The sequence below is a fragment of the Microcaecilia unicolor genome, chromosome 8, assembly GCF_901765095.1.
Source record: "Microcaecilia unicolor chromosome 8, aMicUni1.1, whole genome shotgun sequence".
Taxonomy (NCBI): domain Eukaryota; kingdom Metazoa; phylum Chordata; class Amphibia; order Gymnophiona; family Siphonopidae; genus Microcaecilia; species Microcaecilia unicolor.
Genome location: NC_044038.1, coordinates 157,196,572 through 157,268,660, shown reverse-complemented (window position 1 = coordinate 157,268,660; position 72,089 = coordinate 157,196,572). Strand labels below are relative to the sequence as shown.

The 72,089-nt window shown below is 43.0% G+C and overlaps 1 protein-coding gene across 1 annotated transcript; it reads left to right on the top strand.

Moving 5' to 3' along the window:
- Positions 1-19,952: 19,952 nt before the first annotated feature.
- NMUR2 (neuromedin U receptor 2) lies at positions 19,953-42,955 on the top strand. Its single transcript, XM_030213419.1, has 4 exons — positions 19,953-20,627; positions 37,628-37,712; positions 39,033-39,158; positions 42,696-42,955. Exons 1-4 carry the CDS (start codon positions 19,953-19,955, stop codon positions 42,953-42,955), a joined length of 1,146 nt encoding a protein of 381 aa, XP_030069279.1.
- The last annotated feature ends 29,134 nt before the right edge of the window (positions 42,956-72,089 follow it).

Genomic DNA, 72,089 nt, shown 5'->3' with positions numbered 1-72,089 from the left:
CTCTGAATCTCTAAGCCCGGTGTTACCAGGATTAAAGAGGCTCAGTTAGCTATCACTCGTAAGTGGGCTTTTTATGTGGTTGCCCCAGATCTTTTGAATAAGATACCTTTTGCTCTGCATGCAGAGCGCTGTTTATTGCATTTTAAACATTGGCATTTTCTGTTTTAACTTTGAGGAATTGAAGTTTATATATATATTTTTTGGTAGGATCTCCCTGTGGAATGAGTGACTTGAGTGCTGTGGGCTGTCATATTTTTATTGTAATTCTTTTTCATTTATTCTTTTATAATTGTATTGTAAACTGTTTTGGTATTGTTTTGTGTAGAGCAGCATATTAAATTAAATTAAATATAAACTATAAAAACAGTAGATCCATATGGAAGTACACTTATGCTCCCAGATACAGAATAGTGCCTAAGTGTTTCCACATGGATCTGAAAAGGAGGGGGGGGGGGATAACCATGGGAGGGACATAGGCAGCTAAGGGAGATTACCTTAAAATGTGCACAGTTTAGTAGAATCGGGATTTACATCTGGATTCAGTTGGTGTAAAATGGTGTAAATGTCTGTGCCCAATGTTGGGCACAGACCCCCAAATTCTCTATATTGCACCTTAATTTCCGTGCAGAAATCGAAGCATATTCTATAACAATGCATGTAACTTAGGGGCCCTTTTACAGAGTGGTGTTCTTTTTCGGGATTGCCACCGGCCCAACACGGACACTGGCGGTAGTCTCACCCTGAGCACGCCATTTCTGGGGGGAAAAGAAACCCAGCGGTAATTGGGCATCGCCGCATTCTGCCCGGTTACCGCCAGGTTAGCATGGGATCCCTTATCACCACCTGAGTGGATGGTGGTAAGGGCTCCCTGTTGCATGGCCATGTGGTAAGAGTTCTCTTACCGCATGGCCATGTGCGCTGGGGAAGTTTTTACCCGCTGCAGTAAAAAGGGCCCTGGTGCATGGGAAAAACAGCCCCCACCGTCAGCACAGGGCCATTTTTCCTGCATCGTGGTAAAAGTGCCCCTTAAATGGTTAACTAGCTAATAAGCATTTCTAATTGGATGTTAACAAGCAATTATCAACACTAATTGGCATTAACATTTACGCACACAACTCACTAAGGGCCCTGTTTACAAAGGTGCGTTAATGTTTTTAATGTGCCTACACTTAGTGCACTTGCTAATCATGTAGGTGCCTATAGGGATATTGTAGGCATGTACATAGTTAACGCATGTACATGGTTAACGCGTGTTAAAAACGTTAACATGTCTACAATGCTGCTTAGTAAACAGGGCCCTTAGTATATTCTGTAATGTGGTGCACATACATTCTAAGTCATGTGGAGGGGCATAATCGAACTGGGAGCCCATCTTTAAGGGTGCCCATCTCTAAGGACGCCCCGGCGAAGGGGCGGGGCATCCTGTATTATTGAAAAAGATGGGCATCCATATTTCATTTCAATAATATGGTCAGGGACGCCCAAACCTCAACATTTAGGTTGACCGTCTTGACATTTAGGTCGACCTTAGAGATGGGCGAACTCGGTTTTCGCCGATAATGGAAACCAAGGATGGCCATCTCAAAAATGACCAAATCCAAGCCATTTGGTCATGGGAGGAGCCAGCATTCACAGTGCACTGGTCCACTCTCACATGCCAGGACACCAACCGGGCACCCTAGGGGGCACTGCAGTGGACTTCACAAATTGCTCCCAGGTGCATAGCTCCCTTACCTTGGGTGCTGAGACCCCCAGAAAACCCCCAAAACCCACTACTCACAACTGTACAACACTACCATAGCCCTTAAAGGGTAACGGGGGGCACCTAGATGTGAGTACAGTGGGTTTCGGGTGGGTTTTGGAGGGCTCCCATTTACCACCACAAGTGTAACAGGTAGGGGGGATGGGCCTGGGTCCGCCTGCCTGAAGTGCACTGCAGTACCCACTAAAAACTGCTCCAGGGACCTGCATACTGCTGTGATGGAGCTGGGTATGACATTTGAGGCTGGCATAGAGGCTGGAAAAAATGTTTTTAATGTGTTTTTTTTGGGTGGGAGGGGGTTGGTGACCACTGGGGGAGTAAGGGGAGGTGATCCCCAATTCCCTCCGGTGGTCATCTGGTCAGTTCAGGCACCTTTTCGAGGCTTGGTCGTGAACAAAAAGGGACCAAGTAAAGTCAGCCAAATGTTCATCAGGGACGCCGTTCTTTTTTCCATTATCGGCCGAGAACGCCCATCTCTTAACCACGCCCCTGTCCCGCCTTTGGTACACTGCCAGCACTCCCCCTTGAACTTTGGTCGTCCCTGCGACACAAAGCAGTTGAGGACGCCCAAAATCGGCTTTCGATTATGCCAATTTGGGCGCCCTTAGGTGAAGGACGCCCATCTCCCGATTTGTGTCGGAAGATGGGCGCCCTTCTCCTTCGAAAATAAGCTGGATAGTTGAAAAGGGGGTGTGGCCATGGGCAGAGTGTAGGTGTTTCTAAAATCGATGCACATTATTATAGGAAACACCTGCTCTGCGCATAATTTAGGTGTCAGGATTTATGCCAAGTAAAGCATGGCCTAAATGGACGTGACCAAATCTGGTTGCATCTGCTTGGTGTAATTCTACATACAGCGTGAAAATTTAAGCTTATTCTATAAAATTTAGGCACACATTAGAGAACATGCTTAGGTGTATTTTTTTTCTGCGTGGATTTTTCTGGCGCCATATTCAGAATCTAGCCCAGATTGCAGCGCTATGTACTGTTCGATAAAGAACGCTCATCTATATTGTTCAGGGCTGATTTTTTTAAAGTCATAGACTGAATCTAGCCCACTGTGATTTTCTTCTCTAGACCTGTCTTTAAGAAGAAACATGCTATCAATGCTCACGGCACTGTGATAGGCTTTATGCATCCACTTTCCTAGATATTCCTTCTCATTAAATGTCTCCCTCATATCAGGTGCGTGCGTGTGTGCGTGCGTGCGTGCGTGCTGTTCAAATTATTGCTGTTGTAAGGGATGTGCATTCATTTAAAATGACACGGGAAATGTGAACAACAATTACCATGTCTTTTTATAACATTAAATGAAAATAAGTGGAAAATGAACATGAAATCTGTATTTTTTTTTTTAAATTTGCCTCCTAAAGTGTGCATTCTTTCTAAAGAGCACATAATCTTTTGAAATGTATGCACATACCTACAGGAGCAATAATTTGAACAGTATGCAACTAATATGAGGGAAAGTTGGAAAAGAAGAGATATCCTGGAAAACCTCGAGCCCTGATAGTACGGTTCTTCTTAAAGAGAGGTCTAGAAATGAAAATCAAAATAAAGTTTGTACAATCAATTTTTCCTATACCTCTATTTCAAAAACTTTGCCGTGTGCTGCAAAGTCCTGATTGTTGATCGCCACATAAGAGAGCAAAATCTGATAAATATGCTTGTCCTTCAACCCTTTCAATCACGAAAAAATCTTAATTTATTGTGGACCATTTTAAATGTGGAAAGTGTTCTTTGGGTAGTCGAATGATTGAAACAAAAGATGTTATTCAACTCAATGTATATAATGCAAATGGACTCAGTAGAGCATTTTTCTAATAGTAACACCATGAACATTGTCACGCTCCATTATTCAAACTGCAAAGGTCTTTCTTACAAATCGATCTTTGTTGCAGGCTTCACATATCAGAGTACCAAACTTTGGAATTCTCTACTCATGCAATTAAGGTACTTAGAAGATTATCTGAGATTCCGTAAAGGCTTTTCTATTAAGTACATATCAAAAGACAATAAACTAATGTTGCAGTCTCTTTTATATGTTTCAGCATAACCAATACTCTAGCCTAGCTTCATGACAAACACACAATTATTCCTAATATATTAAAATGGTATAATTAATTCTCTGACTGTATTATATTTTTGCTGTTTTCTTTCTTGAATGTAAGCCACATTGAACCTGAGCTTGTTTGAGATAATGTGGGATACAAATCTCATAACAACAATAACAATAACAATAATAATAATAATAATTATTATTATTATTATTCACACTATTGTGTGTTTACGTGGATTGATATATAAGAACATAAGAATATAAGACATGCCATACTGGGTCAGACCAAAGATCCATCTAGCCAATATGCTGTTTCCACCAGTGGCCAGTCCAAGTCACAAGTACCTATAGAACCCCCCCCCCCCCCCCCCCCCCCCCAAAGTAGCAAGATTCCGGAATCCCAAAATGTAGCAACATTCCATGTTACTGACCCCAGGATAAGCAGTTATCGTGTCTCTCTTTGTTTTAAGTACAATGTTTTATTTTTTTATTATATGCCTTTGTTTTGTTTATTATTTTGCTCAGGCTTTTGCAGCAGAGAAAGCTTATTTATATCTTACTGAGAGCTGTGATTAGGTTAATTGTTCTGAGTATATTTATTTTGATTACTCGATTGCAATTGTTAATTGTTTTTCATTAATCATTTATTCATATAGTATCTTGTATTTTTGTTATTCCACTTGGAACTATCAGCGATTACAAGGATATAAAGCTTTTTTACATAAATAAAATTAATTCTGAGCTTGTACTTGAGGCACAAGATCATCAGTGGGATTGGAACCCTGGCTATCCTTGGCCCCGATGCTCAAAACTCTGGTGCTGTACTGAACCAGAGACATAGTGCCAGAACAGCACAGAAAAGCGTTTCACCTTATGTCATCATCAATCCAAAATGTTTTTTGATCATTTATATAAATTTTTTTCATTTTCTTAATCAAAATATATAAAATCAATGTATATAAACATTAATTTACATTATAGCAATACTTTATTAATTTGCATTATTGCAATACTAGTTCGTCATGATAAGCGTTTCTTATCTGAACTGTATGATAGGGGTGGGTGTGCCGATATAGCATGATATAAGTTTAATTGTCAGAGTTATTGATTTTGCTGGATCAGATCCAAATCATATAAAATATGTGAGTTATCCAGCTTCATTTACAATCAAACCTGTTATTTTGTAGCATACTTCCATTGGTAAAAGATCCTCTCTAAAATTGCCTTTCTATTGTAAACTTGTTACCTTGCCTGCATTAGAAATAAACATTTTCTTTTAAAGTTAACTATCTGGCCTTTATATTGGGGAAAAGCACATGTCCTCACATGTGCAAGCTCCAAATGCTTTAAGCACATGTTCCTAAACGTACAATGCAGGTTAATGTAATTAATTCAAATTTAGTGTATTTACTTCCCCTTTTCCTTACATATGCTTATCTTATTACCTTATAGGTAATTGGTGGATAATAAAACAGAATAGAATCAAAATATATCTTAAAACTTAGAAATACAGCACATGTTGCGACCACATGCTCTAAGCAATCCCCTCTATTCTTAAATATCATTTTGGAACTGTAACATTTCCTGTAACACCAACATGTGTTTTGCCCAGAGCTTTTTCAAGACATCCCCCTTAGAACTCCTTCTCCAGGAACCTCTCTGTAACCCTGAAGTGCTTCTTTTCCCCTTGGGCGTGTCTAAATTTTATGGCACACATCTTAAAAGGGGCATGGTCATAAAATGTGCATGGGTGAATCAAGGGGCATTCCCAGAAGTTAGGTGTGACGCTATAGAATAGGGTCATCTATGCACCCAACTGCCACTAGTTGCATACTGGCATTTACACCAGGTTTTGCAAGCCTATTTATATGCGCTAAGCTAGTATTCTATAAAGGGTGCGCGCCCTCTGCAGGATTCTTAGGGGCCTATGATAAATCTCCCTGCTCTGTTCCAAACAACACCGTAAAATTACCACTGGAACAGTGTGGGGAACGATGCCCTTACGATCGATGCTAATAACATGCAAATATAGGCACGTTATTAGTGTTGATCATAGGGAGACTTCTGAGGGAGGATTGCACCTGGGCATGCGCTCAGGCACAATTCTCCCGTAGAAGAAGTTTCACAGGTTCGAGCATCAAGCCTAAAGCTCTGGTGATCTGGTGGCTCTCCAGACCCACCTACCTCCCCCAAACTCAGACCCCCCCAAAAATAAACAAAACAATGGTGGTTCAGTGGGCCCCCAGCCATGCCCATTCCTCCAATCCCAAAGACCATCCCTAGTGGCCTAGCGGTGGCCCTACCCCCCCCCCCCCCCCACTTCCCTGGCCTACCTCAAAGTTGGAGAAGGAGGTATGGAGTCTTCTCCCTCCTCCTCCAGGTACCTTCTCAAAATGGTGACACCCCGCCCTGCTTGGTGCATTCTAGGATGCATTGGGTGGGACTTGACTACCATATAAGGGAGAAAATCACATGCTAACCTCTTAATACGCTTTAGTAAAAGTGTCCCTTAACAAAATTAAATGCTAACATCAGTTACTGTCTTTACCATTATGATATCACACAACAACTACAGTATAGACTGCATAATATTGACTTCTTAAAGAATACTGAATCTCTCTTGGAGCTATCTTGCTGTAAGTCACGGTAGTATTCTAGACCCCTTGAGGTTTAATATATTTAATTCTAAGGCAAAAACTATTACAAAGAATATTTCTAAGGAAGAATTACAGAAAACGACACATTTCCATAAAGGCTTAACTCACAACCTGGGGTCCTTGATAGAATCTATATTGGCATAAAAGATGTCCCTTTGTTCACTTAAGAAGAGAGTGTTTTATTGAACAATTCTTGATCTCTTTTATTTAGTTGATGTATTATCCAAACTTAGCTGTTTACTGCAAGCCTCACTCTAAGCAACTGGGAGAAAGCTGTTAGAACTGAAAGTCCAGAGCTGTAATTTCTCTTTTTTCCTCCTATTTCTTATATTCAGAACAGGAACTGGATAAGATGCTTATAAAGAGCTATTCTTTATGTTATATTGTGATTTAAGTTAGGTGGCATACAAAAAGCAGTGAAGGGAAAATGTGCTCTCTCTCTTAGCTGAAATAACTGTTTTGTATAGAAGAGGCTAGGCAAGACAGAATCACATACAATGTACCAAAGATAAACCAAATAAAGCCAAGATTGTTTTCAGTGTTATGTAGAACAATCAGGAATTTTGTGCACTATGATGTCATTTCCTTTTCCATGCCTCAAACATAAGCTTTTTCATAAAATATTATGATATTAAAGATGGGAAAAAACATTGGGGCCAATGGGTTCCAGCTGAGTTTATTTATTTATTATGACATTTCTACCCCACATTTTCCCAAGAAAGCTCAGGTTCAATGCAGCTTTCTTAACAAATTAAGAAAAAGCATTACAAGACAATTATTATTAATACAAGAATATAACTATTTAAAAAAATTATTTTCATATTAGCTAACACAGATCTAAAGAAATGGGCTTTAAGTAAACTTATAAACAACATATAAAATATACTTGGGTAATGGGTTCCAGAGTTTGGTACTTTGGTAAGAAAAATTAGCATTATGGATAGTTTTGCAGGATAAGTTTTTACAGCTTGGGAAATATAATCTCTCTATATAAAACGCACCTCCAACGTTCTAATGAAGCCTCTGTTAGCCAACATTCTAAAGTGAAGGGGGTGAGCTCGCATTGTGTCTGCCCCGCCCACGCGTCAAACGTGATGACGTCGAGGGCGGAGCAATGACACTCAACCAATCGCAATGCTCGGCAGCGAAGCGTCAGGGAAGGAGGCGGCGCTCTCGACGTCTAGCCTTCCCTTCGCTGTGTTCCGCCTTCTTCTGACGTCAAGGATGACGTCAAAAGAAGGCGGAACACAGCGAAGGAAAACCTAGACGTCGGGAGCACCGCCTCCTTCCCTGACGCTTCGCTGCCACGGAGGTAAATTTAAAAACAACAAAAAAAAAAAAAAACAACCATATTGGGGGGAGAGAAGAGGGTGGCCACTAAACAACAACAATGGGAGCGGGAGGGCAGGGGAGAAACGACAGCATGGATGCGAAGGGGGGAGGGGGGGGGAGAAGAGGGCGGCCCAGGCTGGGACATGGGAGAGAGAGAAGCATGGATGCAAGGGGGGGTCATGAAAGGGAGACAGGGGACTTGCTGCAAAAGGATGAATGGAGGCAGCAGGGGACAGAGGGGCATGGATTGGGATGGCAGGGCTCAGGAAGAGAGGGCAATTGCTGGAAAGGGATGAATGGAGGGGGCAGGGGACAGAGGAGCATGGATGGGACAGAGGGAAATTGCTGGATAGGGATGAATACAGGGGACAGATGGCCATGGATGGAAATGGATTGCAGGGCAGGCCTCAGGGAGAGAGGGCAATTGCTGGATAGGGAAAAATGGAGGGGCCAGGTGACAGATGAGCATGGATGGGCATGGATTCGAAGGGCAAGACTCAGGGAGACGGGAATTGCTGGATAGGGATGAATGGAGGGGACAGATGGCCATGGATGGATATGGATTGCAGGGCAGGCCTCAGGCAGAGAGGGGAAATGCTGGATAGGGAGAAATGGAGGGGCCAGGTGACAGATGGGCATGGATTCGAAGGGCAAGACTCAGGGAGACGGGAATTGCTGGATAGGGATGAATGGAGGGGACAGATGGCCATGGATGGATATGGATTGCAGGGCAGGCCTCAGGCAGAGAGGGGAAATGCTGGATAGGGAGAAATGGAGGGGCCAGGTGACAGATGAGCATGGATGGGCATGGATTGGAAGGGCAGGACTCAGGGAGAGGGGAATTGCTGGATAGGGATGAATGGAGGGCACAGATGGCCATGGATGCATATGGATTGCAGGGCAGGCCTCAGGCAGAGAGGGGAATTGCTGGATAGGGATGAATGGAGGGGCCAGGTGACAGAGGAGCATGGATTGGAAGGGCAGGACTCAGGGAGAGGGGAATTGCTGGATAGGGATGAATGGAGGGGACAGATGGCCATGGATGGATATGGATTGCAGAGCAGGCCTCAGGCAGAGAGGGGAAATGCAGGATAGGGAAAAATGGAGGGGCCAGATGACAAAGGAGCATGGATGGGCATGGATTGGAAGGGCAAGACTCAGGGAGAGGGGAATTGCTGAATAGGGATGAATGGAGGGAACAGATGGCCATGGATGCATATGGATTGCAGGGCAGGCCTCAGGGAGACAGCTGAATTGCTGGATAGGGATGAATGGAGGGGCCAGGTGACAGAGGAGCATGGATTGGACTCACACTTTCACTCTGACTCTCAAACACTCACTCTCACATACACTCTCCCAAACATACACACTCCGAGGAAAACCTTGCTAGCGCCCGTTTCATTTGTGTCAGAAACGGGCCTTTTTTACTAGTATGAGATATTCTCTAGAGGTGGCATTTCATGGTGATAACTTAATGAACTCTATTATATAAGATAAGATACTATAAAGAATCTGATGAACAAGAACCAGAGCTTAAATGAAATTCTTTCATTGTTAGGTAACCAATTTAGATCCTAAAAAGAGAAGATGCTTTAACGTAATACAATGATCTATATATAGAAGGCAGGCAGCTATGTTTTCTGCAGTTTGTAGTTTTCTTAGGAGACTCTGCTTAATACCTGCATATATTGAATTGCAATAGTCCAAATTTGGTTAAGGCTAACGACTGAACTAAAGTGTGAAAGACTGATCTTGTAAAGAATGGTCTTAATCTTTTAAGTTATGTGAGATAGTGTATAAGAAAATTCCAGTCCTCCTTAAACACGTTCTTCACAAGGCCACCTTAACAAGGCCAGGTCAGGGAAATCTAGACAGCAGGGCAAGGTCACAAACCTGGATATAAGGAAAGCCATGGAGTCCAGAGGGATGAGGAAGATGCTGTCAGGACAGACCTCAAGACAGCTAGGGATTGCCAAGAAGCTGTTTGAAGTGTTACAGCCAGAAAAATAAGATAGGCTTCTTTATGTGGTGCAAATGATTGCTTTGAGGATCATTTTGTGACCAAACTTGATGTCCTGGGAGGAAACCAGGCCTCTTTTATGCAGCATCTAGACTAGTGTTGAAGGGAAAAAATTGACAAAATGCAAGGCTATTGTATAAATTACATTGGCTTCCTATAAAGGAGAGGGCCCTATTTAAACTATTAATTTTGAAATTTAAGATCTTTGACAATCAGATTAATTGAAAAACATTATATGTCCTTGATTACTGTTTAAGGTCCTCACAAGGGAATTTATTGATGGTCCCAAGTTTTGAATGTATGAGAAAAGTGAATTGGAGATCAAAAGCCTTTAGGTTCATTGGCCCAGAGCTATGAAATAAATTGCTGAGTTGAAATTAGAACCAAATTTGTTGGTGTTTAGGAAAAAATTAATGACTTTTCTTTTCCCTTCTTCATTATAGGTATTTTGATGATACTATGATAATTCTACTGTATTTTGCTTCTTAGCTGACATCTTGTTTTGATCTTTTATTGTTTTCGTTATATGTTGTAAGGGAATCTGTAGGACACTTACACTTCCCCTTAAGGATTCTCTCTCACAGTGTCAGAGCCACCTTAAAACCCATAGTCCCACCCAAGGGGAAGTGACACAGGAGGGTGGAGCCAGGAAGGCATGGTCCATGAAGTATAAATGCCCAGGGCACAGCTAAGCCCATAGAGAGGCAACAACGCCCAACTGCGTTTCGCCTGCACCATCAATGTGTGAACTGCAGCTGCTACAGTCAGGTAAGGCCAAGTTCAGCTTTGAACCTTGCACCTTTGGCTGTTTGACTATACTATACTATACAGTGCTTCTAGTCTGTAGATACCTGACCAGTTCACTGTGGATTATATAAAGAGAAATTAGATCACCTTTCCAGAAAATACATTTAGATTTCAAAACGAAGAAGAACAAAATTAGACTCCATAAAATTTCTCAAATATCCAGGTTTTTAGAGTTTTATGAAAAAACAAATTTGAAATAATACGAATTTTCAAAGGTAACAAATTCCATGCTAGTGTAGACTAATATAATGAAGAATTAAATTAAATAATAGATTTATATCTAAGCTGTCTGATAGAAGAAAACTGTGACAACATTAAGTTGTGCATTTTATAAAAAGAGTTTGAAGTAAATTAGCCCAGTTAACAAGATAAAATGGCACTAACCCATCTAATATGTTGTAGACAAAAAGGACAGAGCTTAACCTGAGCCCTTGCTTCAACTGGAAGCCAATGTAGTTTCTCCAAAAGCAGAATTTGTGAACCTACTACTACTACTACTACTACTAATCATTCCTATAGTGATACTAGATGTATGCAGCGCTGTACGTATTACATGCAGGTACTTTTTCTGTCCCTAGAGGGCTCACAATCAGCAGCTGGTCAACATGAATTCTATACAGTAGACACTGGACCTGATGTTCAGACCATGGTAAGTAGCCGGTCTGCCTCCTGCAGTCCACGCTGAGCCTGGATATTCAATGTCAGCTCCTTTCCGGTGACGGGAATTGAAAATCTGGTTTATTTTTAGTCAGTTTGAACTTAACTGGCCAAGCTGATGTTCAGCGCTGGCTGGTTAAGATGGAACCGGCCAAAGATATTCCACCCATTGTGGCAGACATTTTTGACCACCAAACATAGCCAGCCAGATGCTGAATATCGGCGCTGATCAGTTATGTCACGTGATATAACCAGTCATCTGACTAGCCACCAAGCACTAATATTCAGACAAAATAGCCAGCTGTCCCACGCTGTAACATAGTAAATGATGGCAGATAAAGACCTGTCCGGTCCATCCAGTCCACCCAACAAGATAAACTCATTTTACATGGTATATGATACTTTATATGTATACCCAAGTTTGATTTGCCCTTGCCATTCTCAGGGCACAGACTGTAGAAGTCTGCCCAGCACTCTTCTTGTACTTAGCCAGATAAATACCATTTAACCGGCCAGGTGCCATTCCTGGCTGGTTAAATGGTTTTGAATTTGAAGGGGGGGGGGGGCGAGGACAACTAAGTTTAGTGACATGCCCAAGATGGCAAGGAGCAGCAGTGGGATTTGAGCTAGGCACCCCTGGATGTATTTTAGGACATTCTCTATGTTGGCAAATCCTGTTCTAAAATGTTAGCAGAACTTGAGGCGTCCTCATCATTTCATCTCAATTCCAAGTGGAATATCCTCTCTAAAATGCCAGTCATTAAACTCAACTGTGTACTTTGCATAATTCACTTTGAATATCAGGCCCAATATTGCTATGTATTTGCTACTTTCGCCAGCTTTCCCGTATTTTGAAATCCCTATGTACCTCAGGTCCCCTTTTACTAAGGTGTGCTTACGTTTTTAGCGCACGCTAAAATTGAGGGTGCGCTAAACATGAGACGCCCATAGGAATTCATTGGCATCTCTAACATTTAGCGTACCCACAATTTTAGCGTGTGCTAAAAATGTGAGCGTGCGTTAGTAAAAGCAGGCCTCAATATTTCATTCTGTATTAAACCTGTGCCCTTACCATTAGACATCGCTGCTAGTTAAGCTTTGAAGTAAACCTTGGAGCTGGGACCCGTTCAACCCACCTTGCCCCCCCTTCCCTCTCCAAGCCCCACCAGAATAACTTTCTTGAAAGCAAAATTGGGTAACCATAGGCCGCAGCTTGCTTTATTAACAATTTAACTTTAATTAACTTAAGACAAGATGACTTCCCCCCCCCCCAAACTACATGTCCAAAATTAACATCACAGTCGCCCCCCCCCCCCCTCCACTGCTCGCCATGTCAGCAAAGCGGCAACTTCCGCTTCCGGTCTCCACATTCCCGGGCTCCACCTTCACAGCAAGGGCCCTGATCCGTGTGGACCTCCACACCTTTTCCGGGTCACCCGACCTGCCTTTGATGCCCTGGCTCAGCCCCCATGAGCCAGAGCTCCTGTAGCTTGGGGTTTGGTTGTTTTTTTGGTTTTTTTGCCACAGAGGAGAGGCCTACGCATCTGCGCAGGCTCCCCTCCCCCCCAAGCATGCTGTGGCCTACCCAGACCCGGTCCCCCGCCAGTGCTCTAAACAGTCCTTAATATCCAGCAAAAACAAATCCAAGCCCAATTCAGACAAATGTACCCGATCCCGTGCAAATACACCCGCACAGCTCGTGTCCACCCAGTCATGCTTAATTTGGACCCCGCCCCCTGGCCATGACCCACATGCCAACCTGCCGGTTCACCTTTCTGAAACCCTGGTGCCACTTATGGGCCAGGAGGCAAGCCGGCCAAGGGATAATATCGGACCACACTACTTGGGTAGAAGGGAACCAGTCCATTACCAAGCGCAAGTCCTCTTTCACCTTGTCCACCTATCGACATTGTTGCCCCCTAAGTGCAGCAACAACAACTCAGGGTGCCAACGTCTGTCCCGCAGCCGAAACATCAGCAGCATGAGATGGGGCCATCACATTCCGCGCTCGCCCAGCCATTAAATTCGGTCCCTCGCAGCGCCAATCCCAAGTGGATCCCTCCTGGACGCCTCGCCGCTCTAGCGCCGGCCCAGTGGACAAAGGAATGGCCAACAATCCATACTGAATATGCCGATCCACCAGCATCTACAACAGGGGAAGGCTGACCAAAAAATGACAAGCATGACCTCCCAGCCAAACCAGAGCCCCCCCCCCCCCCTAGCGACCACCAGCAAACAGCCGCTGCACACAGATAAGCATCCACAAGTGAAGGCATTGCACATCTAATCTCCCCACCCTTCAAGAAGGCCTGATATAACTCTGATAAGCCCCAGAAGCCCACCTGCCAATATTTCTGATGGCTGCTGCCCCCAGGCCTGCGTGACTTGCCCTAGTCGCCGCCCCAATTCTGAATGAGTGAGTACTGAAATGACTCAGATTTTCACCCGAAACAACCACAGAAGGTGATCTCTCCACAGGAGAAATGAAGAACACCAGGTACGCACAGTGGATCCAAAAAAGAGTCCTCTCTCATGTAATGTCTTCCCAAACAATGTCTTTATTAAAATCAATAAAAGCCCAAACGAGACACCGGCAAAGCACTGCTGCAAACTGATATCTTGTTAACACCCCACCATCCGCATGCACAAATAGGGGTAAGGGGTCCACCGGCCGAACCGTGAAATAGTCTTCCAACAAAGACACCTTACAGTAGGCTATGCCTGGAACCCCGGACAAGACTATCGTGCGCCCTACCCCTCTCTGATCCGTTTTTGACCGTAACAGCTTGACACGCAGCACCCCATGCTGTATGCAGACATGCTTGCACAACAGGCCAGAAAAAACCTCCACTGACCGGCACCGCTCCACCAACTCCCCTACCCGAAAAGCTCCGTAGAAGGCAAAGCAAAGGCTGCTCGAAAGAGCCGCGCTTCGAAACCCGACCAAGTCACCCGCTCCAAAACCTCCAGCAGGCGCACTAGCAAGCCATGAGTAATAATCGGCGCCCATCCCCCACCACCGGGACCAACCTGGCCCATCCCTTTAAGGCACTACCCACTAAGAAATGGGAACTCGGTGGGCCCCAACCAAAGGCCTTACTGAAAAATGCAAATCCCGCCAAATGCCGCTGAACCGCACTGTGTGAACACCCTTGCTGTTTTGCTGCCACGATATACGCCGCTAGCAGCTTGTCAGAAGCCCACCCCTCCAACCAACCTTCGCTCCTAAGAAAGCCAGTCACCCTTTCATAACCGCAGACATAGGCTGACCATGTAGCTGGCGCTACCGAGGCCCTCAGCATCTTCCACACCTCTGGTCTCCGAGTTGTCAAAGCTGCTCCGGCATCTGCTGTCCTACCTGATCCGCCTCTGGCACTAGTGCCCGGAAGGTATGAAATTGAAAGCGAGAGAGCGCATCAGCAACTCGATTTTCCATTCCTGGTATATGCTGAGCCCGCAAATGCACATTCAAATGCAAACAATGCAGCACCAACTCCTGAATCAAGGAGTGAACCATCAAACAATGCGCTGTTTATTCACCACCGCCACCACTCCTTGGTTATCACACCATACCAATATACTCTTGTTCCGCAGCCGGTCAGGCCACAACTCACACGCTACCAACAATGGAAAAAGCTCCAAAATTGTGATGTTCCTTGTAATCCCTGACACCACCCAACTGTCCGGCCACAGCGCAGCGCACCAGGCACCCGCACAGTACACTCCAAAACCCGAACCCCACCACCGTGTCTGTAAACAATTCAAGATCCACATTAAACACCTCCATGCTCCGAAGCGCTAATGAACCATTGAACCCTGACAGGAACTCCAGCCACATCCGCAAATCACTACGGACCCCCTCAGTTAAACGGATGTGATGATGAGGCTGTAAGACACCCGAAGTCGCCACCGCCAAGCGCCGTGAGAACGCCCATCTCATCAGTCTCACTCTACATGCAAAATTTAAACTGCCCAATAAAGACTGGATGGCGCCCAAGGTGGGCTTTTTGGCCTGCAATACCCCCAAAATCTGCCACACCAACCGCACCACCTTCTCCTGCAGCAGCTGAGTCACCATCTGCTCCCTATCAATCTCAATGCCCAAGAAAGTAAGGACCAAAACAGAGCCTTCTGTTTTGTCCGAGGCCAGCGGGATACCAAATTCTGCCGCCACCTCCTGAAAGACTGCCAGCAACCGACCGCACTCCCCCCCAGCCACCGTCCCGATGAACAAGAAATCATCCAAATAATGCACTAAAGTATGCAACCCCGATCTCTGCACAGTCACCCAATGCACGAAGGAGCTGAAACGCTCGAAATAGGCACATGACACTCAACAACCCATCGGCAAGCATCAATCGTAATAAAAGGCTCCGTCAAAATGAAAACCCAGCAACGGGAACGCAAACAGGTGGAGCAGCAGGAGCCAGAAGGCCGCCTCAATATCCAACTTTGCCAACCGTGCCCCAACACCGCACCAGCCGTACCACACAGTCAAACGAAGTATACTGCACCGAACAGCGGTCTTTAGGGATGCCTGCATTCACTGAACTGCCCACCGGGTAGGAAAGGTTATAGATGAGGCGAAATTATCCCGGCTTTTTCTTCGGAATCACCGCCAGCGGGGAGATCATAAAGGGACAAAAGGGGGGATCGACAAAAGGTCCAGCAATTCGGCCCAACCGTAGCTTCTCCCCCAATTTCCTGCGCACCACCTTTCCCAAACTTGAAAGCGACATTGAATTCCAAACCCAATTAGAAACCACCCATCCCTGGTATGGAATCAGAAGCCCCTCAGTAAAACCCATCCCCAGTATCTCTGCCACCCTACGCACCGGGTATCGATGAAGCCACGGCAGCATCGCATCGACCCGCACCGGCATTGGCACTCGCTCCAACAAAATACTGCTTGACCCCTGTGGCACCCCCCCGCGCCTCTTTTTGGGAATTTGACTGCGGCATGCCCCTGCCCTCACGCGGAACAGGCATGCCGAAACTTGCAGTCCGGGAACAAACATGCCGCTCTGTTAAACCGACAACAGACATCTGCAGGTGCATTGGGCCTGCTCCCCGCTGCCCCTCTCTCCCCCTACCCACGGCTCGAAAGGGCCGTGCCCCTGCCGCCGGAAGAAGCCCCCCACATCCCATCCCCCCGGCCGCCGCGGGGCGAGGAGCCATATGAACCAGCCCCAGGTTAATATCCTGTGTCACCCAAGTCATATGCAGATTCTCCTCCATCTTATCTCGAAAGGCTTCGTCGTAGTTCAACCAAGCCCAACCACCAAAGCGCTGAAACACGTCCAAAACGGAATCCGCTTATGCTAGCAACAGGCCATACTGACCCGGGTCCCCCCAGCCCCAGACACTAGCCAGGCGCAAAAAGGAACGCATCCAGTTGACTACTGTCTTGTTGACTTTGTGCTCCTTCGCACTCTCGACCTGCGTCTTTGTCGCACTTCTTACTCTTTCGCCGCCTCCTATCCTCCAATAAATGAAATATGTTTATGCACTTCCGCTGCCTAATTCTCCTTTGCAACGAGCGCGGGACCTGCTACCAGAGCTCAGACAATACCACCAAAGCCGGTGGCCCTCTCGAACCCTCCCCTGCCAATGTTGCTGAATGCAATGCGTCCACCCCCCTATGAGAAGAAGAGGAGGAGGAAGTAGATGCAGAAGAGGAGGAGACAGAAGACGAGGTAGAGTCCCTACCTCGCTTGCCCCTCCCCCTCCGCCTGTGCCACGTGCTCCTGCCCCGCCCCCAGAAGAGCCCACTATATTACCAGCTCCTGTCTCGTCAGCACCGGACACAGACATCGATACTACCGCTGGGCCATGTCCCGCCACTCTATCTGGTTGCGCTGCAGCCGCCGTGCTCAGCAAGGTCTGCTCCTGACCCGCCATTCTACTACTACTACTACTACTATCTCCCGCCGCTGACATTGAGAGGTGCTCCAAATTCTGTTCCGCCCGGTTTGCCCTCCGGGATCCGCCATCCACCGCACTGCACACCTGCAACAACAAAGGGGGGAAGCAGCAGGACCAGCCCATCTGGTGCCCCACCCTGTCTCACGTGCGACCATGCCCCCTCCCCCTGGGGACTCCCACCTCAGATCACTCGCAACAGGGGGTCCCGACCATGGGTCCGCCCACGGATAAGCGGCTTGGGCGGCCCACGGGGGCCACCCGAAAGAAGGCCACGCTCCCCACTGATAAGGACCCCACCCCGTACTGGCCCCCGCCACACCTAAGGTGAACCCCTCACTGAAAACTCCTGGCACCGGAACCGCGGACACAGGGAAGCTGACATCCGCAACCCCACTTACCAGGCTGACTCCCCCCGCTGCTTGCGCACTCACTTGTGGCCCTAATGTTCCCTTCAGTCCCACATCTCTCTGCCGACCCTCTCTGCCTGTAAAAGCCCCCCCCCCCTTCCGCCTGACCCTCAATGCCTACCGAACACGCTCACGGCACCCGTCTCCACTTGCCGAATCAGTACCAACCCCCCCCCCCGTGACTCCCCTACTCCAAGCCTGCCTGGGCTAAGATGCCGCGTTTTTTTGATCCGTTTTTTCCCATCGCCCCCGCTGCTATAGCAGTCCGTGCAATTTCCTTTGATCGCCTAAGGCCCACTGGCACCCCCCCCCCCCCATACTCACTTGCTTAGGTCTCCCCTCTAATGAATTGCTGGCATAAAAAGACAGCTCTGCCCCCCACAAAAAATCCTCTCCCGTTTCTCTCTCTCCTGCCATGCTGCAACAGCCTCCGAGGATCTGCAGGAATGCCCTGAACACTTCACCCTCCTTCAGCCTTATCCTCACCTCACTCCGCCCCTTAACCACCCTCTCCTCCAATGGCCAGTCCCCTAGCTACCCTGAACCGCCTCTCCCTTCAAATCAGCCAATCACCTAGGGCAACACCTTCACCCATGCTGCGTGGACGCTGCTCCCGCTACCCCACCCCCACACTCCCTCCTGCTGCCCAGCCCCTAGAGCTTTCTTGAATGGGCTTAGCCCTCATTTAATTGGGCCCTTCAAGACAAGCTCTCGGACCCCATGTTCATTGCAAGTATCAGTTGGTGGGGTGGCCGAGGACCAAAAAGACATGATGTTAAAGCTTTACTGATACTGGCAGCTGTTTTTTAGATTGTAAAATTTGGTGTCAAAGACAAGTGGGTGGAGCTGAATGTTGGCTTAAGTATGAGATGCTGTATTCTTACCTTATCAGGATGGTAGGGAACCACTGAGGAAAAGAACAAACAACGAGTTGAATAAGAATTGAGACCTACAAGTGGTCAAGCTTCTATGATACATCCAGAATTCAGTGGACAGAGTGGATGGGTCAATTAATCTTTTTCTGCCACGATCTATTATGCTATGAAATAGAGAATAATTTAAACTGTGTATGAAAAGAGTAAGAACACAAACGTAAAGTCTAAGCAGGAAAAGAAATCGTGTTTACTTGCAATATAATGATTTTATGCAAATTTTATGAAATGAAAATCTGGTTGACTGCAAAAATACGGAGAGAAAAGAAGGAATGCATAAGCTAAATATTAAATCTTCTGTCTCCTTCGTCCACTATTTCATACTATCACTAAAAATGCACACACAGCTGCTGTCCAGCTCTGAGATGACTGCAATTTCAATGCCTCTATTTGCAACACGATTCAGGATCCTGGGGAGATGAAAGACTCCGTTGGTACTGCAAACTGTTATTAAGAGTAAATTACATTTCCCTGGACCTTGTGCTGAAAAGAAACCTGAACAGATTTGTACAGGTAAGGACCTGCATGCGAGATAATGCTAAAACGTGTGTAGGGAAAGGAACAAAATTCCTTGCTGCTCCCTCAGCAGGATTTTGCAGACTGAATGTAAAGTGTACAAGCTTCTGTCCATTAACTTAATAACATTATGCAAGAGTGCAGACAAACCTGTTTTTTTTTATTTTGTTATTGTTTGTAGATCTTTTCAGATCTTTTTGTAAAAGGAAAATGAGACTTCACAAGAAGTACTTGTGCATATGAGAATATTGACTGAAGATAATTAGAGTTTGTTCACTATTATTTTGGATCCATACAGTGCAGTTAATTAAGGCTGGATGTTGATTTTAGGATCCTGCAATTTGCATGTGATGGAGACAATCTGAGACCTCTTAAACCCACTGGGCTTCAATCACGAAGTAACATCTGCAAGAGTTTAGCTACTGTGCTCTCATTAGTAACAATTACTCACAACAGCTCTCTGTTCTCTTCCTTCACTGTTGTCTGTATCACTACATCTAGCTATGGCAGGAGCTGGTCCTTTATAGTCAGTCATTTTGTCCATCTATCATCATAACATTTTATTTACATTGCTGGCCAATCGCTGACAGAAGGAGGGGTTCTCGTCCTATGGAAGGAGTTCATCAGGAGAGAACAGCTGCAGAGCCAGTAGCACAACCTCATAATTAAAGCCACATATGCAAACACACACATTTCAAAGTGCCTCTGTGATTCTTGAATTTGCCCAGTGCCTGCGCTTTTGCTTTTCTCTGACCCAGGAGGGTAAAACTTCAACAGGCAAGCAGCCAGGTGGAAGGCAGCTTGATTTAAGGTTACTGCTAGTGTGAGAATCCAACATGGAATGGACTTCTAATTTCTCTTGGTCTGGGCACTTGGCCATGGATGTTTCTTTGCTGAAATACTTGAACAGCACAGAGGAGTACTTAGCTTTTTTATGTGGACCTAAGCGCAGTCACTTGTTTCTGCCCATGACTCTCGTGTATGCTTTGATTTTTATCATTGGTGTAACAGGCAACCTTTTGGTCTGCTTAGTGATTCTAAAGCACCGCAATATGAAAACCCCGACCAATTATTATCTCTTTAGCTTAGCTATTTCTGACCTGTTGGTGTTGGTCTTTGGAATGCCTTTGGAGGTCTATGAGATGTGGAGCAACTACCCCTTCCTCTTTGGGACTGTGGGTTGCTACTTTAAAACAGCTCTCTTTGAGACTGTGTGTTTTGCCTCCATCCTGAGCGTGACAACTGTCAGTGTGGAGAGATACGTAGCAATCATTTACCCTTTCAGAGCCAAACTCGAGAGCACTAGAAAGCGTGCCTTGAAAATCCTAGTGACCCTCTGGATCTTCTCCATTCTGTTCTCGGTCCCTAACACTAGCATCCACGGCATCATGTTACAGTATTTCCCCAATGGAACACTGGTCCCCGACTCTGCTACCTGCACTGTGGTGAAACCCATGTGGATTTACAACTGCATCATCCAGGTCACATCTTTCCTCTTCTACCTGTTGCCCATGGGAGTCATAAGTGTGTTATACTACCTGATGGGACTCAAAGTAAGTTATAACAAAATGCTATATATTAACACATTCTTGGTTAGTATGTAAAGTCTTAATAGTTATAGAAAACATAGTTTCGATACAATGCTCTGCTATTTGTTTTAGGGGTCTCCAGGCTTTTTGTGATGTTTAAAGTTTCAGTTTTATAAACGGTTATATGCAATCTCTACATCCCTCCTCTCAGCAGTTGCAATCTCCCTTCTGCTACCAACTGGGTAATTCTAAGTGACATCAGTTAGCACAACACGGCTGTAGTGAGGTGGTTGTTGTTTGTTGTTTTTTTTTTTTACTCCTGATAAGTCACATCTTCAATAAAACAAAGGAAATACCCTCAGTACTGAAGTGTTCAGAGCAAATAATGTCATATATATTGTTTCAGTAGTACATAAAGGAAGTGCAAACTATGGGATTCAAGTGTGAGACTATAAACAGAGGTATATTTGTTAATTAATAAATATTGTTGAAGCATATCTGAAGCCAGAATACAGCTGGGGGTGGGGGGGGGGGGGGGGGGGACAAGTATTACATCCACTATGCGTTTTTGCATTCTAAATAAATAGAGATATTAAGATATGCAAACTCTTAAATTGTTTGATATACAGCTTTCATGGCACTAATATATTATGCTAATCTATCATGTCATATAAGCATGTTTCTCACAGTAGAAACAAGCGTCATTTTAAGTGTTGCATGCTGCTCAAATGCCATTTGATGAATTCAAAAATATATTTCAGATTCATCAAACTTGTAAAAAATGTGTTTCAGATGCTTATTCGTCTTCAATATTTAATCAGCAGCTGCTACTTAGCATTTAATCACCCCCACCACAACAAATCTTTTTTTTTCCTATTTTCTAGATTACAGAGGAAAATGATCTATTGTCTTTAGAATTTTTATTGGACACATTTAATTCAGTATATGCTGCAAACTGTAGTGTATATTATTAGAACATTGCCAAGGTAGAGTTTAAGGTACTTACATTCATATTTTAAAAAAAGGACTATTTATCTTCCAGCTAGAAACTAATACTGTAAGATAGCAATAATGAGAGCTCCGTATTCTGCATTCTTGGTGCTTGTCATTTAGGTTTTCCCATCCTTTTTAGTATACTTTGGTATGACACAATCAAGGTGACTTGTAGAAGGACTTCTATACTTACAATAAGTTTAGTGAAAAATGTGATTTATCTCAGATTAACACTGTATTTTCAGATGTTGACTGAAGAATAGTGAATCTACACTAAACTACCCCTCCATGAAGAAATTATTTCTTTTTTGGGGGTTGATAAAAAAATGTCTAGAAAAAGAGCACTGACGTCAAGCTGCAGCATAGTTCAAACAAGAAATGGGTTGCACAAGATGCTACATGACAGGTTATTGGTTTTTGTATATTAAAAACAAAACAGCTACATTTTTTTTCCAACTCAGATCCTTAACCCTTGTTGATTTGGAAGAGATGGAACTTGGCTTACTTTCACACATAAGGAAAGTAATAACATATCAGGATACCTAGCATGGAAGATACGTAAGCAGTAATTGGAATAAATTCTGCCCAAATCTGGGTGCTATAAAAATTAGCGCAGAGACCTATTCTATAAATGATGCTTTGAATTGGGCACCATTTATTGAACAACGCTTAACACCAGGATCTGCACCCAATTTTGGACGTGAGGATTTTCACCAACTGAAACCTGGTATTAATCCTCATGCCTAAGGGGGCCTTTTACTAAGCTGCGGTACGAAAACTCATTGGTAGCGCATGCCAAATTGACCCTACTGCAGGGATAGCACGGGCACCTTGAATTAGTTTCGAAGTTGACGTGCTGTTTCCCGCAATAGAAAATAATTTTCTATTTTCTACTGCGCGTGGCATTCCCGGTGGTAATTGGCAGCATGGCCACATTGCCGCTCACTGCCTGATTACCGCAGAGCTAGTGCGTTAGCGCTTACTGCCAAGTAAATAGGTGGCATTAAGGGCTCAGGCAGTAAATAGCCGTGCACTACTTTTCATTTTAACGCACAACTATTTACTGCCCCATTAAAAAAGGCCTTTTCCCCAGCTGTGGTAAAAAAAAATGGTCCAGCACATGCCAATTTTACACACTCACACTAGCACAGGCCACTTTTTACCAAGGCTTAGTAAAATGGCACCCCGAAGGTAGTGTGGATCTGCTGTATTCTATAACATTGCACGCACATTCTGAAATGACCCTGACCCACCTATGCCCCCCCATGGCCATGCCCCTTTTCAGATACACATGTAAAAATTTCCATGTGCATAGTTATAGAATACCAACCAGAAAGATGCCCGTGTAAATTTACAAATCGTTGCCCATTAGTGCAAATAATTGATTGTTAGCACCCAGTTACTGATGCTAATTGGCTCACTGTTCAAAGAAATTGCATGCGTAAATTGGGTGCACATGCAATTTTGAGCACCATATATAGAATTTGGGGGAAATCTAATTTAATCTGATCTAATCTCGAGCATTTTTCACCCGCTTATTCCCAAAATCGGTTCAAAGCAGTTTATAACAACATGATCAAAACAATTACTATAAGGTAACAGTCATTAAGAACAATATTATCATTTATCCTGGGTCAAATATTTATTTTAAGAAAACATTTTAAAATGTTTGTGAAAAAAGGTAGGGCGGCTGCTGTTTAATGGCCAGCGTCAAGTTATTCCAAACACATGCGGCTTAATAAGAGAGGGAGCTCCCTGAAGCCCATTTAAAACATATACCCTTTATGGATGGAGAGTTTATAAGCCATGATCTGATAAACGAAAAGCGTGGGCATAAAATGAACACCCTGACAAATAAATCGAATGTTCAGACGCCAAGCCCCACAAAGCCTTAAATATCAGAAAAGTGACTTTAACATATCATAGCAATATAGTACTATAGGGGTCCTTTTACTAAGGTGCGCTGAAAAATGGCCTGCGGTAGTATAGACACATGTTTTGGGTGCGAGCAGAATTATTTTTTAGTGTACCTACAAAAAAAGCTTTTTTTTTGCCAAAAATGGTCGTGCGGCACAATAAAAATTGTTGCACGTCCATTTTGAGTCTGAGGCCTTACTGCAAGCCATTGACCTAGCGGCAAAGTCTAATGTGGTAACCAGGCAGTAATGGACTACATGCATCAAATTCCACTTGACGTGCGTGGCTGTCGCATGGCAGAAAATAAAAAAATATTTTTCAGATGTGTGTAGCAGACGCACGCCTAAAATTGAAATTACTGCAAGGGCCACGTGGTAACCCTGCAGTAACTCCAATTTGGCACACGTTTGGGTGCATGTAGGTGCCTACGCGGGTTAAAAGGGCCCCATAGTAAATGACGGCAGATAAAGACCTGTATGGTCTGTCCAGTCTGCCCAACAAGATAAACTTATTTTACATGGTATGTGTTACTTTACAAGTATACCCGAATTTGATTTGTCCTTGCCTTTCTCAGGGCACAGACCGTAGAAGTCTGCCCAGCACTCTTCTTGTACTAAAAGTTCTGAAGATTCTGGAATCCTAAAGAGTTACAAGATTCCAGAATCCCAATTAATAGCAACATTCCATGTAGAACCCCAAAGAGTAACATAGTAATTGACGGCAGATAAAGTCCTGTACAGTCCATCCAGTCTGCCCAACAAGATAAACTCATTTTACATGGGATGCGATACTTTATATTTTTATTTATTTATTTTATTTGTTACATTTGTATCCCACATTTTCCCACCTATTTGTAGGCTCGATGTATCTTACATAGTTCCATAGTATACATATGTATACCCAAGTTTGATGTGAGCCTGTACCAGAAACCAGGGAAGCTTTATCAATAGCAGCAACACTGTCATAATTTTTAGATCTGAAAATCATCCTGGCTGCCTATATTTTGCAATAATTGAAGCTTTCTGTGCAATTTCTGATATGAAGGTTACACTTTCTCAGTGGCAGGAGTTCAGATCTGAAATACACTTCAGGTCAGATACACTTATGTGCTGGGGCACTGCAATTTAAGAAGCCACGGAAAACTAAGGGCCCCATTTACCAAGCTGCTGTAAAAGGGCACCTGCAGTGGCATCGGTGCATGGATTTGCCGCACGTTGAGGCCCCCTATAGCCACAGCAGGTAAAGATTGTTTTTAGCCCCCAAAAAAGAAATGGCCAGGCGCTAATCACAGGGATTGGCGTGCGGCCATTTCTGGAGGGGAGCACTTATTGCCACCTATTTAGGTGATGGGAAGGGCTGCTGGGCTAACCCAGAGCTGCCCGATTACTGCTGGGTAAGCCCCAGTGCTACAAAAATGAAAAACATTTTGTCACGCCGCAAACGGCACGCACTGTGGGTGGGAACTACTGGAGGGCTCATGGCAGTAGTCCAGTGGTAGTCCTAGTGCATTTTTTCTAGCGAAAAAGGTTCCGGTACTCAAATGCCAAGCCACCCTTCAGGGGTGGGGTGATCACTGAGGGACCTACCCCACAATAGCCAGGCCCCCTGCAACCAGTCACAGAATCTATGACAAGGCAGAATTGGTGTATGGAGCCTGAGCTCTTTCATTAAAACTTGGGATCCATGGGTCAATTTTAGCAGACAATGGAAAAGGTGCCAGTACTCTGTATCCCCAACTACCCCCTCAAAAAAAAAGCCCTGCTAAAGAGGGACAAGATTCCATGCAGAATTTCAAAGAGTAGCAACGTTCCATGTAGAACCCCAAAGAATGGCAAGATTCTGGAATCCTAAAGAGCAGTGTGTTTTTTCTAGTGAAAAAAGTGCTGGTACTCAAATGCTATGCCACCCTTCAAGGGTGAGGTGATCACTGAGGGACCTACCCCACAATAGCCAGGCCCCCTGCAACCAGTCACAGAATCTATGACAAGGTAGAATTGGTGCGTAGAGTCTGAGCTCTTTCATTACAACTTGGGGACCATGGGTCAATTTTAGCAGACAATTGAAGTACCCCCTCAAAAAACGCCCTGGGTAGTCCCAATTTGGTGCATGGCAAAGTGGCATTAACTCTACCACCACTTTGTAAAAAGGCCCCTAATCCTTTTTAGAAACCTGTTGGTAATGATGTAGATGCTTAGGTTGGGAGGGAAGGAGTAGCACTGATATATTCATAAATTGTAAAGTAATTGTGTTGTTTGTGATTTTATTATTTTAATTTGTGTATATGGATTTGCAAACCACTTAGGTTGCGGGCAGTGTATACATTTCTAAAATAAATAAATGTAATGGTAATCCTAGAATAAATCAAATTGCAATAAACCAACTGAGAAAGTGTTAGTGACTGTACTAACAAAGAAAAATAGTCTTCATAAAAGCATGAACAAACTAATCTGAATTGTTTGAGCTTATGAAAAAAATGTTTTCCTAACTAAGAGATACTTTTATTAAGCTGTGCTAGTAAATGTGCTTACCGAATACTAACCCACTTCTTAATCAACATAATTTTCATATGAACCTTAATAGCAATAATTCTGAAATTATTCTCCGTTAATATAATTGCCATAATATTCCTATGCACCTTATCTGTTATATATACTCTGATTCTCTATTCCATCAATGTGATTGTAGTTGTATTATATTGTAAGCCACATTGAGCCTGCAAATAGGTGGGAAAATGTGGAATATAAATGCAGCAAAATAAAATAAAATAAAATAAAAAATAACGTGGGACTTTCCTGTGTGCTAAGCACATTTCTAGCATAACCATAAATGTGTCCTTCAATTATTTCCTTTTCTGGCCATGCCACTGAAAAAGAATGCGGGAACTCTTACCAGCTCCTATTTAAGAGACATTAAGGGGTGCATGCTAATGATTTTCATGCGCTAAATGATAAGACTTCTATTATATTCCTATAGACGTCTTATCATTTTGCACGTGTTAAATCTGTGATACAGGAAGTACCGCTGGGCTACTGCAGCAGCCCGGCGGTACTTCCCACCCCTAATAAGCCATCATTTCTGCCACTACAAAAATGTATTTATTTTTGTAGCACCGGAATGTACCCAGCAGTAATCAGGCAGTGCCACACACTGCCCGGTTACCGCCCGGTTAGCACGGGAGCCCTTACCGCCATCTTAATGTGGCGCTGGATATGACACACGCTGAGGGTAGGAACTACCACCGGGCTGCTGTGGTAGCCCAGTGGTACTTCCCTTTTAGAGAGCGGTAAGCCCACGTTGGGCTTACCACCACTTTGTTAACGAACCCCTTAGGGCTTCTTTTACAAAGCTGCATTATTGATTCTCATTGCAACAAATGAGAGGAGGACCATTCAATTCCTATGGGCTTCCTCTTATTTGCCATGCAGGAATCACTAACATGGCTTTCTAAAAAGCCCTTAATGTAGCTGAGTTTTAAAAAAGGCATAGGCAAATTCCTGGAAGAAAAGTCCATAAAGCTTAAGGAAGAGCTGGGAAAAGTGACTGCTTGTCTCTGAGAGTAAGTAGCATGAAATATTGCAACTTTTGGGTGATGCTTATTTGGTGAAGATGCCAAAAGATAATTTGCCAATTCACTTGCTGATTACAGTGGCATATCACTGTCCCTGACGAAAGAATACCGAAATGGGGTGCTCCATAGGACAGTTATCACAATGGTGCAGAAACGTGTTGTAGCATCTGAACTATACATTTAAGAGGAAGTGTCTTAATGCTCTGGCATCAGCAAATTGTCATATGTTTATTTTAATAACGAACAATGAGATTTATATAGGGGACATATTTTGCAAACAATATCCCCAGGATTTAATATATAGGGGCCTTTTACAAAGGCGAGTTAGCAACTATGCGCCAGTAGCATGCACCAAAACGAGACTTCCGCCAGACTACCACACCCCCTGGTGGTAATTTCAGATTCCGTTGGTAATTGGCACTTGGCATGCGCTGACCAGTCACCACACGGGGGGCGCATGAGGCTTTACTGCTAGATCAATGGGTGGCGTTAAGGGCTCAGACCAGTTTTGGGTGCACAGTAGTTTCAGTTTTACCGCAGGCCCTTTTCCCTTCCCATTAAAAAAATCCCTTTTTAGCAGACGTGGTAAAAACTGGCCTGCTGCGCGCCCAATACATGCGCATACACTACCACAGGCCACTTTTTACCACGGCTTAGTAAAAGGACCCCTAAGTGACTAAAGTTGTACCCACAAATCAGTGTGCATTGCCGATTTGTGCACACAATTTGATTAAAGAGTCAATCAATGCCAATACTTGGCTGCTAATGACCAATTATTAGCCTTAATTGGCCTTAATTGGGATTTACGTATGGATTGTATTCTACAATGATCCACATGTAAATCCTAGGATGTGTGGTTTTAGAGGGCATACCTATGTGTAACGTGCATTTTTATAGAATACGCCCAATCTGCGTCTAATTTATTCACCATCATTTATGCCTGTGGCTTAGGCACTTAGGCGTGGGTACCCTTTATGAATACCAATTGGTGTATAATTTTTTTAGTGTGAATTATTGAATCTAGTCCTTTATGTATATACTCAAAAACCATGTAGTTAATTGGTGAAAGTTTATATTGTTTTGTACACTATGGGCTCGATATTGAAAACTATGTAACCAGCCAGGAGTCATTTTAGCACCTAACTGTGGATATTCAGTGGGAGATAACCGTATCTCCCGCAGAATATCCATGGTTAGCAGCTAGCAGCTAACTGGCTATTGGGCTCATTTTCGTAAGAGAAGGACGTCCATCTTTCGACATAAATCGGAAGATGGACATCCTTCTCCCAGGGATGTCCAAATCGATATAATTGAAACCCGATTTAGGATGTCTACAACTGCACTCCGGTGCAAGGACGGCCAAAATTCAAGGGGGCGTGTTGGAGGCATAGCGAAGGCAGGACTTGGGCGTGCCTAACACTTGGACGTCTTTGACCCATAATCGAAAAAAACAAGGACGTCCCTGATGAACACTTGGATGTTTTCACCCGGACCTGTTTTTCTTACAACTAAGGCACAAAAAGGTGCCCAAAATGGCCAGATGACCACCGGAGAGAATCGAGGATGACCTTCCGTTAATCCCCCAGTTGTCACTAACTGCCTCCCGGCCTCAAAAAAATTTTTTTAAATATGTCATGCCAGCCTCAGATGTCATACTCAGGTCCATGACAGCGCATGCAGGTCCCTGGAGCAGTTTTACTGGGTACTGCAATGCACTTCAGATAGGCAGACCCAGGCCCATACCTCCCCTACCTGTTACACTTATGGAGGGAACAGCGAGCTCTCCAAAACTCACCATAAACCCACGGTATCCATATATAGGTGCCCCCCTTCACTCGTAAGGGCTATGGTAGTGGTGTACAGTTGGGGGTAGGGGGTAGTGGGTTGGGGGGGTTGGGGGGGCTCAGCACACAAGGTAAGGGAGCTATGTTCCTGGAAGCAATTTATGAAGTCCACTGCAGTGCCCCCTAGGGTGCCTGGTTGCTGTCCTGGCATGTCAGGGGGACCAGTGCACTACAAATGCTGGCTCCTCCCACGACCAAATGGCTTGTACTTGGCCATTTTGACATGGACGTCTTTGATTTCGAAAATCACCGAAAGTCAGAAACGTCCATGTCTAGGGACGACCAAATCTAGGGACGTCCAAATTTAAGGACTTGGACGTCTCTGACGGTATTTTCGAAACAAAAGATGGACATCCATCTTGTTTCGAAAATACGGGTTTCCTCACCCCTGGATTTCACTGTTTTGCAAGGACTTCCAAATCACAACTTGGACGTCCCTTTCGAAAATGCCCCTCCACATCTCCCAATGTAGCTGGTTAGGTTCAGATATTCAGTGCCAAACCAGCTATGTTTAGCAGTTAACATAGGCTGCATAAATAGTAGGCCTATCTTTAACCGCTAAGCACTTAGAGGCTCTTTTACCAAATGGTGGTAAGCCTCCTGCGGGCTTACCACATGCCAATCTGGAGCTACCACCGGCCCAACACAGGCACCAGTGGTAGTTCCACCCCCAGCATGCAGCATTTCCAGCGCTAGTGGAAATATTTTTAAAAATATTTTCACAGGGGTCTACCCAGCGGTAATTGGGCAGCACAGCACGCTACCCAGTTACCGCCAGGTTAGTGCAGGAGACCTTACCGCAACCTCAATGGTTGGCAGTAACTGCTCCCTCCAACACACATGGCCATGCAGTAAGAACAATCTTTTTCAGGGTGTTTACCCACTGTGGTAAAAAGGTCTCAGCATGCAGCATAAATGGCTTCCACTGGTAGCACAGGGCCCTTTTACTGCCGCTTAGTAAAAGGGTCCCTTAACCAGTAAGCACTGACTATCTGCTTAACCAATTAAGGGGTCCTTTTACTAAGCTTTGGTGGCATTTTTAGCTCACGGAAGAAATCAGCTGGCGGTAAATGCTGAGACGCCCATAGGAATATGATGGGTATTTCAGTGTTTACCACTAGCTGATTTCTACCGCGAGCTAAAGATGCTACCTCGGCTTAGTAAAAGACTCCCTAAGTTGCTGCAGTTAAAAACGAAAACGGATATTCAATGCCAGTCACCAGAAATGGCCCGGGATTGAATATCCAGGTTTAACGCCAGCGCCGGACACCAAAAGCATTGCCTGCCGCCAGCTGAATATTGGGGAGTCAAAATTGTACACTTAGCCAATGAAAGTGTATATTGATATTAAGAATCTTAAGGGGAGAGTAAATGATGGGTGTTAATGCCTGAATGATCAGCTGAATTGATGTGTACTTAATTTTGGCTCCTTAAGCTGCAGTAGTGGCTTTCATGACTGATATTCTCCCCTTTTTACAGGAGCTCTCACTCTCTTTGTGGAAGTGAATATCTTTTCACTTTAATGCTTTTTGCCCTTTGGTAAATTATTGCCACTATTGTATGCAGATTCACTGGGAAAATTATGAAAACTAGTCAGATGTGTGGCCCCCAAGGACTGGATTTGAGGAACTCTGAGTTATTCCAAAAATATTCACTTCAACTTGTTGAGGGCCAAATATTAGTTTGGGTTACAGGACAGTCACAGAATATTTATCAGACTTTAAGCACATATATTTGGTCTAGCCTGAGTATTTGGTTTACTCAAAAACCACATGGCCGTGACAATCAAATAGCCTTAACGATTACCTCAACATATATAAAGGAACAGTTGCCAAACTATTGAGCCCACAAAGGATTTGGTTGTTATGGGATCATGGATTTATCCATATTTTTAAAGGTGGAAAACATTTTAAAATGACATATGGTTATTTTCTGGCAATAATCATTCTTTTTCAAAATAAAGAATGTGGTGTAGTGTGTAGAAAGGTTCTCCCCATTTAAATAATCAATTTCTTATACTGTAATTTTGCAAGCAAATAAAATAGGTTCAATAAATCTGGTAGACTTGTCTTCTTTTCACTAGCTTGTTTATAACCTAGTCAATGAGATTTATCGGCATACTCAGCCCTTGTACTTGAAGGAGAAGGTAGAATTGGATAATGTCAAGAGATAGTCCATTATAATAGGTGTGTAGTATGCATTACAGTGGCAGTGTCTCTTTAAAATATTTCGGCAAAACCGTCCACATCAATAAACTATGCCAGAGTTATATTTTGTATTCTAGGGAGCCAAGTAGGAATGCTAAATTATTCTATTCATTATTTGTCCTTGATAAATAGAGATTGATTTCCCAATACCTAGTCAGTACAGAAGGATGTGATGTACCGGTAAATTGTCAGGCATAAAACCAATTATACTGATCAGCAAAGCAAAAACAATTCCAAACTGGTAGCTGATGTACTAAAGTGCAGAATCACTTTGCAAAAGTCAGCTTCAAGTTGGAAAAAGAACACAATGCTTACAAATACTAAAAAAACAAACAAAACAAAAATAGCCCCCCAAATTTCAGGGTCAAGCCCTTTTTTCCCCACACAAAGCCCATGCTTGCAAAATGAGTTCACACTTTGGTGTATCAGCCTCATTGTTTGCCACAGTAAAATTTGTACAAATCATACTATACATGAAGGATGTTGTACATGCCTCATTAATGGTTCGGCACTGAATATCCAGGGCTAATCTAGCCAGCAACAGTGTTTAATAATCATTGACCACTGCCAGCTAAATATCAGCTGGACTAGTTTTCAGTCAAGAATTCATCTTAGTTTATAAGCTTAACCCATAAATTTAAGCCTACCATTTGTTCACCTACATTTTTGAGCCTAATATGTGAGTCTGGTCCCAAGCTCCTAAATCTTCCCCTCTTGCCACCAATTTGTTGCCCCTAAATTTAAGAGTTTAGTGAAATTTTGAGTAAAAATGTATGCATGCAGCCCTAGTGCATTATCAAAGAGGACAATTTATGAGCATAACTCTCAAAGTTAGGAGCATAAATCTTTTGACTATTGGACGCTTAGTGCCTAATTTCTATTGCGTACAACTGCAAGGGGGTGTGGACTTGGAAGGGTCATGAGCAGGTTGGGAGCATGACAAGCAGTTACAGAATACTGTCAGTTATGCACATAACTGCCTGCATTTAGGTGCATCCAATAAATAGGACAAATGTATTAATCAGAGTTCACAGCATCAATGTCGCTATCCAAATTTTCATCGATCCATCATTTTTAATTATATATTAACTTTTTAGTTAGCTTTTTGTTGAATTTTCCTTAAAACAGTCCAAAACTATTTAAAAATTTTATTTAGTGCGGTTAGCACCACTTAACTTACAGCTGTTTTCAACACCATGAGAACATCCATTGACATGGCCAAGTTTTGTAACTTCCTCAGGGTTCAGTGGAAAACCACTGTTAAATTATAAAGAACAAAGATGGATTTTTTTTCCTTAAACCGCTTCAACCATTGGGGCTAAATTCAAAATTAGAATGGTGGTCTCTGATTTGATTGGCTGTTGTGAAGGTCTGAATTTCCAGTTGGGTTGCTGGGACTCTAGTGAACTGATTGGTATTTAAATGTCGGTGTCTCCAAATAAAGACGCGGCCATTTTCTCTCTATGTGAGAAAGTATGCAGGTCATTTACAAGGTAAGTTGCTACAATGCAGAGCAGTTTAATAGATGGATATATATTTTTTATTAGAGTTCATAGTTTATTTGAATAGATTTTGAATGTTTTTTGTTTGTTTCTAGTGGTAAAAGGGGGTCTCTGTGTGCATCAAAACAGGCGCCAATGCCAGCGCAGGCCCCCTTTTGCCATAGCTTCATAAAAGGGGCCCTTAGTGAAAACCTGGCTTTTTAGACCAGCCTTTGCAGATTTTGTTTAATTTGCAGCTTTAGGAATTCTTTTACTAAGCTGCGGTGAACAGTAATGCGTGCTTACTGCAGCAAAAAAGGCCTTACAGCAGGGAATGCTGTGGAGAGTCATAATCAAAAGGGGCGCCCAAGTTTTCCTGAGGACGTCCTCGCAGGATGTCCTGGTGAAGGTACGGGGAAACCCGTATTATCGAGACAAGATGGGAGTCCATGTTTCGTTTTTATAATACGGTCGGGGATGCCCAAATCACGAAATTTAGGTCGACCTTAGAGATAGTCGTCCTTAGACTTGGTTGTTTCAGATTTTTGGCGATAATAAAAACTAAGGACGCCCATCTCAGAAGCGACCAAATGCAAGCCATTTGGTCAAGGGAGGAGCCAGCATTCGTAGTGCACTGGTCCCTCTGACATGCCAAGACACCAACCAGCACCCTAGGGGGCACTGCAGTGGACTTCAGAATTTGCTCCTAGGTGCATAGTTCCCTTACCTTGTGTGCTGAGCCCCCCCAAAACCCACTCCCCACAACTGTACACCACTACCATAGCCCTTATGGGTGAAGAGGGGCAACTACTTGTGGGTACAGTGGGTTTCTGGTGGGTTTTGAAGGGCTCACATTTACCACCACAAGTGTAACAGGTGGGGGGGGGGGGGGGTATGGGCCTGGGTCCGCCTGCCTGAAGTGTACTGCACCCACTAAAACTGCTCCAGGGACCTGCATACTGCTGTCATGGAGCTGGGTATGATAGTTGAGACTGGCATAGAGGCTGGAAAAAATATTTTTTTTATTTTTTTTGGAGGGTGGAAGGGGGTTAGTGACCACTGGGGGACTAAGGGGAGGTCATCCCCGATTCCCTCCGGTGGTCATCTGATCATTTAGGGCACATTTTTGTGGCTTGGTCGTAAGAAAAAAAGGACCAGGTAAAGTCGTCCAAGTGTTCGTCAGGGACGCCCTTCTTTTTTCCATTATCGGTTGAGGACACCCATGTGTTAGGCATGTCCCTCTATGCCTCAGACACGCCCCCGTGAACTTTGGTTGTCCCCGCGACGGAAAGCAGTTGAGGACGCCCAAAATCAGCTTTCGATTATGCAGATTTGGGCAACCCTGTGAGAAAGACACCCATCTTGCGATTTGTGTCGAAAGATGGGCACCCTTCTCTTTTGAAAATAAGCCTGCAAATGTCCCACAGTAATTTTGTGATCTGCTCATGCTTCCCACGCTCTTAGTGCAATTACATTGCCACATGCTGATTAGCACATGAGCCCTTACTGCCTACAAGTAAGTAGCGGTAGGAGCTTATGTGCTAATGGGAAAATTAGCATGTGGGCATTAATTCAAAAAATATAGAAATGCGGCCATTTTATCCGTATAGGAAAAACGACCTTAGCGTAAAGGAATGACCTGTGTAAGGATGCATTAAGGACATTTTTTTTAACCACAGTTTGGTGAAAAGGTCCTTTAGATACTGACATGATTATTTAGTTTTACCTTTCTTTTTCCCTTTTGTGTCCTGCAGTGCAGGGACGTAGCTACGGGTCCCAGGCCCTCCCAATTTTGGCCCAGGCCCGCCCACCTAAGCGCACACACATTGCAGCAGCAGCACGACGGCAGGGACGCCACCCGCACAGCACACCCACTGTAGCGCTCAGCTGATCAGGCCCGACAGAATCCAGCCCGATTTCGGTCTCAGGCCCGCCCGCCCACCACCACCCAAGCGCACACACTGTAGTCTGCAGTGCAGCAGCGGCAGCCTAGGCCCTAGCGTACAAGTCGCGCAGCCGCCAGCCGGGCACCCGCTCAGGTCTCCAGGGCAGGCTCAGACAACATCAGCCTGCCCGCCGGGGCCTACCTTCCCGGAATGATTGCTGCTTGCAGTGCACTTGCAGGGCCGCGCAGGCAGCGCATCGTAGTTTCCCTTCCATCATCCATCCTACGCGGTAGCAGCGCTGAATGGACGTGGCTGCGCTGCTCTGCGCAGCGACGTGCTCAGCCTCGCTTGTGGCATCATTCAGAGAGCAGGCTTTAAAAATATATATATTTGCACGTGCGACGCGAGCCTCAGTCTGGCCCTGGGGTAGGAATTGGCTTTGGAAGTTCCAGATCATTCCAGAATCGAGTTCCAGTGTCTCCAACTCTGCCAAGGTAAGCAGCAGCTGCCAGCAGCCCAGCCCAGCCGGTAATAAAATTGTAAATGCGTTTTTTTTTCATCATAATCATTATCATGTAATTTTTTTTTAATTAAGGCTAGCTGCTGGGGTATATATATATATATATAGTGCCCACCCATATTAGCTCTGGGCCCACCCAAAATCTCAGGTCTGGCTACGTCACTGCTGCAGTGGTATATTTATTTAGGTCATACTAATGTCTTGCCATTAATCCTCCTCCCCTGGCCTCAACCACTTGAGTCTATTTATTTATTTATTAGGATTTATTTACCACCTTTTTGAAGGAATTCACCAAAGGCGGTGTACAGTAAGAATAGAACAAACATAAGCAATAGGCAATTATAACAGTAAAAATATTCAAATAACAATACAAAGTATGGCATGTCAACAGAATATGTAATAGAACATTTTAATTGATAGTGAAGGGTAAAGCAAAGATTTATGTGTGCATTGCTTTGGTTTTAACTATTCCAGTATCAAATTCCTTGTTTGTTCAACCGCCATGATGGACCTCGAATGGCAATATAGTAAACTCTCACAAATAAATATATTAAATAAATAAATAATATTTTAAAATCTACAGACCTGAAAGTGTGAAATCCACCCACACTCTGCCCAGACTTAGTCCATTTGTCTGCCTACCTGCAAAATGCATGCTATCACATCCTGGGGCATACAGGCAGAATACCACGTAGTTAGAAATCTGTCATTTGTATACATACGTGTCAACTTATGTGTGAAAAAAACTAGAATACTAGCATTTAAGCACGTTCTTGCCACCTAAAACTAGGTGGCGCCTTACAAAATTACCCCCTTCATGATGTGCAGAGAGCTACCATGAATGCCAAACAAAGTATTTTTTACATTCTGTGATCAGCGTCAGTAGGGAAGTTCAAGCGGTCTTTGTTTTCAAGTTATGTGGTTATCATCACTGTTGAATGGGAGTCCTCCAACTTCATTGCTACCAGTGGGGGGCAGGACTGTAGGTGGAGGACTCCTGCTCAGCTTAGAGGGAACAGTAGTTATCAAGGGTTTTGTGTGTTTTTTTCACAAATTCATGTTTTTTGTACACATATGCACGCAAGAACATTTTTTGCATTTGCAAATCTGTTGTTTGCATATTAAATCATATGCATATGCACACTTAAGATTTTTAGGTGCCCAAGCAAACCAAATGTGTGCTTACGAATGCACAACCCTAATATTCAGTTGTGCATGATGAGAATACATTGAGACCAATTCTATAAAGTGTGCATGAATAGTGATACACTGATTACATGTATATTTCATTATAATGACATACATGTGCATATTTGCACATATACATGATTTAAACTTCACCTAGGTGTTTTTTTAATACTTGTGCATCTCACAAAGGGGTCCTCTTTCCTATGGGTGTCTTATCATTTACATAAGTACATTATTGCCATATTGGGAAAGACCAAAGGTCCATCAAGCACAGTATCCTGTTTCAAACAGTGGCCAATCCAGGTCACAAATACCTGGCAAGATCCCAAAAAAGTACAAAACATTTTATACTGCTTACCCCAGAAATAGTGGATTTTCCCCAAGTCAATTTAATAATGGTCTATGGACTTTTCCTTTAGAAAGCCGTCCAAACCTTTTTTAAACTCCGCTAAACTAACTGCCTTTACCACATTCTCTGGCAATGAATTCCAAAGTTTAATTACATGTTGAGTGAAGAAAAATTTTCTCCGATTTGTTTTAAATTTACTACATTGTAGCTTCATCGCATGCCCCCTAGTCCTAGTATTTTTGGAAAGCGTAAACAGATGCTTCACATCTACCCGTTCAACTCCACTCATTATTTTATAGACCTCTATTATATCTCCCCTCAGCCGCCTTTTCTCCAAGCTGAAGAGCCCTAGCTGCTTTAGCCTTTCCTCATAGGGAAGTCGTCCCATCCCTTTTATCATTTTCGTCGCCCTTCTCTGCACCTTTTCTAATTCCACTATATCTTTTTTGAGATGCGGCGACCATAATTGAACACAATATTCGAGGTGCGGTCGCATCATGGAGCGATACAAAGGTATTATAACATCCTCATTTTTGTTTTCCATTCCTTACCTAATAATACCTAACATTCTATTTGCTTTCTTAGCTGCAGCAGCACACTGAGCAGAAGGTTTCAACGTATCATCAACGACGACACCTAGATCCCTTTCTTGGTCGGTGACTCCTAACGTAGAACCTTGCATGAAGTAGCTATAATTTGGGTTCCTCTTTCCCACATGCATTACTTTGTATAGTGTACGCTATTTGTAATCTGTTAGCACACCTTAGTAAAAGGACCCCATAGTGCATATTTTACAGGTAGATGTTCACACATAGGTGGAGTCTGAATCGAGCAGGAGCAGCATTAGCATTTATGTGCATAATTTTATAGAATACTATAATTTCTGCATATGTTTCCTGATCTTTTGTGTATTTTTTTCATGTTAAACTAATATTCTATAAAGAAAAATAGGCTCTTGCCAGGTGCCCTCAGAGTGCTTATTTATCAGTACCCAGTTATAAAATTACCCCCATTCTGACCAGGTTAAAAGGATTTTACTTTAAAATATCTGTCTCCTCTTTTTGTTTTCAGCTTCGTCAAGACAAGTCTTTAGAAACAGATGAAATGTCTATGAATATCCAGCGACCATCCAGGAAATCTGTCACCAAAATGCTGTGTAAAGTACCAAGACCTTATTGACATAAGAGACATGTGAGAGAAAAGAAAGAGAGCCAGTATAATGAAGTCAATGTACACTTAGGAGGCCTTTTACCGAAGTGCATCACGAGAGCTAAATATTTAGCCCATGGCCATTTTAAGGATTAATGTTGTTGCTTTTCACAGGATTATTTGCATATGTATGATAAATGCATATACGTAAATTATTTTATTTATACAATTACACGGGGAAAAGCACAGATGAACCACACTTCACAAGCAAACATACAACACAGTGCAGATGCCGAAAGTGGCAGCAGATATTTTAATAACAATCTACATAGAACTCGTTACGGCCATGTTTTGGCTTATACGGCCCGCATCAGGAGTCTAAAAGTATGAACAAACGTTTAATAATGTTCCACTGAATAAAGTTTATTAATAAAGCCCAGCCACTACTGGTGTATGTGAATACACACTTAAAGAACAGAAACATCAAACCTCCAAGTAGGGAAATTCAAATTGAATAATTAACCCTCTTCTATATTAGGAGTCCAAACCTATTATTGGTTTCAAATCAGTGGGGAAGAAAAAGAATCAATAAAAAAAACTCTCCCTGAGAGAAAAATAATTGATTCCAAAGAAATCCCCCAATATTATCTAACACAGAATACCAGAGTAAGGGGTCTTTTTAGTAAAGTACACTGAAAAGTGTCCTGCGCTGGTATAGATGTGTGTATTAGATACGCGGAGGTCCATTTTTCAGCACTCCTGCAAAAAAGGTCTCTTTTTTTTGGCTGAAAATGGACGTGCGGCAAAATGAAAATTGGCGCATGTCCAATTTGTGCCTGAGACCTTACCATCACCCATTCACTTAGCAGTAAGGTCTCACATGTTAACTGGTCGGCCATTTTGAATCCCGAGACCGTCACAGCAACAGGATGCAGGGCAAGGGCAGCACTCCAGGCAGGAAAGAGGGGGCTCTTTCCTGCCCCGAAGAGGTCACTAGACCACCAGGGCAGTAGATAGTAAGTAAGGGAATTAACTTTCCATGAGTTGTATTATATAAGGCCTAATAGTCAGTATAGTAAAGGTGATTATTTAAGACCATAAATAATTGAAATAAGGGCAAAAGAGGAAACAAAAGACCCAAGAACAGCCTTTGTGATGCTCTACCCACATGGCAAACCTTTTCCATTACAAACTATAAAATGGCCATAAGATACATTTTTTTGTTTCAACCCAAGAACGTTTGTTAACCATTAGTTTAACTATTCAAATAGAATAAAAATCAGGCACCTATGACATGGCATGCTCTGCACCTGCTTTTTTTTCCCAGTTGTCTTAGTTATGGTGTTTGCCATCTGCTGGGCACCTTTCCATGTTGATCGACTTTTCTTCAGCTTTGTGCTAGACTGGACTGAGCCACTCGCCAATGTATTCAACATAATCCATGTTGTCTCAGGTGAGTTGCTAAATATCAGTACCTAACCATATAAGCAAAACCAGATAAAGGAAGTACTGTAGTTTAGGAGGTCAAGTGACGAATATCGGCTCTTAACCACATAAGGGCTAACTCTGCCCCCAAAAGTACCTACGTGTTGATATCCAACAGCACTTACTGTTAAAGTACCACTGAATATCAGCAGATAGCCCTTACAAGCGATTTAACCTTCCACTTTGAATATTAATCCAACCATAGCATTCTGTTGGAGTGACTAAGCTGTGTTTCACTATCGCAGATTAGTCACTCAAGTGGACCAAGTATAATGCTGCTTGTGATCAACCTCCAAGAAGCATTATATTTCTGTCCCGGAAACATTGAATTGCAAAGCCACAGCCCAGTGCTCTCAAGCCACTTCTTAGGAGAACTGAGAGAAAGCATTTACTCCTCCCAAAGCCCTCCCTCCAGTTCTGATCCCTCCAGAACACACTTCGATTTTGATCTTCTCAACTGCACTCCCAACTGTTCTGAATTACCCCCTTTTTCCCCAATTCTCCTACCTCTTCAGAGGCCCCACCTGAACCTATCTTGCAAATCCCGGGGGGGGGGGGTCAGGGCTGGAGCAAGCCCCACTCACTCCTGCCCTTTCTAGCACCAGGTTCAAAATAGTGCTAGTGACATCTCTCTGTAGTCTCATGGTACTTCTGCTAGATGTCAAGCTGCCATATGAGGGCATTTTGCCAATGAGTCATCATTTCTTCTAGTCAGAAAGTAACTACTGCTGTTGATTAATTACCATTAATGATCACAATTAACACACAAATCTGAATTATGAATACATTATTAATGCCGCTATTCTGACCACTGTGATCTGAATTGAGCATGGAACCACTTTCAAAGCCCCCTCAAAGAGCTCACCCCTCCTGAGGAGCCACCCCAGAAAAACCCTCCCGTACTCGAAAGCCCTCTCACCCCTCCCCATAGGCCCCCTTAAAGCCTAGGTTAAAGATGCCACGGTGATCTAGGGTAGGGTGAGCAGGACCGATCCCCAGTCACTCCTGCCCATACCGGCTCTTGGTTCAAAATGGCAGCCATGACCTCTAGTAGTAGTCAGCTATGGCTCATTATGTGCTGCTGCACTACCTCTCCTCTGGCTTGTGTACGAATATGTTCATGTGTGTGGGGGGGGGGAGTGGGGTCTTTTATTTTTTACAGAAGTGTCATTGTAAATCTACTTTGATCTCTTCCACTTTGGCCTTCCATTGGAGCTTCAATCCTTGTCCTCAACACAAACCCAATATTTTGTCTGGGTCTGGGAGAACCTTGGAAACCCAACCTACTGTCTTATAGAATACTGACTAGCAGAAAAATATGCATTAAATTATTAAATTGGGAGGACAATATATTTATTTTGAAAAGACCTTGGAATATGCTCTAAGAGGTTATTTACATGCATAAGTGACTTGCATACTGCCATTTACATGTATCCCTGCCAACTAAGGAGTTCTTTTAATAAGGTGTACAAATGGATTTAACGCGTGCTACTGATTAGCATGCTCTAAATGCCATGCAACTCATAGGAATATATAATGGGCTGCATGGCATTTAACACTAAATTCTATAAATGGCGCCTAGAAATTCGGTGCCCAAAAATTGCTCTTAGCACTATTCTCTAAACAGCGCTTAAAGTTAGGCGCCATTTATAGATTACCACTTTAGCACCGGGAACTGTGACTCCATTTAGCATGTTCATTTACACCAAGAAAACCTTGGTTTAAATCCCCATGCCTAAATTAGCTGTGGATCCCCTTTATTCTAAATTAAAGGAACATCCCAATCTGCCCATAGCCCCCCCCCCCCCCCCAAGGCCATGCCCTCTTTTTGAATCCACACCTAAATCTACATGCATACATTTTAATTAAATCCAATTAGCAGTGATTGTTTAAAATCTCAATTATTAGCACTAATTGGCTTGTTATTCAATTAAATTACACATGGAGATTGGGCACATGTCCAAATTTGCATGTGCAATTTTTAGCAACTTTTATAAAATTTGGGTGCACACTAGTTGTTAGCAAGCACTAAATCTCTTAGCACACCTTATTAAAAGGGGGGCTCACTCTGTCGCTTTCTTTCCTTTGTTTATTTTTTTTTTTCACAAAGCACATTGCCTCTTTAAGGGCTTCTGCAGCAGCAATGCCCTTTAAAGAGGAGACATTTAGAAACAGAATCAAACTTCCAATAACAAATGGCAGTGAGCATAGACAGCAGGTTGCAGTGACAGCCCAACTTATAATTCCTAGTTGTTTTTGATTCTGGACAGGGAGTAAAGCTGGATGCACACAAAAGTAGTGGAAGCAAGAAATCAAGGTACAAGAGGAAACTCTGCTATGAAACTTCCTGACTGTTGGTCCCAGTGGCAAAAGCTGCTGTGAGCTGGTAATCATGGCCAGAGAATGAGGCTGTGCTAACATGGGCTTGGTTGGCTTTCAAGCTTGTCTGTTTGTCACAGGCAGGCTGACCATTCAGGCAACCGGGCAGTGCCTGAGGGCCCAGAGGCTCTGGGGGGCCCAGGCTCTGCCCGGTTTCCCGCTACACACTACAGTCCTCTCCGGTCCTACCTTTAAAGGCGTGCCACTGGTGATCTATTGGCCTCTGTGGGGTGGGGGTGTGGAAAGATTTTCTTTCCTGCCTGTGTGATGACACTATTCCCCCTGCCCGACATTGCCATACCGTACTTTAAAAACAGCAGGCGAGATTATCAAGCCCCGCGAGACCACCACAGGAAGTCTCGGTCGCCATTTTGAAAAGACGGTGGTGCCAGCAGGCGGGGGAATAGCGGCAGCACAGTGGGCAGGAAAGAACATACTCCTCCCCCTCCCCCACAGAGACCACCAGGCCATTAGGGCCCTTCAGGTAGGACTGGGGCATTGGGGCATCGGCTGTGGTGGTAGGGGGCCTAGCAGTGTGGCAGTAGGGGGTGTCGGGCAGCAGCTGGGCAAGGGGCCCATACCACCCTCAATGTCCAGGGGCCCAGACCACTCTCAGTCCACCCCTGCTGTTTATTCATGGGCCAGCCCAGTCCTGGATGTGAAAACTGTCCCCATAGTGGGCAAACCTCTGCTAACCCCAAGCATTCCATCCTGATCATAAGACATCAATTTTTTTTTCCTAAGGCACATGAGCTCAACAACACTTTTCTCTCCATCAAATTTACTCCTGTCATCCCATGGTTATAAACTGGTTGAGATTCCATGGTCTGCAGGAGTTTTTGGCTCTTGAAACTTTACACCATTGGATGATTGAAACATGCCTGATGAAGAGAAAGGTTTTAGAAAGCTTTCACACACCTTAAGGGGGAAGGTTGAAGGTCAGGTCACCACTTTGTAGAACTGGGTGAGAAGAGTCAGGCCATGTGACAGCAAGCATGTTGTGCCTTCAGGTACAAAAATCATTGCAGTTTGTTTATTGTCATGATCAGTGAGTGTGGCCATAGTCAGAAGGATATCTCAGCATATTAAATCACAAGTTACTTGTTTTTGTCTTTTCTTTCTTTAGGTGTTTTCTTTTATCTAAGCTCTGCAGTGAACCCTCTTATTTATAACCTGCTGTCCAGGCGCTTCAGGTCAGCATTCCTAAATGTTATGCCTGTTCACTGCAAAAGTTGGAATGCCAAGGACCTTGCCGATGGAGTCCAGCCTCAGAAGAGTATATACATACTTGGACACCGCAGTCTGGTGGACTCAGTGGAAGATGTCAGCCCTCCCTGTACACATCGAACTTCTGTTTGCAGCTCTCACCTTTCCACAGTTCTATGACTTCATAGATGATAAATTCCAGAGATCAGTCATTGGGTGAAAAAAAAACCAACCAGCATGCTTAACTCTAAGATAAGCATAGTATGTGGCTTAGTTTTCAAAAGGATTTATGCAGGCGGCAACGGGTGTCAATTGAATAATTCTTTTGTGCTAAAAATATTTTTTATTTATTTTTATTTGTTGTATTTGTATCCCACATTTTCCCACCTATTTGCAGGCTCAATGTGGCTTACAATATTCCGTTATGGCATTCGCCATTCCAGAGTAAAAGAAACAATTGGTTACAGTGGGGGAAATAAGTATTTGATCCCTTGCTGATTTTGTAAGTTTGCCCACTGACAAAGACATGAGCAGCCCATAATTGAAGGGTAGGTTATTGGTAACAGTGAGAGATAGCACATCACAAATTAAATCCGGAAAATCACATTGTGGAAAGTATATGAATTTATTTGCATTCTGCAGAGGGAAATAAGTATTTGATCCCCCACCAACCAGTAAGAGATCTGGCCCCTACAGACCAGGTAGATGCTCCAAATCAACTCGTTACCTGCATGACAGACAGCTGTCGGCAATGGTCACCTGTATGAAAGACACCTGTCCACAGACTCAGTGAATCAGTCAGACTCTAACCTCTACAAAATGGCCAAGAGCAAGGAGCTGTCTAAGGATGTCAGGGACAAGATCATACACCTGCACAAGGCTGGAATGGGCTACAAAACCATCAGTAAGACGCTGGGCGAGAAGGAGACAACTGTTGGTGCCATAGTAAGAAAATGGAAGAAGTACAAAATGACTGTCAATCGACAAAGATCTGGGGCTCCACGCAAAATCTCACCTCGTGGGGTATCCTTGATCATGAGGAAGGTTAGAAATCAGCCTACAACTACAAGGGGGGAACTTGTCAATGATCTCAAGGCAGCTGGGACCACTGTCACCACGAAAACCATTGGTAACACATTACGACATAACGGATTGCAATCCTGCAGTGCCCGCAAGGTCCCCCTGCTCCGGAAGGCACATGTGACGGCCCGTCTGAAGTTTGCCAGTGAACACCTGGATGATGCCGAGAGTGATTGGGAGAAGGTGCTGTGGTCAGATGAGACAAAAATTGAGCTCTTTGGCATGAACTCAACTCGCCGTGTTTGGAGGAAGAGAAATGCTGCCTATGACCCAAAGAACACCGTCCCCACTGTCAAGCATGGAGGTGGAAATGTTATGTTTTGGGGGTGTTTCTCTGCTAAGGGCACAGGACTACTTCACCGCATCAATGGGAGAATGGATGGGGCCATGTACCGTACAATTCTGAGTGACAACCTCCTTCCCTCCGCCAGGGCCTTAAAAATGGGTCGTGGCTGGGTCTTCCAGCACGACAATGACCCAAAACATACAGCCAAGGCAACAAAGGAGTGGCTCAGGAAGAAGCACATTAGGGTCATGGAGTGGCCTAGCCAGTCACCAGACCTTAATCCCATTGAAAACTTATGGAGGGAGCTGAAGCTGTGAGTTGCCAAGCGACAGCCCAGAACTCTTAATGATTTAGAGATGATCTGCAAAGAGGAGTGGACCAAAATTCCTCCTGACATGTGTGCAAACCTCATCATCAACTACAGAAGACGTCTGACCGCTGTGCTTGCCAACAAGGGTTTTGCCACCAAGTATTAGGTCTTGTTTGCCAGAGGGATTAAATACTTATTTCCCTCTGCAGAATGCAAATAAATTCATATACTTTCCACAATGTGATTTTCCGGATTTAATTTGTGATGTGCTATCTCTCACTGTTACCAATAACCTACCCTTCAATTATGGGCTGCTCATGTCTTTGTCAGTGGGCAAACTTACAAAATCAGCAAGGGATCAAATACTTATTTCCCCCACTGTACATGAAATACATGGATGACAATATCGAATTAGCTTACAAAGTTCCGTTATGGCATTCGTCATTCTGGAGTAAGTGATACATTAGAGTTGCATGGAGTACATGGATAACAATATAGAATTAAGCATACGGGTATAGCGAGACAGTGTTAAGAGTGTAGTTGAAGTGGTATTGTGTTATCATTAAGTTACTGCTCGTTGTGGTATGCCTTGTTGAATAGATAGGTCTTCAGAGATTTACGGAAATTGATTCATTCGTAATTTGTTTTTAAGCTAATTGGTAATGCATTCCACAGTTGCGTGCTCATGTAGGAAAAGTTGGACGTGTGTGTTAGTTTGTATTTTAGTCCTTTGCAGCTGGGGAAGTGTAGATTAAGGAATGTGCGGGCCGATCTTTTAGCATTCCTGGGTGGCAAGTCAACAAGGTCTATCATGTAGGCCGGGGCATCTCCGTGAATGATTTTATGAACTAGAGTGCAGACCTTGAACGCGATTCGTTCTTTAATTGGGAGCCAATGTAGTTTTTCTTTTAGGGGTTTTGCACTTTCATATTTTGTTTTCCCAAATATTAGTCTGGCTGCAGTGTTCTGGGCTGTCTGAAGTTTTTTGAGAATATACTCTTTACAGCCAGTATAGAGTGTGTTGCAGTAGTCTAGGTGACTCAGCACCAATGACTGCACCAGGTTACGGAAAATAGCCCTTGGGAAGAACGGTATTACTCTTTTAAGTTTCCACATTGAATTGAACATCTTCTTAGTTGTATTCTTCACTTGATTTTCCAATGTGAGGTTGCGATCAATGGTAACTCCAAGAATTTTCAGAGTGTCTGCAATGGGAATGGAAATGTTTGGCCTGGTTATAGTGGTGAATTTATTTGTATTATGTTGTGAAGTAAGTATAATGCATTGTGTTTTTTCTGCATTAAGTTTCAGCTGAAATGCCTCTGCCCAAGAGTTCATGATTAGGAAGCTTTGGTTGATATCGTTGGTGATTTCCTTTATATCATGTTTGAACGGGATGTAAATTGTGACATCATCTGCGTATATGTATGGATTGAGGTTTTGATTGGATAGTAACTTGGCTAATGGTGTCATCATTAGGTTGAAGAGGGTTGGCGAGAGGGGAGATCCTTGAGGGACTCCACATTCAGGTATCCATGGGGTTGATGTGGTTGAGTCACTTGGTATGATCTTGTGGTCAGGAAGCCTTTGAACCAGGTAAGGACATTACCTCCAATTCCAAAGTATTCTAGGATGAGTAATAATATTCCATGGTTGAGCATGTCGAAAGCACTTGACATGTCAAATTGTAAGAGAAGTATGTTGTTGCCAGTTGTGATTGCTTGTTTAAATTTAGACAGGAAAGTGACTAGCACTGTTTCGGTACTGTGGTTGGACCGAAATCCTGATTACGATTCGTGCAGTATTGAAAATTTATTTAAGTAGTTGGTGAGTTGCTTGGTCACTATGCCTTCCATTAATTTGGTTATCAGTGGGATAGATGCTACTGGGCGATAGTTGTTTACGTCACTCATGCTTTTCTTTACGTCTTTAGGTAAGGGGGTAAGTAAGATATTTCCTTTGTTTTTTGGGAAGAGTCCATTTTGTAACATATAGTTCAGATGCTTCATGAGGTCTGTTTTGAATTGGGGAGGGGCGGATTTTATGAGATTATTAGGGCATATGTCTACTTTGCAGTGAGACTTAGCGTATCTTTCAAGCAGTTGGGAGATGCTATCCACCAAGAGTGTGTCGAAGTAATTCCATGTCCGATCAGCTGGATACTCCCCTGGGATTGGGTCTAGACAGTCAAGGAGTTTTACGTGGTCCATGGTATTGACTGGTATCGTGAGTCGTAACTTTATAATTTTCTCTTTGAAATGTGCCGCGAGAATGTCTGCTGATGGGGTGTCTATGCTGTTAGAAGTACTTAACTTTGAACCTTTTGGGTTGTGATACAGCCAAAAGTTAAACATCTTCATTTGGGTAAGATTCGGAGCTTGCTGGAACAGAGGAAAAAGTTATACAGAGAACAATGAAATTCAGCCACTGTCTGTATAAGTTATGCATTGAAATTTGAGCACAGGAACAGCAGATATAACCTTAAATGGATAAGAAATCCATTCAAATTTATACATGAATTTTGAGCAGCCCCACTTACATGGATAGCACTGAAAAAAAATTGGCATAGTTTTAATTGGATTTCTAATCTATTTATTTGGCCACTCTGAGGTCCATTGAATGTTGACCTCATGCCAACTGAAACTGTTATAAATGTATATCCGATATCTGGCTTTTAAATGTATCATAATAAATTGATAACAGATGCTGAGACTTCATTAGCTACAGAATTCTGTACCTCTGTAAGGGCTTCTTTTACAAAGCTGTACTAGTGATTCCCGCACGGCAAGTGAGAGGAAGCCCATAGGAATTGAATGGGCTTCCTCTCGTTTGCCGCACTGAGAATTGGTAGCGCGGCTTTGTAAAAAAAGGCCCTAAGTATCTAAAAGAAATGAGGCCAAGCGTACAAAAATGAAAGTCGGGCTCAGATCAATATTTAGAAACCAGCCATGAAACCAAGGCATGCCTAGTAGCGAGAATGTTGTAACAGTGTTGCTGCATATATATGATGCATTGCTCCTCATACTCACAGTATGTACTATTTTTCCTATATAAAAATACAATTGTGGAGTGGAGTTTATGAAACATATGCAAAAACACAAAATTTACTAATACAAAAAATGACTTGATGTAAAGGGAAAAAATGCCTCAAAGAGCTCCTCGATCAGAAAATGGGAGAAAATCCTTTAGTATAATGCCTCTGAATCGCTCCATGGTCTGACCTCACCTTAAGTATTGCGTTCAATTCTGGTCAAAAATCTTTGAACAATTCCACCGATGAAGCTCCACTTTAAATCAAAAAACATGGAATTCTATTGACCTATAGGCAATATTCCAGCTGTACCTTATCAATGCTTTTCTACACAATATCACAGTGTACAGTTTTTCTTTTTATGATTAATCACATTTATACAAAATCAAATTTATTCAAAATGCTTGCAGCTCACTAGACCTAAAATTTCCCCTGAAGAAGCCTTTTGAAGGTGAAACGGGTGGGTCCCCGTTGGGATCAGGTTGGAGAAAGAGCACGTTGAAAGGTTGGGGGGGGGGGGGGGTTTTGCTATTGGATATTGTTTATAAAGCACATGGAATTTATATGTTTGCTGCAAGCATTTTGAAGTATAGTGATTATTGAAAATTAAATAAAGTTAAAGAGTTTTTTTAAGGAGGTTTTTGCCGATGATTGGTCTGAGTCAGTAGGCAGCTGTGGTACTCATGTCAGAACAACATGAGCGGAATGGACAATGCCTAAGTTCCACAGCACAAAACCTATGACTGCTGAGGCTTTTTCCCTCCTTTTTCATTTTGTGTAAATTTGATTAATCATAAAAAGAAAAGACTGTGCAGTGTGATATTGTGTAGAAAAGCATTGATAAGGTGCAGGTGGAAAATTGCCTATAGGTCAATAGAATTCCACGTTTTTTGGTTCAATTCTGGTCACTATATCTCAAACAACATATAGCGGAATTAGAAAAGTGCTTTACTTGTTGCAGGGCCATTTCCTTCAGAAAAGACTACACTTTTACCAGGTGCATTAAAAGGGGGCCTCAGCGCACGCCCAAAACACGCGCTGACACCAGCACAGGCCCCCTTTTGCCATAGCTTGGTAAAAGGGGGCTCACTGTGTGCAATGTTTCAGAATGCCCCTGACCCGCCCATGCACCTCCCATGGCCACAACCCCTGTTGGGTTTACGCTATAGGCTTTGGATGCACATTGTTATAGAATATTGTGTAGCAAGATGTGTGCACAAATTCAAATTTTGGTGCCAATTAGCACCCAATTATTGGCAATTTCATTGGGTGCACATCTTGGATCAGTGCTCAAATATCAGTGCTCAGTTTTGGGCACCTTTTATAGAATCCCGGGGTTAAAACCTATTCCTATATCCAGTATTTACTCCAACAGAAAGCTTGTGTAAATGACGGCACCCAACTCTTGATGTTTGGGCACAGAAATGGCATTCTGCACACAATTTTTTGGAATGCCCCTGCCCCGCCCCTAGCTGCACCCTCTTTTGAGTTGTGCATTATGGGATTTAGACTTGCAGAATTATAGAATAGTGGAATCATGAAGATGCACACACAAATATGTAATAATGCCAATTAACTGCAATAATTGATTGTTAACATCAATTTATTGCATTTAATTGGCTCATAAGCAAATTAATTTGCATGCACATCTTCGACTGGTGGCAAAATTTGGGCACCATATATAGATTCCTGAGGATAATGTACTTTATTCTGTAAGCTACACATGTTTGAGTCCCACTTATGCTCCCACTCAGACACTTCTTCTGGATAACCAGGTCAGTGGCACTAGAATACTGGACACAGTTCAAATGGTCCATATAGAGGGGCATAATGGAACAGAAACGCCTATCTCCATGGGCGTTAATCTCCGAGAACGGGTCCGTGAAGGGGCGGACCGAACCGTATTATCGATAAAAAATAGACGCCCATGTTTTATTCGCCAATGTGTGAGCTGGGCGTTTTTGCTTTTCAGCGATAATGAAAAAGGAAAGTGCCCAGCTCAAAAACGAATAAATCCAAGGCATTTGTTCGTGGGAGGGGCCAGGATTCGTAGTGCACTGGTCCCCCTCACATGCCAGGACACCAACCGGGCACCCTAGGGGGCACTTTTACAAAAACAAAAAAACAGGTAAAAGAGCTCCCAGGTGCATAGCACCCTTCCATTGTGTGTTGAGCCCCCCAAATCCCCCTCAAAACCCACTGCCCACAAGTCTACACCATTACTATAGCCCTAAGGGGTGAAGAGGGGCACCTACATGTGGGTACAGTGGGTTTGGGGGGGGTTGGACGACTAATAAGCATTAAGCAGCACAATTGTAACAGGTAGGGGGGATGGGCCTGGGTCCACCTGCCTGACGTCCACTGCACCCCCTAACAACTGCTCCAGGGACCTGTATACTGCTGCCTGGGAGGAGGGTATGACATTTGAGGGTGAAAATAAAAAGTTGTGAAACATCATTTTTTTGTGGTGGGAGGGGGTTAGTGACCACTGGGGGAGTCAGGGGAGGTCATCCCCGATTCCCTCTGGGGGTAATCTGGTCATTTAGGGCACTTTTTGGGGCCTTATTCGTGAAAAAACAGGGTCCAGGAAAAGTGCCCTAAATTCTAGCTACAAACGCATCCATTATCGGCGAAGGGCGCCCATCTCTGTTCGGGTGATAACCACGCCCCAGTTCCGCCTTCGACACGCCCCCGTCCACTTTGTCCACATCCGCGACGGAGTGCAGTTGAAAGCGTCCCAAATTCGGCTTTTGATTATACCGCGTTATTCGTTTTTGTGAGATAAATGCCCATCTCCCGATTTAGGTCGGAACTTGGGCGTTTTTCTCATTCGATTATAAGCTGGATAGTATATTTTATTCATTTAATTAATCTTTGTAGGTTGTGATACTTTTTAAAGGTCTGAGGAAAAAAATGTTGCAACACATGAACTTTCAAGACCTCAAAGGCTTCATCTTCAAATGTTTAATATGTAGAACATGCATATATTTGCATTATGATACATATCCAGTGAGTCACATTTTCTTCAACAATATTTATTTATTTATGTATTGCATTTGTATCCCACATTTTCCCACCTCTTTGCAGGCTCAATGTGGCTTACAATACATCATGAATAGTGGAAACATTTAAGAAAATATATGTTTAGCATACAGAAGGATCAATTGCGGCACAATTTTATTGACTACAGTATCATCTTTCATCTTGCTACTTGGTCATTTTGCCATCAGTTTTTTTCCAGTTTGTACTGTACTGTACATCCATTGAGGACAACTTGTTTTATAGTTTAAAACTGATTTGATACCAAACTCAGTACCCAGTAGAATTAAATGAGAATTGCATGTTTCAGTACCTTATAGGAGAATGATATCTTCCTGCAAACTAATGAATCACTGGACCATTAAACAAAAGTGGGAATATTTTAACCTTGTGCTTGAAGAGAAATATTTTTCCACATGAAAAATTAGCCTTTAGGGCAACCACTGTACTATGGGGTTCTACAGTATAACAGATTAAATTCTAGTCTTAACCCTTCCTCTTTTCCATCAGAACCAGAAGCATCCAAAAATGTTGAGTGTGTGGCATGTCTTGTACCAAGGTAATAAGAATGCTGACAGCATTTGTGCATAGCTTTTGTACATGCCTGGCCTGTGCTTGGCTCAGATTGAACTACACAGCATTTCAATCCAGCTACTTCAAACATGGGGCTTGTGTAATGCATCTCCCTAGCATGCCACTTTTCTGCCTGCCAATAAATAAATGAAGAAAAAGGTCATTTGCTGCCAAGACAGAGGTTTCTGTGGATTTTGGCCAAAAACTAAAAATTGTTAACTTTGCTTTGCATTCTTAAACATTCAAGAGTTTCTTGAGGCATTTTTTTCTGTTAACAATGAGGTGCCATGTTTACTTTTTCTAGGGCATGGACTTACACTTATAAAGGGTGCTATACAAATGCCACGATAATATACAGAGGTCCGTTTTAAAAGCCATTTCTGCACACATAGTAAAGCAATGTTTGATGAGTAATTTTATAGAGAATTTGTAGCAGGGGCATAGCCAGACAGCAGGTTTTGGGTGAGCCTAGGCAAGAAGTGGGTGGGCACCAAATGTTCTCTCCCCCACCCTCACATCAAAAAAATATCTCAGCTGCTGGGAAAATGCTTCTCTCCAGTCTCCACCTTGGTAGTCTGCAGCAGGCATGCGCTGAAAACTGAGTATGCGAAGGTGCCAGTATTGTGGACAGCAGCATTTTCATTACCATGTGCTACCGTTGGATGGGCCTGAGCCCCAAGTGGGTGGGCCATGGCCCACCCAGGCCCACCTGTGGCTACGCCACTGATTTGTAGCATGCACATCATGTTTTACATGTGGAGAATCACTCATATACATCTGCCCAGGCTTGTGTATATATGGTGTCCACAAAAAAAAACGGGATCCTTACGCCTATGTTTACTAAGGTGTGCTATGGGCATGTTAGCATTTTTAACGCACATACACATGTTGAACGCTAATGCGTCCATAGAAATGTATAGGCATGTTAGCGTTTAACATGCCTTAACTTTAAAGGTGCGTTAAAACACTAACGCACCTTAGTAAACATACCCCATAGTTTGAAAATACTTTGCAACTGTTTAAACATTTAGGGGCCCTTTTACAAAGGTATGTAATGGCCTATGCGCATCCAGCACCCCCCCCCCCCCCCCCAATCGATATTACCACCTGGCTACCACCAAAAACACTCGGTAGAAAATATTTTCTCTTTTCTACTGCATTGTGCTTACCCAGTGGTAAACAGTAGTGGGATCGTGCTGCATGTCTACTGTCTTGGTAGAACGTGAGACCTTACCACTAAGTCAATGGGTGGCGGTAAGGTCTCAGGCTGAAAATGGTTTTTATTTTGCCGCATGTCCATTTCCGGCCCCTTAAAAAAAGGCCCTTTTCCAGGACGTGGTAAAAACTGGCCCAGCACGCAGGGCCACAGAGAGACTGGGCCGGGCCCGGGGTAAGGCCGCCGCCCCCTGAGGTCACCACTCCCCCCTTCCACCCCCCCCCCCCCCCTCTGTCCGCCACCGGGCCAGGCCCCCTGCATTGAAATCACAGCGCCTCTCACCTCCGTGTGAAAGCACTGCAAGCAGCAGCAGATCGCCTCCCTTCGGGCCTCCTTCCCTCCCTGTGTCCCACCCTCGCAGAAGTTACGTCAGATGAGGGTGTGACACAGGGAAGGAAGGAGGCCCAAAGAGAGGTGATCTGCTGCTGACTGCAGCGCTTTCACACGGAGGTGAGAGGCACTGTGATTTCAATGCAGGGGGCCTGGCCCAGTGTCAGACGGTCGCCGACGGAGGGCAGGTGGGATTGTGGTGCCGGGCCCCCCTTGGAGGCCCGGGCCCAGGAAATTTTGTCCCCCCTCTCAGCGGCCCTGCCAGTATGCACCCAAAAGACGCGCTCGCACTGCATTAGGCCACTTTTTGTCACAACTTAGTAAAAGGGCTCCTAAGTATGACTTGAAAAGATATTAGTATAATGGGGGGGGGGGGTTCTTAGTTACTTCATAATTTGTGTTTAAAGTGTCCTCCTTCAACCTTGACACATTCACGAAATCTTTGACGTCATTAATCTGTTGGCACAATGAATTCTGGGGATTCCTTAATTAAGAGCTCAACTGTTGTGCAAACTTGATGCACTGGAGCGCTATCCTGTTGACAACTAAAATACTCAAAAATGCTTGAAGTAGGACATTTTGGGGTTATTAGAATACGTGCTAGGAGTTTCCTTTTTTTCTGGACAATGTGTACAAGTATATATCCCTACAAAAGCATTCATACATGGACCATGTGCATTTCCAAAGGCGTAATATTTTTGGAAAGAGTTGCAATATACAACATAAGAGTAGCCATTACTGGGTCAGAACAATGGTCCCATCTAGCCCAGTATCCTGTTTTCAAACAGTGGTAAAGCCAGGTCACAAGTACCTGGCAGAAACCCAGATCGTTGCAACACTCCACAATACAAATCCCAGGACAAGCAGTTGCTTCCCATGTCTGTCTCAATAGCAGACTATGGACTTTTCTTCCAGGAATATGTCCAAACTTTTTTTAAACCCAGATACACTAACCGCTGTTAACACCTCCTCCAGCAAAGGGTTCCAGAACTTAACTATTCGTTGAGTGAAAAAATATTTCCTCCTATTTGTTTTAAAAATATTTCCATGTAACTTCCTTGAGTGCCCCCTAGTCTTTGTACTTTTGGAATGTGTAAAAAATCGGTTTACTTCTACTCGCTCTACACCACTCAGGATTTTGAAGACCTCAATCGTATCTCCCCTCATCCGTCTCTATGCCCATGTATATGTATATATGTATTTGTGGGCATAGAATACATGCACACATTTACACCTGCCTCAGAGCAGGTGTAAATTTGTGTGAGAATATTTGTGTCATGTTTTACAACTAGATGATCTGATCTATTGGAACTCTTTTGTAGCACTATGAGTGCGAGCCATAGACATGCCAGCCCCTGAGGAAGAACATTTTAAAACTCAGTTCTGAGTCGGACATAAGAACAGTGTGAAACAGCATCATGGACCGGACTCAAAGTAATGGGGGGGGGGGGGGGGGGTTGCTCAAGTTATGAAATGATTTTAAAGCAGACAGTAACATATGGTTCCAGCATCTGTAGTGTTTTTGAGATCACATTAAAAAAAAAAAACCTCTCACATATATTTTAAGGAGCTGATGGCAGAAACACTAAGCGTTAATACAGGTTTATTGCATGTCAGTGGAAGGCTCATAGTTCTAATGTCTCTAGATTAGGTGGAGGTATTTATTTTTATATAGCTTTTATAAAATAGGCATAAAATAAACACGTTTCTTAAATTTTTCTGGGTCTCCTTTTATAAAATTACACTCCACAAATGGGAAAAGGCATTTATAAAAATGCTTGTGTGATATGCGTGAAAAATGATATGATATGATATGCACAGCTATCAGACTGAGAAGAGAGTGGGGTTGAGGAGGGTTTTGTATGTTTGTACACGTACTTTATAAAATACATATATATGTCCGAGGGAGATGTTAAAGAATTACTTTAAAGAACTGTTAGATATCAGTGATGAACATATTCTTCCTATTTCCCAGGCTTTTTATATTCCTGGAAAAAAAGGTGAGAAACAATCAAATAATCAAGTATTAGATGTCTCAGCATTGCTTGAAAGTTCCGATACAGAACAAATAACTGCATCTACTTTAGTAGCTACGGTTGCGTAGACCTCTGACAAGGCATGGATACTAAAAAAATTTTCAGAAAAAAGAAAAAACTTTTAGAGGTTTACAAACTAGGGTAAAGCGTAAACAAAAGTTCTTGAATTAAAACAGGAGACGCTCCAATTAGGAGCGACTTTCTATTTAAAATACCCATGCAAGTGTTTGGTAATTTATCATTCTGTCAAATACGTGTATTTCGATCCTTCTCAACTGAGCTCCTTTATAACATCAAAAAAAGCTCTTTAATTAATCAATTTAAGCCTTGTCTGTAACGCTAAAGTCACGTTTCAGCTCTTTATGTGTTAGTATATCTAATTTCCTTATATCTCCAGTATTTGAAAAATTGGACTCCTTATTGTGGACTTTAATGAAGCTATGAAAGATTAATTTCTTTTTCTTTATTTGGTTCTTAAATATGAACACCTTAGGGATGTTTTATTTTATATTGTAATAAATGAATTTCTTTTTCAAGTGGAATTAATTGTGAACTGTAAAGTTATATATCAGAAATACATTTTTAAAAAAATACATATATATATATGCATAAATTCACCTCAGACATTTGTGTGTTGTCAAGAGCAGATGTAACCATAAACGCATAAACTTCCTGGGGTAATTTTCAAAACAGCAGAATGTACATAGTTTCATTTTAAATATCCTCCAGCAGCTACTCAGGAAAAAGTACACGCAATTTGATCACCCCTGTAAAGAAAGAGCAGCACCGTAAGCCATTTTAACAATATATGGGCAAGTCCAAAAAATCTATTGAGAGACCGACGTTGTATGAACCTGACCTTCTGGACATCAGGCAGGAGCAGCAACTTATGGCAGCATTTTACTACACCATAATGATAATTTGTTCGCTAATGCTGGCAGTTTTGCTGACAAATAGTTACATTTTACATCTCTATAATAACAACAGATTGTTTCAATAGAAGAGAAAATGGGAACCCAAAGAACATGAAAATGTGACAGATGACATAATGACTCCGAGCAAATCAGACACTGCATGAACATCTGTGTATCTGACAATAAATGCATCAGGGATAAGGAAAACAGGCAAACATGTAATAACTCAATTGAAAATATCAAGCCAGATCTCAGCAGTTAAAGCAAGAAGAAGCAACAGGAAAGCTAGTAAGACTGCAGGGGAAGGTAATACAGACCTATAATAACTGTGTGTAAATCCCATGCACTACTGGAAAAGTGTATGGCTGAGTTCTGCTTTTACGAATGAAACAAGTAGGGCAAATGATTCAAGTTAGTGCAGAAAACAAAAGCACAGCAGTGCCTGTCAGGTGAAAGAGACAATTATCTACCAGATTCTGTATAGGTTGCCCAAATTTGGGCATGCAAATTTGAGTGGAGACTCCAGATCCATGGATAAATTAAATAGTCAATTAGGCACAACGCTTATGGGGGCCGATATTCAGACCACGGGAGGGAAGCCGGCTATTTTTATTATTTGTTGTATGATGATATTGTTTATTTGTTTTTATATGATTTTATGGATGTTATATTTGAAAACCGCTTAGAACATTGGATATAGCAGTCTATAAATTGTTTAATAAATAAAAAATAAAATGCCTGAGCTGTATCCAGCTGGTTACGTCGATATTAATCAACTGACTGACTAACATGGCAGCCAAAGATACACCTGCTATTTACATGGGTCTATCTGGCCACTAAACTTAGCCAGTTGGCACCACTGGCTATGTCATGCAAATAGCCGGTGACTGGGTAGCCACTATGCGGTAAAGGCCACTCTACCATGGCTTAGTAAAGGGGCCCTTTAATTGGCTGTTATAAGGAGTTATGAATGGATGTACCCTACTCTATAACAACTCCAAAGCGGGTGAGGCCAGGGAAGACTGATGGATGAGTAGGGGCATTCCCAGCAATTAGGCATAATGTTATAGAATACCTGCACTCGAGTGCTTAACTGCCATTAGTTGGGTTTTTGGCAGGAGAAATTGTTTGCGCCCAAAGTTAGGCACAAGAAGTGAGCCAAGCTAGTATTCTATAAAGGGCACAGTGCGCAGTGCGCCCTTTACAGAATAGTATCTTAGCATGGATCATAATGGCACTTAATTTTGCGTGCCATTTACTGAATCCACCCCCATTTGCATGCTCAGATTGTAGATATTAGCATTTGCATGTGTGAACATTACAGATTTGCCTGTACGTGCTGGTTGGGTGCTAAACAGTATTCTATAGACTGACACCTGCAAGTGGCTTCACAGGGGTGGGAAATACAAAGGGTATGGGCATCTCCCACAATTATACACACGTGGAGGGGCATAATCGAACTGGGATGACCATCTCTAAGGGCACCCATCTCTAAGGACATCCCGGCGAAGGGGCGGGGAAACTGCTATTATCGAAACAAGATGAACGCCCATCTTTCGTTTTGATAATACGGTTGTAGATGCCCAAATCTCAAAATTTAGGTCAACCTTAGAGATGGTAGACCTAAATGTTGAGATGGTTGACCTTAGAGATGGTCTTCCCCGGTTTTCGGCAATAATGGAAACCGAGGACGCCCATCTCAAAAATGACCAAATCCAAACCATTTGGTCGTGGGAGGAGTCAGCATTCGAGGTGCACTGGTCCTCCTCACATGCCAGGACACCAACCAGGCACCCTAGGGGGCACTGCAGTGGACTTCAGAATTTGCTCCCAGGTGCATAGCTCCCTTAACTTTGGTGCTGAGCCCCCCAACCCCCCCCCCAAAACCCACTCCCACAACTGTACACCACTACCATAGCCCTAAGGGGTGAAGGGGGGTACCTACATGTGGGTACAGTGGGTTTAGGTGGGTTTTGAAGGGCTCACATTTACCACCACAAGTGTAACAGGTAGGGGGGATGGGCCTGGGTCCGCCTGGCTGAAGTGCACTGCACCCACTAAAACTGCTCCACGGACCTGCATACTGCTGTCATGGAGCTGGTATGACATTTGTGGCTGGCATAGAGGCTGGCAAAAAAAAAATTCATTTTTGCTTTTAGGGTGGGAGGGAGTTGGTGACCACTGGGGGAGTAAGGGGAGGTCATCCTCGATTCCCTCTGGTAGTCATCTGGTCAGTTTGGGCACCTTTTTGAGGCTTGGTCATGAAAAAAAATGGACCAAGTAAAGTGGACCAAATGCTTGTCAGGGATGCCCTTCTTTTTTCCATTATCGGCCAAGGACACCCATCTCTTTTGCACGTCTCAGTCACATATTGCTACGCTTCCGACATCCCCCGTGAACTTTGGTCATCCCCGCGACGGACTGCAGTGAGGACGCCCAAAATTGGCTTTCGATTATGCCAATTTGGGTGACCCTGAGAGAAGGACGCCCATCTCCCGATTTGTGTCGGAAGATGGGCGCCCTTCTCTTTCGAAAATGCCCCTGATTGTAGAAGTGTCATTTACATACTAAAGTGCCACATGTTGGTCTATCCAGTCACCTAGAATGGTGGCCAAGGTTGTTTCTGCCACTCAATTAAGGTTATCCCCCTTTACTCGCTCTCCTTATTTTTTCTTTCATTTGTGTCAGTCATCTGTGTTTTATTTGAGTGGAAATACTCCATGGCCCTTAGGTTAGAAGTTCTATTCATGTTTTAGACATATGAAAACCAGCATTTAGATATCCATATTACTTGGAGAGGATATGAAGGTTTTTGAGTGAATAAACTTTTGATGTTACCTGATATGTGGTTTGTCATTGAACGAATGACCTCATAATGATAGTTGACATGTGTGGTATGTCCTATCAAAAATGGCATTCTTTTTCAAAACTTTTAATGTTTTTATGTTAAATGTTAAAATTTTATGTATTCTGCCTTGACTTGTGCATGAAAGAGGTGGTATATCAAATTGATAAATGATATGGCAAGGGGGCATGGCCTGGATGTGTTTTGGGTGAGAATAGGGAAGGCCCAACTCTAATTTCAGAAGCAGAAGGGATATCTATGTACAAAAGACAGATGCTGGTATTTAGACATAGAATGAGCAGTTCTCCAATGAAAGAATTAAGGGAAGGGTCTCCCCTCTCCCCCCCCCCCACCCCCCCCCCCCCCCCCCCCGCCCAAATGTGAAGTTGGCAAAGGATAGTAGGCCCTATGACTGCTTCAGGAACAATGGACCTAATTAAGCTCTTGTAAACTGCCTGCAACCATCAAAACAGTGTATATTCATGTACTGTAGGCATGTTCCTTGCCATGGAGGATTCATAATCTAAGTTTGTACTTGAGGCAATGGAACGTTAAGCAACTTGCCCAAAATCACAAGGTGCTGCAGTGGAATTTGAACCAGGGTCACTGCTCTACCATTAGGCTTACTCCTGCACATGGTTGTTCATGAGGCCATTTTATAACATGGATGTTCTTATGCTGCTACAATTACATCCATGTCCCTTGTTTTGCCCTATTCATAGTTTGGACATTTCAGTTTGTAAAATGGGTGCTCATGCTGTCATGTTCTCTGTCTCTGCAGAGTAGGGCATTGGAGGATTGGCGGCCATCTTTCTTTGGGCTTTTCCAGGTTCTGGTGGCCATCTTTGATAGGGGCAGCTGTGGTGGTGGCAGCCATCATGGAGTGGGGCAGCTTCAGGAAGGAAACCCATATTTGGGCACAGGGCGTCTCCGATGGGGGCAGCCATCTTGTATTCAGCTGTGCAAGCTTAGCTCTAATTCTCACACTATTTTAGGCCCTGTTCACAGTTCTTATGTGCTTCGGCTTCTACTTAGTTCGCTGGATAGTTGCTCTGCCGGTTCCTGGATCTGCTATTGACTGCTGCCTGGTAATTACCTCTTGCCTGTCTCTGGACCTGCTATTGACCACTGCCTGGTATTGACCTTTGCCTGTCTCCAGACCTGCTATTGACTGCTGCCTGGTATCGACCTTTGCCTATCTCTGGATCTGCCTATTGAACGCTGCCTGGTATCGACCCTTGCCTATCCCTGGACTTGCTATTGACCACTGCCTGGGTTTGACTTTTGCCTGGCTCTGGACTTGCTATTGACCGCTGCCTGGTACTGACCTTTGCCTGTCCCTGGATCTACGATTTTCGCTGCCTGATCTTACCCTGTGGACTTTGTGCTGGCTACCTGCACTCAGGGGCTCAACCCCTGGGGAATGGTGGTTGGCACCGGGGGGGGGGGGGGGAACTCAGGGTTTTGGCCGACAACCCGATGAGTGATTCCCTCATCGAGTACAGGGGCTCACCTCTCAGTGTGATGAGCTTGACACATGCTGGAAATAAGCAGCACATGGATGTCCATTTCTCATGTATTTTAGGACAAGCTGCACATTGGCAAATCCTGCTCTAAATTATAAGCACTGACCTGGACATCCTTATTCTGAGTTGGACATCCTTTCTAAATGCTGTTCCATATTTTTATTCTATGCTCTTCCTATTCCAAGATCTTCTGTGTATATCCTATGCATTTTTAATTCTTTAACTTTTCTGGGGTCAGCTGACACCATTTTACATGTTAGAAATTAATAACGAGGCTAACATCTAGTTCACCTGTGACATTTTCTCTTGCTGCGCTGTCAAAGCTGGAGCCATTGGGTATTTGTCTTGGCCTCCGATGGGGTAGGATGCTGGAGAGGATGTGGGAGTATTAGGAGAAGGCCCAAGAGGACATTTCAAAGTGGGGCATGGTTTGAATTTAACATGATAGGGAAGAACATGAATAAAATATAATTCAATTCTCTTTCAGTTTCTTATAAAAATAAAGAAAATGAAAAAGAAAATGTTGCTAAAATGTTTTGTTGCATTTCCAGTGCAAGTGTAATCCTATGGATGCTGAAGGCTTTGAAAATTGTATCCCCCTGTCCCCCCCCCTTCCCCCCCCCCCCCCCCCTCCCTTCTGATATTTAAACTCTATGGTTAGTGTTTCTCTTAAATGCTGGCCTCAGCCTTTTAAAGATACACCAAGATTTTCAACACCAACCACTATCCAGCTAGAAACCTGGTGCCATTATGGGGGCAAGGCCCTATAATTGGGTGTCTTTATTTAGGTGCCTGGAGAGTGCTCATTAGGAACTTCTTCTATAAAGGAAAGAAGTGCCTACTTTTCTTTATTGAATACCAGCTGTTGTTTTATTACTAATGCCATTAATTTTGAGTTTTAAGCTTGGTGCATTGATGTTTATATCATTTGCATTTTTACGACAGTCATACAGTCTAGCCTGATAATATAAATTAGCCCCCTGCTTGAAAGGACCTTGACAAAGGCCTGAATGCCAAAACATGGCCTGTGTCGGGCATATCTTGCCAGCACCTCCTGCATGTTGAATTTGAAGAATAAAATTTTGCTTTTGAGCATCTTGGGACTTATTCGTGATGTCTACCCTCTTGTGTTGTTTCCTTGACTTTCTGTGGAGTTTTTGTTTCCTGTTTTGTTTATATTGGAGCCTAACATTTAGGTGCTCACACACCAACCCTAGAGCTGGCAAGAGTGTGAGCATCGAAGTGCAGCAGATACATTAGATTATTTTAATAGCCTCTATGCCAGAAATTCAAGTTATAATTTAAATTATTACAAACATTGCAAATTCAGCTTTAAGGTGTTTAGGGAATGCAAGTACATTTGATCATATAACTCTATTGTTTTTATTGTATCATTGGCTCCCTATAATTTAGAATTAATTTTAATATTCTTTGTATGGCGCATAGAACTTTTTATTTATATCAACCATCATAGTAGTTAGTGCAGCAGACTTTGATCCTGGGGACCTGGGTTCAATTCCACTACAGCTCCTTGTGACCCTGGGTAAGTTACTTAACCTTCCATTGCCCCAGGTACAAATAGTACCAGCATATACGATGTAAACCACTTGAATGTAGTTGCAAAAACCACAGAAAGGCAGTATATCAAGTCCCATTTTCCCTTTCCCTATTTGAGATTCTACATGGAATGTTGCTAGTTCAGGCGTAGCCTAGTGGTTAGTGCAGCAGGACTTTGATCATAGGGAACTGGGTTCAATTCCCACTGTGCTCCTTGTGATTCTAGGGAAGTCACTTAACCCTCCAATACCCCAGGTACAAATAAGTTCCTGTATATACTATGTAAACTGCTTTGAAATTAGTTGCAAAAACCACAGAAAGGCTGTATATTAAGTCCCATTTCCCTTTCTCTTCCCCACCTGAGATTCTATCTGGAATGTTGCTATAATTTGAGATTCTGTTACTACTATTTGGGATTCTGCTGCTACTATTTCAGATTCTACACAGAATCTTGCTAGTGGAGGAGTAGCCTAGTGGCTAGTGCAGCAGACTTTGATCCCAGGGAACTTGGTTCAATTCCCAATGCAGCTCCTCATGCCTCTGGTCAAGTCAACTTAACCCTCCATTACCCCAGTTACAAATAAGTACCTGTATATAATATGTAAACCTCTTTGAATGTAGTTGCAAAAACAACAGAGAGGTGGTAGGTATATCAAGCCCCATTTTCCCCAGGCTGAATTCATACACTTAGTTCAATAAAGAACCTTTTTTTTTAATTCCTTCATGGTTTAGGTTTTGTCTGTCTCCACCTCATTCTTTTTCAAGTACTTCTTCCACATGTCATGTCTTCTACTTCCTTAATCAATTTATCTTCTCCCATTATAAAATAATTGGCTGTGATTAATGGCAATTTGTCACTCAGCACCAGATCTCACAATGGTTTGTTTGATTTTTCTTGATCCAATAGGTATATCTGTTTCCCTAGCAACTTTAACCCCCTCCCGCATCCTCTCTATTTTCTATTTCCATCCATTATTGTTCCTCTGTGTTGAGCTATATATTAATTACAGACAGGTTTCATGTGTCTTGGAAATGGAAGGAACCTTTCTAGGGCAACATTTTTTAATCACAAGAAATGAGCTTGCCAAGAGCCGGTGATGCAAGGTGGAAACGAATAACAGTTTTATTCATGTGTTTCTAGGTCAAGATTATAAACCATGCCCAAAGGCTAGATATTTGCCCAGTGGTGGTGATTTTTTGAAACCACATTCCTGCATGGTAAGGGAAATCATTTGAATAAATTGCTCAAGAACTGATTTCTCAGTTGTTGCCAGGTGACTGAAGACATATGCAGGGCATTTGAGAAAGACATTCTGGCTAGATTCTGTATAATTGATGCTGAAAAAAAGTGGTATTCAATAAGCTACACTTAAAGTTAGGCCCAGTTTATAGAATAGCTCTTATTCCCTAGGCATAGCCATTTGCACCAACTGAAAAGTGGTGCAAATATGCATATATATAATATATATCTATATATATATATATATTGTTACATTTGTACCCCACGCTTTCCCACTCATGGCAGGCTCTATGCGGCAGGCAATGCCTTCATTACGCATGCATCCCCTTTATTCTATAACACATGTTACTTTTAGGAACACCCCCGTTATTTATTTATACCCCCACATTTTCCCAACAGCATCAGGCTCAATGTAGCTTACATCGTACCGCAAAGGCTGATGTTGATCCGGTAAATTAAACTAATACAAGATAGATCCTATATAAGAAAGAATGGGGAGGAAAAGGTGAGAACAAGAGGGATCAGGGAAAACAGGGAGAGAGGTGGGAAGGGTAAGTGAGTCCAAGATTTTCAGTAGATTGATGTGCATCAAGAAGTGGTAACACTGGCTGAGTCTTTGGGGTAGGCTTTTCTAAATAGGATGGTCTTAAGAGATTTCCTGAAATTTAGATGGTCTTGGATGGCTTTTATAGCTTTTGGCAAAGCATTCCATAGTTGTGAGCCAATGAGGAGAAGGACGAAGCATATGAAGATTTATATTTGATACCAGTGCAGCTTGGATAATGAAGAATGAACGGGATGATCTTAATGTGTTCCTAGGAGGTAGGATGATTAATGTGGTCATACAGCCTGGGACTATGCCCATAACCCTCCTATTTCCATGCCCCCTTTTTTAGATCATGTGTAAATGCCAATTAAATCTAATTAGTGCTGATAATTGCTTGTTAAAAGCCAATTATTGGTGCTAAATAGCTCATTATTCAAGTAAATTGCATGCACAAATTGGGTGCATGCACAAATTGCATGAACGATTTTTAGCTATTTTTTTTAGAATTATAGGTCTAAGGGTAATTTTATAACTGGGTGCATGCATTTCTGTGCCCCTGGCATGCATAAAGGTTTAGAATATTAACACTTACCACCTGTAAATGTGTGCCTAACCACTAAAATGCCAGCAGGGCACTTAAGCACTATTCTGTAATGATGCACAAGTAGCACTAGGGCAATTCAATAAAGGGTTCTAAAAGTTAGGTGCCTAAAATCAAGGTGCTAAGCTAGTTTCTATCATCCGACGTGGCTATGTTTACCTTAACAGACTGGATCAGGGGGTAGGGCTAAATGGGACTTTAACCCCAACTTTCCCCAAAAGCTAAGTTCAGTTCTTATACAAGCTCAGTACTCTCCAGATAGAGCAGTAGCATTTCTTCTTACCAACAGAACAGTAGAATAGATGACAGCAAATTTATGTGCCTAATGCATTATAGAATCCTAGTATAAGTCAGCAATTAGCCCAACAGGAATCCGCCCGTCACGCTACGTTTTTTCTTCTTGACCCTTAAGGCATGGAATGACCTTCCATTTTTGATTCAGAGTGAGCCTAACTGATTCTATGTGATTTACAAAAGAAGAGATCCAAACAATAATGGGGAAAACAAAAAATAAACAGGTAAAATTCTATACTAAAATAAGTCAATAAAATAGTTTGGAATCATCCTAATAGAACTAGGCATAGCGTTCCAACAAATAGCCTGAAACGAAACATGTATTATAGGGGTGAATTCTATACATGGTGTTTTAAAAAGCATTATTCTGTAAGCTGAGCTTAAGTTTGGCATAGTTTATAGAATAGTGCTTAAGCCTTGGATTCACACCTAACTTTAGATGTGGCCATTTCACCAACTAAAATGCGGTGTAAATATACACGCCTAAATTGGGTACATATTCCCTGTTTTCTATAACACGGCGTACATGCTAGGAATGCCCTTTTCTGACCATGACCCTCCCATTCTATGCACACAGGAACAGCGAAAATGACTCAAAAAAGTCTCTTGACAATGCTAAGCGTGTCCAAGTTTTATTGTACAACTGTATAGATCGACACGACTGTGTTTTGGCCAACTGGTCTGCCTCAGGAGTCTATACAATATCTCTAAGACATCTTGATGGAAGGACAATATTTCTTATGAAAGATGCAAACCAATATGTAAACTGGTATTGTAGAAGCACTATGTGAAACACTGTGCTTGGCAGGAAAGAGAAGGAACCACCAAATTGTACCACACAAAGCTCAAAGTGTTGCTCTCGATTAATGAACAAACGTTCTCCTATCAAATTCAGAACAGGAGACCCATAACACCAACATGAATTCACATTTTGCCATAGGGCTGTATAATGCGTGAGTGAACCTAAATGGAGACAGACCTTGATACAGCCCTATGTGAAATGTGAATTCATGTTGGTGTGGTGGGTCTCCTGAACTGAAGTTTTATATTAAAAATATTTTAAAATACTTTGAGAAGAAGAAGAGAATAAATACAAAAATGTAAGTACTGTTTATACTTTTTGATAGCACTTTGAACATTATGCTAGGTGCTAATGGATCAATGAGGATACATGTTTACCCTATTTCTAATTGGTTACATGATTGCCTGAAGGTTGAACTATGCAACTCTGATGGATCAAACCATATTTAATTGTATCTTCTACAATATGCTTTACATATTATGGGAGCAAGGTTTCGATATGTTATAACATTCAATTATGGTATTAATTGTCAATGTTTTTGATTTGTGCACCACATCTTGCTAAGCATTAATCTATAAAGATCCATGCGCAAATCTTACAGCGTGCAACTCAAAAGGGGACATGGGAGGACAAGGGGCAGGTCAAAGGGTTCACCTAAAGATGCTGCAGCACTACAGGATACCAGGGATCTGTGCCTAATTTATGTGCCAGGATTTACACCAGGTTTCAGTTGCCTGTAAATCTTCATGCCCAAGTTTGGAATGGAAATCAGTGCTAACCCCGGATATTACATAGTGCACCTAGCATTCTGCACCAAACTCCAGGTATGTTCTGTAACAATGTGCACAAATTAATTGTCTTAACAAGCCAATCAGTGTTGTTAACAGCACTTAATAATGTGCACTAATTGCCAATAATTAGAATTTACGTGCCCAACTCTCTAAGTATACCTATCTATATGTTACATCTTTGCTTTACCCTTCACTATCAATTAAAATGTTCTATTACATATTCTGTTGACTTGTCATTCTTTGTAGTGTTATTTGAATATTTTTACTGCTGTAATTGCCTATTGCTTATGTTTGATCTATTTTTACTGTACACCGCCTTGAGTGAATTCCTTCAAACAGGTGATAATAAACCCTAATAATAAATTAAATAATTATAGGCCATTAAAAGCTGCCCTTAAATGTCATCATATAGCTTTATGGATAAAGACTGAATATTTATTTATTATTTGTTTGACATTTATACCCCACATTAACCTGAACATACTTGAGTTCAATGTGGCTAACAGTAAATAAACAACAGATAAGGTTACAAAGCCATAAACAACATATCAAATAGACCATTGATGGCCAGTGCAATCTAAGATACTCCAATGGATAGAAACTTCTCAGTCTCGTGAAACACTGCATAATCAGGCTGACTCTTGATTGCCATTGGCAGCGAATTCCACCACTCAGCACCCTAAAGTCAGCAGAGTAAACTGACTTATACACACTCTCTTGCAATCTGGAAGATGAAATCTAAGGTAGTCCCTAGAGCCAGAGGTTATATTGTGTAGGGGAATAGTTATTAAGGGCTGCACATAATCCGGTGCCATGCCATATAATATTTGAAAGACACAAAACATAATTTAAAATAATCTTGGTTTTAATGGGTAACCAATGCAGCTTGCATAATAATGGAGTGGCTCAATCAAAAACATGATACCTTGAGAACAAGCCTAGCTGCAGTATTTTGGGGCCATTTGCAGCCTTTTTAGGACACCCTCCTTACATACAGCATACATGGAATTGCAGTAATTGAACCGAGTTAAAACCAAGGATTGAACTAGCAGTCTAAAGATGTCAAGCGAGAAATATAATCTGATTCTCTTCAACTTCCAAAGACCAAAGAGACCTGAAGGAGTTTTTTTTCACTACTGAGGAAACCTGAGGCTCAAACGTGAGGTGACTGTCAATTAATACACCCAATATCCTAAGTGTATGACACGTTGTCAGTAGTTAAAAATTATTATATGCAGTACAGTCAAGGGAGTTGGTTACCATAAGAAATGTATTGAATCTATCAGTAGAGCTGATGCCAGTCTGTGATCCCTAAATAATTTGGTACCACTCATTATACAGTCATGCCCACCCCCTTTTGTGAGTTGTTCTAATTTGCTTTTAAATGTTTGAAAGGAATAATGTGTATGCTTTTTTGTTCTGTGCTTTTATATTTATATTTGGTGTTTGGGTTGTTAATCTGGTTTGGGTTAGGGGCTATGGAAAAACAATGAATAATTGGCAAGTGGCCTGCAGTTATGATTGAATTATTATTTTCTTTGACCATGAGATGCTGGTGTGCGAGATCATCACAAGCTGAAATGAGGCCTTGTCGACACTGCAGGTCTCACTGGAATACATATGAGATGAATATTTAAATATATTTAAGTTTAAATTGGGGCAGCTAGTTTGGCACTGACTAGCAACACAGACGGGTAAAGTAAATTGAAGGTTGCTTGATATTTAGTTGTATGTAATTATTTCTTAGTGTTCATTAATGAAATAAGCTGAAGTCATTTTCTTCCATTTTAAAAATTATAGTTTGATTTAGGGAGTCTTTTACAAAACCACTCTAGCGTTTTTAGCTCGTGGTAAAAATCAGCTGGCGATAAATGCTGAGATGGCCATTGGAATAAAATGGATGTCTTAGCATTTACTGCCAGCTGATTTTTACCACAAGCTAAAAATACTAGCATGGCTTTGTAAAACACCTCCTTAATTTGTGAGTGAGTATGAAAGTGAATGCAAGTGCCAATGTTAAGCTTTATGGATAGAGACTGAATATGAATCTATCAATAGAGCTGATGCCAGTCAGTGATCCATACATATGTTCAGTACTTCTCATTATGCAGCCATGCCTAAGGTTTAAAAGAATGCTGCCCTTAATCATTTGAATATTGACCCATTGGAAAGATCTGTGTTCTCTGAGGGAGTTAAACACTAGCCATATCCACAAGATGTCACTGTTTGTGCTGAAGAAGGATGTTTGTTTAGCTAAAAATACTGAATGTTCCAAAGTGAACTTCTCGTAACATGAACCTGGAGCGACTGATTATAAGACTTGTTTTGATCTTGTACCTGTTTTTCCATTTTTAATTTATGTGGACCCTTCTTTCTATAATGGCTTATTTATTTTGTGAAACCCCTCTTATTGTGCATATTAGTGCAATATAAATGAACTGTTCTTTAGAACGTGAACAAGAAATATGTGGTTACTTTTTATTTTTATTTTTTAGCAATTTTCCCAACTTTTGGGTATTTTGTTTTTCGCATTTGTTTGATAAAGAAATTTTAGTGCACTCCAAATGGATTTAACACACACTAAGGGCCCTGTTTACTAAGCTGCTGCAATAGGCGCACTAACATTTTTAGCGGTGTGCTAAAAATTAGCACGTGCTAATGATAGAGGCACCCATAGGAATATATGGGTGTCTCTAGCGTTTAGCGTGCACTAAAAATGCTAGCATACCTTAGTAAACAGGGCCTTAAATGACAAGTTAAGGCACATTAAGTGGCCCATTTACTAAAGGGTGTTATGCTTTTAGCACGGAATTCGATAACAGTGCTTAAACTTAGGCACTGAAAACATTCAGCACTATCCCCCGAATTCTATGTATCATACCTTAATTTCTGCACAGGAATCGAAGTGTATTCTATAACAATGCATGTAACTTAATTAGTTAACTAGCTAATCAGAACTGTCAATGGATGTTAACAAGCAATTAATTGGCATTAATTATGATTTATGCACACAACTCACTAACCTGCTTATAATCGAACGAGGAAAAACGCCCAAGTTCCGACCTAAATCGGGAGATGGACGTTTATCTCACAAAAACGAATAACGCGGTATAATCGAAAGCCGAACTTGGACATTTTTCAACTGCACTCCATCGCGGAAGCGTACAAAGTTGACGGGGGCATGTCAGAGGCGTGGTGAAGGCGGGACTGGGGCATGGTTATCACCCGAACAGAGATGGGCGCCTTTCGCCGATAATGGAAAAAAAGTATGCGTTTGTAGCTAGAATTTAGGGCACTTTTCCTGGACCCTGTTTTTTCACGAATAAGACCCCAAAAGTGCCCTAAATGACCAGATTACCCCCAGAGAGAATCGAGGATGACCTCCCCTGACTCCCCCAGTGGTCACTAACCCCCTCCCACCACAAAAAATGATGTTTCACAACTTTTTATTTTCACCATCAAATGTCATACCCACCTCCCTGGCAGCAGTATGCAGGTCCCTGGAGCAGTTGTTAGGGGGTGCAGTGGACTTCAGGCAGGTGGACCCAGGCCCATCCCCCCCCTACCTGTTATCATTGTGCTGCTTAATGCTTATTAGTTGTCCAACCCCCCCCCCAAACCCACTGTACCCACATGTAGGTGCCCCCCTTCACCTCCTTAGGGCTATAGTAATGGTGTAGACTTGTGGGCAGTGGGTTTGGGGGGGATTTGAGGGGCTCAACACACAAGGGAAGGGTGCTATGCACCTGGGAGCTCTTTTACCTTTTTTTTTTTTTTTGTAAAAGTGCCCCCTAGGGTGCCCGGTTGGTGTCCTGGCATGTGAAGGGGACCAGTGCACTACGACTCCTGGCCCCTCCCACGAACAAATGCCTTGGATTTATTCGTTTTTGAGCTGGGCGCTTTCATTTTCCATTATCGCTGAAAAACAAAACGCCCAGCTCACAAATTGTCGAATAAACAATGAACGTCTATTTTTTTGCGAAAATACGGTTCGGTCCGCCCCTTCACGGACCCGTTCTCGGAGATAAACGCCCATGGAGATAGATGTTTTCGTTCGATTATGCCCCTCTAAGCGTATTTTGTAACATGGTGTGCATAAATTCCAAGTCGCATAGTTGAAAAGGGGCGTGGTTATGGGCATGGAATGGGCATTTCTTAAATCTATGCACATTATTATATAATACACCTGCTCTGCACCTAATATAGGTGTCGGGATTTACACCAAGCAAAACAAGGCCTAAATGGACCTGACCAAATTTGGTCGTGTGGAAAGGTGCTCGGCGTTATTCTATATACCGCATGGAAATTTAAGCCTATTCTATAAAATGTAGGCGTATTTTTTTTCCCGTGTGAATTTTTCGGGTGCCACATATAGAATCTAGCCCATTAGCTTCCTATGTTGTATAAAGTATACAAGGTGCTATACGCAGACTATCCTTTCTACTTATCTCAGCAACTGACCTGGCACACCACATTAAGGTGCTTTGCAGTCATTTTTCAGTTACCGCACGGTAAACTATGCATTAACCACCAGGTTCTGTATAGGTTGCCCAAAGTTGGGCATGGGAATAGGGTGTAGATCACAGATCAGGCACTAACAACCAATAATTTGTTTTAAGAGCCAATCATTAGGAGGTTTCATGCGGATCTGCCCTACTCCCTATTTTATAGGGTGGAACTCCAAAGGGCGTGTGACCATGGAAGAGGCATATGTGGCTCAGGGCATTCCCTGGATTTAGGTGTTATGTTATAGTTACTGTCTTCTACATGCCTAAGTGCCATTAGTTGGGTGCCTATATGATGAAAAACCCAACACAAGCAAATATAACCTTAGGGATAACCTGTGAATAGAAGCCTCAGCAGTGACTCATTTCATGCTGGGATCACTGCCCGACAACTCAGTATCTCTTCATCAGCTTCAATAATTTCACAATGGTCTATCCTGAATAAATTTAAAGGGTAACCAGTAAACCATTGTGAAATTATTGAAGCTGATGAAAGGTAAGGGCCCCTTTTACCAAGCTGAGGCAAAATGGAGCCAACGCTGGCATCGGCGTGTGTGTAAAACACACGCCGATGCCCCCTTTTACCGCACCTGGTAAAAGGAAGTCTGGCCTTCCTGTAGGAAATGGCTACGTGGCAATTAAAACACTTGCTGAGTGGCCATTTCGGGGGGAGGAGCCCTTACCGCCACCCATTGAGGTGGCGGGTAGGGGTTCCCGCATTAACCCAGTGGTAACTGGGCAGTGTGCAGCACCACCCAATTACCGCTGGGTATACTCCAGGCTACAAAAATAAATACATTTTTGTAGCGCCAGAAATGATGGCGTGCACTAGGGATGGGAAGTACCACAGGTCTGCTGCGGTAGCCCGGCGGTACTTCCTGTATAGCGAGCAGCAAGCCCACATTGGGCTTACCGCCGCTTAGTTAAAGGAGTCTTAAGTGAGTTGCCAGGCAGTGATCCCGGCATGAAACGAGTCTCTGCCGAGGCTTCTATTCACAGGTTATCCCTAAGATTATTCCTACATACAACATTCTTTTGCTTGCATTGGGTTTTTCATCTTATATGCTTCAGTTGCCCCCCACATTTAAAGAAAGCAAAAGAAATTATCATTGGGACATACTAAGCTTTGATTTAGTAGTTGGGTGCCAGCATTTACACCAGCTTTTGGCAAGCATAAATGTTCATGCCCAATGTTAAGTTCAAGATGTGGGTTTAGCTAATATTCTTGAAGGGTCATTCTGCGCAGAATGTCCTTTACGGAATACAGTCTTATGTTCTTATCACAGATCATCCCAGCACTTAACTTTGGGCCACAGGAGCTACAGGGGCCTGGGTCCCCCAAAATTCACTCTGGACCCCTGGTTGGTTGGCAGGGTCCCAACCCCCACCAGCTGAAGAGTTTGTCCAGCGCTGGTCTGCGGCGGTGCCACCGCATTGCCTGCCCTGCTCTCTCTCTTCCCCTCACGCCCAGCATGCTTCTTTTAATGAAATTGAGCATTCACTAAAAAGAGTGTGCCGGATATGAGAGGAAGAGAGAGCAGGGCAGGCAATGTGGTGACACCGGAGACCAGCGCTGGACAGTCTTCAGCTGGCGGGGGTTGGGGACCCCTGCCAGCCAAGATTTACAGTGACAGCAGTGGGTTGGGAGCAGCAGGGCAGTGAGGCGACGGAGGGGGGGCAGCGGCGAGGCAGCGGAGGGGGCGGTGACAAAAATGTGCCCTCCCACTTTGGGCTCTGGCCCCCTCCCACATTGAGGTCTGGCTACACCCCTGCTTTGGGTACCATTTACTG

What these genes read in the sequence shown, in the direction of transcription:
- NMUR2 (XM_030213419.1), top strand. Translation starts at nt 19,953, where the DNA reads ATGGATGTTTCTTTGCTGAAATACTTGAACAGCACAGAGGAGTACTTA. An exon ending in ACTACCTGATGGGACTCAAA is followed by an intron (nt 20,628 to 37,627) that starts GTAAGTTATAAC and finishes TTTTGTTTTCAG; the next exon opens with CTTCGTCAAGACAAGTCTTT. An exon ending in CATAATCCATGTTGTCTCAG is followed by an intron (nt 39,159 to 42,695) that starts GTGAGTTGCTAA and finishes TTCTTTCTTTAG; the next exon opens with GTGTTTTCTTTTATCTAAGC.